Genomic DNA, 72,089 nt, shown 5'->3' with positions numbered 1-72,089 from the left:
GCGGACCATCCCGAGTTGCTCAGTGATCAAGAATCTGATGATGTCACCAGATGTTCCTGACGACACCAAACGCCAGGTTGGTGTGGTTCTTTACGTCGTAGAGTCACTTATTGATACATTGTGTAAGTGGGACGAGGACAACAATGGGACCACCAGTCCCAGGCAGGAACAACACCAAGACGATGGCTGCTGTTGACACAAGAAACATTAGGTTTCTCAGTTGGAACATTCGTAGCATCAACAAAAGACTGAATGACCTAATTGCATATGTTACCTGTAACAACATAGATATAATTGCTTTACAGGAGCCCTACACGTCCAATATGATAAACAAAACCCCACCAAAGATCAGAGGGTATGCATCCTATAATAACAGTAACGCCACAGGCCTATTAACGTACGTCAGAAGTGATTTACCGCACATTCTTGTGAGCACGTCACACAATGTGCACACACAAACCATCACTTTCATGTACAAACTACAGCAGGCCACTTTTCATTCCTCAACGTATATGCCAGAAGCCAGAAACTCAATGTAACATTGTTCCCAGATCTAGACAATCATGGGACAATATACATGGGAGATTTTAATGCTAGACATATTACGCTGGGAGACAGTACTAACAACGATAATGGATGCAAATTTATCAAATATGTTTATGACAACAGATTAACCGTGTATACTACGGATACCCAAACTCATTTATTGGGAGGCAGACTTGATTATGTAATGGGTAGAAACCTTGTGCAAGATAGGATGGAATGTTCGTTGGTAAATCACTTAGTTAGTGATCACTATGCAGTTTCTGCTTCCTATGAGGTACAGTGTGATGTACCTAATAGACATCAGAGACGGAAAATGAATATTCCATATGGCTTGCATGACCACTTTATTAATTGTATTTCAAAATGGTATCAAAATTACACAATAACGAATGTACAAGCCTTCTCCAGAGATCTCGTTGATACGATTACTACCTACTATGACACATGGGTGTGTTGGGGAACAGGTCGTAAGCCTAGCAGAAGTGGGCAACACCTACCACCACCCAAGTGGGTCCTTGACCCCGTATTTGTTAAAGAACATGAACGAGTAAAGCAACTTGGAGATACGTACAAACGAACCAAAGCACAAGGTGACTTGCATGCATTTCTAGTTGCAAATAGAGAGGTGAGAGACATGAGCAACGTTATACGTAATAAACATTGGGAAGAGTTCCTACAAAGTATAAATGAGCAAACAACACTTGTTGAAGTTTGGGAAAAGATACGAAAAATCTCTAGAAGCAACCCAACCAAACCGCTGCACCACAGTCCACTAGAACAAGCAAACATCCTCCTTGATCAATGGGCACTAACATCGAGCTACGACTCACTCCCAATTAACATACAGCACAAACTTGATGACACACGCCCCAACAGACAACGAACCATCAATCTTGCCTGTACAGCTATCGACGAGTCGGACCTTAATGATGTAACTGAATGGGAATTAAATCATGCACTAAAGATGGGAAAATCAACTGCTCCTGGAGAGGATGGTATTACTTACAGTCTACTGAGATTAGTCTCACACGTACCAGGTAATCCATTATTAGTGTTGTACAGAATGAGTTTAAGTGAGGGAGTATTACCTGATGCTTGGACAAAGAGTGTCATTGTTCCTATCCCCAAACCACACTCAGATAATTATAGACCCATATCTCTAACATCGTGTGTTTGTAAAGTGCTTGAACGTATTGTTCTAAACCGACTCATGTATCGTATACAGGGGCACCTGTCACCCCAACTGTTTGGATTTATGCCTGGGCTCAGTACACAACACTGTTTTTCTGAGTACTTCGCACATATTGAAGCTTCCCCTCAAACAGTCTTCATCGACCTAGCAGCAGCTTTTGATACAGCAAACAGAGAAATCATACTGGAACAGTTTGCCGAGCTGGGAATAGAAGGAAAATTACTGAAATTGATAAAGGGCTATTTGTCTAATCGAACAGCATATGTTTTGTTTAATGGTGTTAAAAGCACAGAGAGCAAACTCTTTGAACTGGGAACTCCACAAGGAAGGGTCCTCAACCCCTTGTTGTTCAACGTTCAGATGCATAAACTTATTAAAGATCTTCCAACTAATAATGAAGACACTGTCATTTGTTATGCTGATGATATATGTTTACAGGCTGCCACCGAGCCTAGAATGCAAGTTCTGCTCGACGCTTTTGCTACTAGAGCTGAGGAATGTGGCCTCCTTATCTCTGTACAGAAAACTCGTGCCCTCATTCCATGTGGTATTCCACCACCCAATTATCATATAGATGGGCGAGCACTTGAGAACTGCGAGTCTTACAGATACCTTGGTGTCCCCATTAACGACTCTGGGTACCTTTCTTCTCTCAAGAGGAGACTTTGGGAGAGATTAAAGCCCTTGCGGGTCCTTGTTGGTGTCAATCATGGGCTTAACGTGAGACTTGCTAGAATGTTTTATGTATCATTTATACGCTCTGTGATTGACTACAATGCTCTACATTTCACACTGTATACTGACAAAGAGCTGAAATCTCTTGAAACCTTGCAAAATGAAGCTATGCGTCTCATCCTTGGGGCTCCAAAGTCCACGAGAATAGTTAACATGAGAGCAGAGTTAAAATTACCTACCATAAGTGAGAGAATCTTGTCTATTAGCACAGTTTTCGGCGTGTAGGCATTGAGTAGATCTTGACAACACATGAAGTTTCAAGCTAAACTTTCTAATATGCTACACTCACCTGAGGTCTATAGAAGAAGAACGAAATCTGATTATGTATATTGGTTCTACAAGGTAGCCAACTCCATCAAAATATTAAATATGTACCCAACTCGACTAATGATTAATCAGCCAATTACTCCATGGGATAACTGGGATCTATCAGTTGATTTTGTAAATGCGCCCAAGAAAGATAGTGTGCACACTACATTGTTAAAACAGTTAACACTGAAAAGCATCACTGAAAGTACTCAGAGTATGGGTAACGATGTTTATCAGTGCTATACCGACGGCTCTGTAGAAGAAGGTGGACGATGTACCGGATGTGCATGTAACATATTTGAACAATCTTCTCTCGTACATACAGCAATGAAGCGCGTCAATTACAATTACAACCCGCGCGCAAGTTGTACTTGCGCGCGGCAAGTACAACTCAAACCGAACTTGCAGGCATATACCTTGCCACTGAATTTTTAAAAGACAAAGGCAGTGGACTTACATACTGTGACTCGCAGAGTGCACTCCTGGCATTGAACGCACATAGTAGTGACACCCAGAAAATAGTCAGTGATATTCGAATGAATGTTTTAGCTGCCAAAGAAAACAGATTTGAGATTAAATTCCTATGGATACCATCACATGTTGGCATCTCAAGGCATGACACTGTTGATATGCTTGCTAAGTCAGCCTGCAGAAAACCAGTGGTAGAAATTTATATGGGTGTTTCATTAGCAGTGACAAAGAGAATACTTAAACAAATATCTAATGAAAATCTCACCGACCTAACAAATTCTCAAAGACCTGAAAGTTGTAGCATTAAATATTATGATAGATATCGTGAGGAGACATTTACATATGGGACTAATAGAACAAGAACCCGGCAATGTGATGTTATAGTGGCCAGAATACGCCTGGGATATAGACGTATCTGGCAGCTTTCTCAAAACCCAAATGTCGAGTACACAATGTGTCAACTTTGTGAAAGAGAAAACATGCACTCTCTTGAACATTATATTGTAGAGTGTCCAATACTGACTGACTTTCGCCCTCCTGGGCTAAGGTATGCTGAACTCTGTAGTTACTATATGAGTACTGGAACACTTGATGATATATTGGACTTGTATCCAAAATTGACCATGTAATGTATCAATCATACAATGTATGTATGTGATGTAACTATATAACCTGAGCTTGTAAAAGCACCTTCATCACCTTCAGTGATTAAGTGCTTAATTGCACACTAGTTTCTTTATCAGCTACCTCACCCTGTCATGGTGAATGAGACAAATGTATGTGAATGCATGTGTGTGTGTATATATGTATGTGTATGTGTGTGTGTGTATGTATATGTATGGGTATAAAGCATATATGGAAGCTGATCAGAATTACATTTCACCTTTGTGAATGTACATTAATGACACTATGTAAAAGACACATCTAATACTTTATGTAGGGCATACGTAAATCTGTGTATCTATGTATTTACGTATGTAGGTTAGCTTAGCATTTTAAAAGCACCGAATCACCTTCTGTGGTTGAGTATTCAATAAACCCTTGAACTGTATGTTTAACACTTCTCTAACCCTGTCCATGGAGGACAGAAGAAAATGTATATATGTTGGTTAGCATTGTAAATGTGTGGCCACGTCTGTGGTATAAAAAAAAAAAAAAAAAAAAAAATGCTTCTTAACACCTAGTTGTACTTTAGGACGTTGACTTGGTGGTAAGAGCCACTAAATTAGTCAGTTAATCATACCGTGTACAGTGTTCTTGCAATATATTATTTATGGTGGATATAAGTGAAAATATGGAAACGAACCTCAGAAGACAATACGCTCATTTGGGACTAGTGTTTTGGTACCTTCATGTGACAACATTATGCCCTGCACTGGGTAACACCCCCCACCTTCTCTCACCCCCACCCCCTCTTACAATAACACCACCACCTTCTCTCACCCTCACCCCCTCTTACAATAACACCCCCCACCTTCTCTCACCCCCACCCCCTCTTACAATAACACCACCACCTTCTCTCACCCTCACCCCCTCTTACAATAACACCACCACCTTCTCTCACCCTCACCCCCTCTTACAATAACACCCACCACCTTCTCTCACCCTCACCCCCTCTTAAAATAACACCCGCCACCTTCTCTCACCCTCACCCCCTCTTACAATAACACCCACCACCTTCTCTCACCCTCACCCTCTCTTACAATAACACCCACCACCTTCTCTCACCCTCACCCCCTCTTACAATAACACCACCACCTTCTCTCACCCTCACCCCCTCTTACAATAACACCCACCACCTTCTCTCACCCTCACTCCCTCTTAAAATAACACCCGCCACCTTCTCACACCCTCACCCCCTCTTACAATAACACCCGCCACCTTCTCTCACCCTCACCCCCTCTTACAATAACACCCACCACCTTCTCTCACCCTCACCCCCTCTTACAATAACACCCACCACCTTCTCTCACCCTCACCCTCTCTTACAATAACACCCACCACCTTCTCTCACCCTCACCCCCTCTTAAAATAACACCCGCCACCTTCTCACACCCTCACCCCCTCTTACAATAACACCCGCCACCTTCTCTCACCCTCACCCCCTCTTACAATAACACCCGCCACCTTCTCTCACCCTCACCCCCCTCTTACAATAACACCCACCACCTTCTCTCACCCTCACCCTCTCTTACAATAACACCCACCACCTTCTCTCACCCTCACCCCCTCCTACAATAACACCCCCCACCATCTCTCACCCTCACCCCCTCTTACAATAACACCCACCACCTTCTCTCACCCTCACCCCCTCTTACAATAACACCCCCCACCTTCTCTCACCCTCACCCCCTCTTACAATAACACCCCCCACCTTCTCTCACCCTCACCCCCTCTTACAATAACACCCCCCACCATCTCTCACCCTCACCCCCTCTTACAATAACACCCCCCACCTTCTCTCACCCTCACCCCCTCTTACAATAACACCCCCCACCTTCTCTCACCCTCACCCCCTCTTACAATAACACCCACCACCTTCTCTCACCCTCACCCCCTCTTACAATAACACCCCCCACCTTCTCTCACCCTCACCCTCTCTTACAATAACACCTCCAACCCACAAAGCCTACCACCCATAGCTTGTATACCATGCAAGGTGATGGAGAAGATTATTATAAACAACCTAGTAACACATCTGGAGAGAAGGGATTCCGTGACAACCCATAAAAATGGGTTCAGGCAAGTTAAATATCGCCTTAAAGGGCTTAATAAAATTCTACAATCAGGTGCCAAAGATTAAACAAGAAAGAGATGGATGCGCAGACTGCATTTACTTGGACTGTCGGAAAGCCATTGACACAGTACCCCATAAGAGGTTGATGCATAATCTGGAGAAACAGGGTGGAGAAACTGGTACTGTACTCCAGTGGATAAGGGAGTACCTAAGCAATAGGAAGCAAAGAGTTACAGTGAGGGGCTAAACCTCAAATTGGCATGAAGTCCCAAGTGCAGTCCCACAGGGCTCTGTACTCAGACCTATCCTGTTTCTGATATACGTAAATGATCTACCAGGGGATATAGAATCATTCCTCTCAATGTTTGTTGACGATACCAAAATTATGAGGAGTATTTAAACAGGGAGCCGGTCGGCCGAGCGGACAGCACGCTGCACTTGTGATCCTGTGGTCCTGGGTTTGATCCCAGGCGCCGGCGAGAAACATTGGGCAGTGTTTCTTTAACCCTATGCCCCTGTTACCTAGCAGTAAAATAGGTACCTGGGTGTTAGTCAACTGTCACGGGCTGCTTCCTGGGGGTGGAGGCCTGGTCGAGGACCGGGCCGCGGGGACACTAAAACCCCCCAAAATCATCTCAAGATACCCTCAAGAGGAGGACAGCTTGAAGCTTCAAGATGACCTGGACAAGCTGAAGGAATTTTCGAACAAATGGTTGTTAGAATTAAACCCAAGCAAATGTAATGTAATGAAGATAGGTGTAAGGACCAGGACACCAGACACAAGGTATCATTTGGGAGATAAAATTCTTCAAGAGTCAGAGAGAAAGATTTGAGGATTGATATCATGCCAGACCTGTCTCCTGAAGCCCATATCAAGAGAATAACATCAGTGGCATATGCCAGGTTAGCCAATATAAGAACGCCCTTTAGAATCTTGTGTGAGGAACCATACAGAACTTTATATACCACATATGTCAGACCAATCCAGGAATTTGCGGCTCCAGTGTGGAGTTCATATCTACTCAAGCATAAGACTAAATTGGAAAAGTTTCAAAAGTATGTCACTAAACTAGTACCCGAACTGAGGGGTATGAGCTACGAGGAGAGACTATGGGAATTAAACCTCAAGTCACTGGGATGTAGAGGAGTTATGGGGGACATGATCTCTACATACAAGATTCTCAAATTAATTGATAGGGTAGATAAAGATAGACTATTTAATGCATGGAACACACACACACTATAAGACACAGGTGGAAATTGAGTGCCTAAATGAGCCATAGAATCATTAGAAAGATTTTTGTCTGAGTAGTTGACAAATGGAAGGCATTAAGAAGTGATGTTGTGGAGGCAGACTCCATACACAGTTTCAAGTGTAGATATGATTGAGCCCAATAGGCTCAGGAACCTGTATATCTGATGACTGACAGTTGAGAGACGGGACCAAAAAGCTAGAGATCAATCCCGCAGTCACAACTAGGTAAGTGCAACTAGGTAAGTACACACACACACACATATGAAGTACTTGTACTTAATTTTAATTAGAAAAGTTTTAAATCATCAGTTGTACTATTCCAACTGACTACGATTTGACATCAAATTTGACTAGGACAACAAATCATGCTGTCTACGATTTGAGTGACAGAAAGTAATGTATTTTATACGTTATTAAAACAACATTATATGAATAGTTTTAGTGTCACCTTTCTGCGACCAATTAAAAACGGTCAAAAATGTTTTTTGTTTGCTGAGTATATCCATTCATCTACTTATCTCTTTGTCATATATATATACCTATTCATCTATCTGTAAATATATTTATCATTGTATCTATCTATCCATCTCTTTATCCACCTATCCATCTATCTATCTATCTATCTATCTATCTATCTATCTATCTATCTATCTATCTATCTATCTATCTATCTATCTATCTATCTATCTATCTATCTATCCAGCTACCATCTCATCTTTCTATTCATTTATGTATTTATCAAGCCATTTATCTGCCCATCCATCTATCCATCATATTCAGCTGTTTATCCATACCCCTGTCTGTCTCTATCCATAAGTATATCCTTCACGCTATCAGTCCACATCTCAATGCATACATCTATATATATATATCTGCTCTCTGTCTATCTCTTTTATGTCTTTCTGTCTCTCTTTTCTAGCTCTCTCTTTCTCTGTTTATCAGCCTCTATTTCTTCCCTCTGCCTCTGTGTCTGCCGGTTTCTGACTATGTGTCTCTGTCTTTGTATTTCTCGGTCACTGTCTGTCTGTCTCTCTCTTCCTTATCAACAATATTTTTGTGTAATGTGTGGGTTATCGCCTGCGAGAAGAGCTTATATGACATACTAAAAATGTATAGTTCCCTTACTCTCATAAAGGGTTGTGTCTTGCAAAACTTTTAAAGTTGTGGAAGAATCGTCTGTTTTATGTGAGTACGAACAAATTATTGACAACAGGTAATTTGTTAATTTTACCAGAATCAGTGTAAAATGGTACATATTACTATACGAAAAAACGATTGTTCTGAAAGTTTGTTTTGATACTATCTAGCTGAACAGAGGGCGTGCATTGCCAAAAATGTGTGAGGGGGGTCTGAATGTGATCCTGACATGCTCTTACCTGATGAATTCTGACAACCCAAATCATCCATTTTTCATCCTGTACCCCAGACCATTTCTTCTGTCAATATGGATCTAGCTCCATCTGTGTGGCCTCCAACGACCAACAGACAAACAGCCAGACACACACACAGATATTCTCTCACACTTTGGAGTACGTAACATAATATATGTAATGTGTCTCGACACAATAAGATTCTTATTTTGAGTTTATATTTCAGGTGAAAATGTCTATAAATATTGAACATTTATTGGTTCTTAGTCTTGGAAATTTTGACCGAATTTGTGCTATATATTATACTGGATGGGTATCCAGCGATGCCTAGATCTGTCTGTTTGTCCAATTTGACGATATATCTATCCTTCCACCTATCTCTCTATTTATCTATCCGTCCATCCACCTATCTCTCTTATTATTTAGCCATTAATCTATATATATAATCAATGCATCCATCTATGTATCTCTCTATCTCGGTCTATCTATCCATCTATCTCGGTCTATCTATCCATCTATCTAACTATCTACTCATCATATATTTAAGAATCTATATATATTCATCTATCTTTCAATCTACCTATATAGCAATCCATATATTCATCTATCTATCTTTCTCTCTGTTCATCTGTACGTCTATCCATCTGTCCAAACGTCTACACCTCTGCCTATTTGTCTATACATCTGTCTATCCGTCTTTCCCTTTATACATCCATCTATCCATCTATCGACGTGTAGAAGAATGTAAGAACTCTTGTATATATATACATAAATAAATAAAATAATTAAATAAATAAAAATACGAAAATATCTATCCATCCATCTACTCATCCATCCATCTACTCATTCATCTATCTATTCATACATCTATCCATTCATCTGCCCTCTCTGTCCATTTATCTATATACATCTATCCATCTTTCCGTCCATCTTTCTCTCCACCTGTGCAGCCATTTATCCATCCATCAATGCAACCATCTGTCCATAAATCTTTTCATCTAGCTTTCTATCCATCTATCTCACTATATCTACATCTTGCTTTCTTTTCATCTATCTATCCATGCACTTAATCAACTTTATATTCATTAATTCAACCAAATATCTGTTCATTTGACTATCAATCTATATATTCGTCTATATATCATTGTACCTAAACATCCAGCAATCAATGCATCCATACATCTATCAATCCACTTATCTGTCTATTCATGTTTCCAGCCATCTATTCATCCATTAATCTGTTGTCAGTCTCTGTCTCTAGATATCTTTATCTCTGTTTCTCTATATCTGTCTGTCTATCTGTTCATCAGAGAGAGCTCTGATGAGAAATATAATTGTCTGTGTGTTGGGTGTCAACAGTGAGAGGATGTTACGATCCTGGGTCCAGATGGATCCTGGGTCCAGATAACTGTGGCAGATGGACCGGGATCGAGTGGCATTTGTTGACATACAGATGATGTAGGGACTCTTCACTTATGTGTGCATTTTAGGTGTGATAGGCCTTGAATGTGTTGGATTATACGTTGGATTAGTGATATTTAAATTATAGAGTTTTTAGATTAGTTTGGTTAAAGAATGAATGTTAATTGTGTGGTACGTTTATACACAGGATTGCTCCCAAATTTAAAATGGCGGCCGAATACGTCCTTGCCAGATGTAAGAGCATTTTGATGCTCCTACATCTATAGGTTTCCACTGAACCTGAACCAATGGCTTCACTCAATTTCCCCCTCCCCCATGCACTGTGGCTCAGTCTTCAGGGTACTCCTTTATCAATACACAGAGAGTGTGGGCCTGGGAACACCCAGCACATAGGTTCGAACCCTCGCCACGGCTCCTACAGATTTTCTCATTGATACATCACGAGAGTGTGATTACTCTCTGTGTATTAAAGGAAGAGCGTCAGAGGTAGAACATTCCAAGATGACTGAGCCAGAGTGCATGTGGTGGATTGTCTGACACCCTGGATCGGCGTCAATGGAAGGCTCAGGAGTCCTAGAGGGTGCAGTAGTACCCAAGGTTGCAACTGTTTTGACCATGTCGTGGCCTAGTCGTCTGGAACATGTGCCTGGTAACTCACAGCACATTGGTTAGAACCCTCATGGCGGCAACTACGGCTGATCTATTTATTAATCCGCATCTTCGTCTATCCATCCATCCCTTTATCTACTGATAATAATTCTCATTCGTTCTTCCTCTGGAATGAATGTCTCATTCTAGTCTCATTCTCTTCCTCTGGAATGAATGTCTCATTCTAGTCTCATTCTCTTCCTCTGGAATGAATGTCTCATTCTAGTCTCATTCTCTTCCTCTATCTTTATCTCTGCATCTCTCTGTCTATCTGTCTCTAGCTGTGTTTCTGTTTCTGAGTTTCTGTGTGTGTGTCTCTCTCTATGTTTTCTGTCCCTCTGTCTTGCAATAGTCTTATGTGTGGGTAGTCGGCAGTGGGAGCAGCTCAGTGGTGTGAAGAACTAAACAAACAATAGTTACACTTACTCTGGTATACAGCAGTTTGCTTGAGAAACGTTTGACGCTGTGGGAGAATTGTCTGTTTAATGTGAGTAAAGGCAAATTATTCACAGCTGGAATTTTATGTCAATTTTCACAAATTAATGAATAATGTGGCAGATTACTATGAAACTATTTTTTTATATGAAAAATTTGGCCCCCAACTTTGAACAGACAGACATTCTCTCATATGGTATAATTATAAATATAAATATTGCATTTTGACACATAAAAATTGTGGTGTGTTGTATGACATCAGTGTTATATAATGTTGGGATGCATAAATGTCATCCTTACCAAACTTATCTGTAGCGTTAATGTTTGCTCCAGCGTCGAGGAGGACCTTCACAGTGTTGTTGCGACCTAAATAGGCTGTTAAGTGAAGGGCTGTCCTGCCTGTCAACAGATACCACAATTGTTATTATGCATAAACCGTCACGATTCCTGTACTTTATGTAAATATTGAAATAATCTGTTCTAGATGAACATTTTTATATACTAGTAAAGTGTACAGACTAAATAGTATGCAAAATTATTTTCCACCCTAAATTTAAGAGAGAAAGATCATGTTAAAATTTTTAAGAATAGATCACCATTAAAATATCCGACATCTGAACAGTTCTTATTTGAACATGTATTACTTGTGACGAGAGCGACAGTGGTGCTATTGTCAGGCCCGAAACGCTGAGTGTATTAGTGGTTTGAACCATACTACTGTATATACTTGTCCTGTCTAGAGATCCAACATTCTTCTCGTATACCATTTTGTATGTATATGATTTTCCCCTAATAAATATTATTATTATTATTATGTATATAAGAAGAGCATTACTGGGACTTTAATTATTAAATAATAATAAATAATAATTATTTATTAATTTAATTATTATTATGTACATAAGAAGAAACTTTACTGAGGTGAACCAACAGCTCCAGTCTTGCCATCGTCAGTTAACCAATATAACCTTTATAAGCATCGTATGCTATACAAGTTTGTCAATAAAATGTTGGCAATACTTGCTCGAGGAAAGAGAAATATTGTTGCTATCACAATTCAACCAATATAACCATAACTGGTAACTGATGATATTTGAAAATGGCTGATGGAGGCATGAGGAACATCGTTGTCATCATCAGTTAACAATGACCTTCACAGATACTCTGAACACCACCATTCGCTATCTTATCATGCAAGCTTAAGGCATCAGCAACACCATGTTACGCCCGATAAATATTATTATAATTTATGATATCCTGCTTCACTAGTTGTTATCTAACCATACTGACTTGAGAAGAAAGTAACATTGTGGTATCATTGTCAGATAAACAAGATGATTATTGAGGATATCATTCATCTGGTGATGAGGACATCACCAGATGTCGTTCCATATCCAGGTAAACCTACAGGCTACAGGGTAACAGCATCAGGGCTTAGTTGTAATAGGAGTTCTCCAAAACTCATTTTCGTACTTTTAAGGTGAAGAAAAGAAGTGATTTATTATAGAATGTATTACACTTATTTATACAATTTGCACAACGTTTCGAACCTCCATGGTTCATTCTCAAGTGAAGAGATCTTACAATGCTGGTTGATTTTATACCCGCACTGGGTCAGGTGATAAAGACAATAAAGGTGAAAACATGGGGGATACATAAGGGATAAATGTGGGGTGAAACATAAGACCAGAGGCAACTGCAGAAGGCCCATTGGCCCATACGAAGCAGCTTCTATCTACATACAAAGATTAATCCAGTGTAATTGGCCTGTTATGTTGGACATTGTCTTCTGTGTTGGCATCGTTATGTTCTGGTCTTGTCCTTACTCTTATGGTGGGTAGAGTAAATAGTTCCGTGATTTGGGTGTTCATGGTAGGTTGTTCTATTCTTATGTGAATTGCTTCGAGAATTTGTAATCTTCTTGCATCTTGGGTTTTGCCTTTTATGCAGGTATTCTTGTTCAACATTTCTCTTGTTAGAGTGATGTCATGGGCTTGTCTCATGTGATTCCTAGGGGCACCGGATTGAAGATGGCATGTCAAATGCCTCGTCAGCTTGGTCGACGTCATACCTATGAACTTAGATTGAAGGTTACATCCTTCGTGGGGGCAAGTGTACATGTATACAACGCTTGACTGCTGTAGAGGGTTCTCCGTCGGCTTCGAGCTGTTTTTGATAAGGAGTTCGGAAGTCTTCTTGGTTTTGTAGAATATTATCAGGTTTATGTTTTGGTTAGGAGTAGTGCTTTTTACTCCTTTACGGATTATTTCTTTCATTATTCTTTCCTGTTTTATATGTTCACTGTGCATGGTTGATTTGTAATATAATTTTATTGGAGGTATTATGGTTTCTGTTCTAGGTTCTAGATTATACCAACGGTCCAAGTGTCTTCTTATAGCAGCGTTTATTTCCGCGTTGCTATATCCGTTGTTCACCAATACCTGAGTTACTCTTTCAAACTCTCTACTCACGTTGCTCCATTCAGAGCAGTGGGTAAGCGCTCGACGAATATAAGCATTGAGAACACTGGCTTTGTATCTTTGGGGGCACTCACTTCTACCATTCAGGCATAATCCTTTGTTGGTGGGCTTGGTATATACGTTGGTGCATAAAGAGGTTCCTGTTTTTGTTATTAGTACATCCAGGAATGGCAGACTTTTATTTTCAATATTTTCATGTATATATATATATATATATATATATATATATATATGTCGTACCTAGTAGCCAGAACGCACTTCTCGGCCTACTATTCATGGCCCGATTTGCCTAATAAGCCAAGTTTTCCTGAATTAATATATTTTCTCTAATTTTTTTCTTATGAAATGATAAAGCTACCCATTTCATTATGTATGAGGTCAATTTTTTTTAATTGGAGTTAAAATTAACGTAGATATATGACCGAACCTAACCAACCCTACCTAACCTAACCTAACCTATCTTTATAGGTTAGGTTAGGTAGCCGACAAAGTTAGGTTAGGTTAGGTTAGGTGGGTTAGGTAGTCGAAAAACAATTAATTCATGAAAACTTGGCTTATTAGGCAAATCGGGCCTTGCATAGTAAGCTGAGAAGTGCGTTCTGGCTACTAGGTACGACATATATATATATATATATATATATATATATATATATATATATATATATATATATATATATATATATATATATATATATATTATTAAATATGACCGAAAATGTAAGATCAATAATTCTAACACGAATTTTCTCAATCTTTCGTACATTTCTTTTCACTGTTGGAGGTAATTTAAAAATCAATTCTCCAAAATTCATTTTTATTTCTAGTCTGTCGCGACACTTGAGCGCGTTTCGTAAAACTTATTACATTTTCAAAGACTTTACACATACACAACTGAATAGAACTTACATATCTCCGATTTGTTTATATCTACATTTGAGTGAGGTGGATGGGGTGAGGTGGTATTTAATAGGGTATTAATTTCATCAACACAAGACAGAACACGAAACAATGGGTATTGAAATGGAAGTGATTGTAGAAAGCCTATTGGTCCATATTTCTTGATGCTTCTATATTGGAGCGGATTCTTGAGGTGGGTAGAGTATAGTTGTGCGTTAATTGGCTGTTGATTGCTTGTGTTGACTTCTTAATGTGCAGTGCCTCGCAAACGTCAAGCTGTCTGCTATCGCTGTATCTATCGATGATTTCTGTGTTGTTTACTAGGATTTCTCTGGCTATGGTTTGGTTGTGGGAAGAGATTATATGTTCCTTAATGGAGCCCTGTTGGGCTCCATTAAGCCCAGGGCTCCATTAAGGAACATATAATGATTGATTCTTGCTTGATTGATTCTTGATAAAGGCTTGATTCCTTGCTGCTGGGTCGTGCGCTTTAATATTAGTATATTTTGGTAGCAGTCTTTCCTGTAGACATATATTATTAAATATGACCGAAAAAGTAAAATTAATAATTCTAACACGAATTTTCTCAATCTTTCGTACATTTCTTTTCACTGTTGGAGGTAATTCAAAAATCAATTCTCCAAAATTCATTTTTATTTCTAGTCTGACGCGACACGAGCGCGTTTCGTAAAACTTATTACATTTTCAAAGACTTTAGCTTACAAATACACAACTGAATAGAACTTACATATCTCCGATTTTGTTTACATCGACATTTGAGTGAGGTGGATGGGGTGAGGTGGCATTAATAGGGTATTAATTTCATCAACACAAGACAGAACAAGAGGGGGCATTAATAGGGTATTAATTTCATCAACACAAGACAGAACACGAAACAATGGGTATTGAAACGGAAGCGATTGTAGAAAGCCTATTGGTCCATATTTCTTGATGCTTCTATAATGGAGCGGAGTCTTGAAGTGGGTAGATTATAGTTGTGCATTAATTGGCTATATATATATATATATATATAAATATATATATATATATATATATATATATATATATATATATATATATATATATATATATATATAAATATAAATATATATATATATATATATATATATATATATATATATATATATATATATATATATATATATATATATATATATATATATATCACTACCAAAGACACCTTACAAGCAGAACTTATTGCGGAAGGAGGAAAGAATCGAGGCAACTACAGAAGCACCATACTGTCCCCCGAGCTCAAAGCGGCAGCTAAGTGCCTTCGTGAGAACAAGGAAATAGTTGTCAGGAGAGGTGACCAGTCGCCAATATACGTCATTCTTAAAAAAGACGAATATCTGGCGAAAATGAACCTCATACCCTCTGACCAAACTAAATTCCAAAGGGTAAAGAAGGACACTACAGCCGAATTGAAAGCAAAGGTCAACAAATTGATCGAAACTGTGAACGCCAAGAAATCCGGACTCCGCCTGCCAAAGATTATTGGGGAATATAAACCTGGATACGCGTATGGAAATGTCAAGATACACAAGCCTGGAAACCCACTTCGGCCAATCATCAGCCAGATACCCACACCCACGTACAGACTGGCGAAGCGACTCAACGGCCTGCTGACTCCTTATGTTCCTTGCGCCTTCAGCCTGAAGTCTCCAAAGGAATTTGTTGACTTACTGCGGGGAACACGGGCCACAGGGATAAGAGCCTCGTTGGACGTAGAATCACTGTTTACCAACTTACCTGTGGATGATCGGGATGATAGCAGACAGAGTGTATCGTGATCCGGCCTGTACTCCTCTTGACATACCAGAAAACATTCTAACGAAACTACTCCAAGCTTGTACTAAAGAGGCACCCTTCTTGAGCCCGGATGGGCACATGTATAAGCAAGTAGATGGGGTCGCCATGGGTTCTCCACTAGGTGTTCTGTTTGCGAACTTCTACATGGGTACCATTGAGCAAAAAGTCATAGTCGACATGAACTTGAAACCGGCCATATACTGCAGGTATGTTGACGACATTTTTACACAGGTACCTGATGACAGACATCTGCAGCAGCTGAAGGAGGAATTTGAGCAGAATTCTGTGTTGCGTTTCACTTACGAGATGGAGAAGGATGGGAAACTGCCCTTTCTAGATGTAACAGTCATGGAAAGGAGCGGAGGTTTCCACACTGCAGTCTACACTAAGGAAACAAACATAGGAATGTGCCTAAATGCCAACAGTGACTGCCCTGAGGAGGAGGACGATTGGGCCAACGTCGAACAACTAGTGATTCCTGCCAGCCTGCGGCCCACTATTCTACACCTGGCCCACGGAGCACTCTCCCACTACGGATTTAACAAGACTTACCATGGAATCTGTCAAGACTACTACTGGCCAGGTATGGTAAATAGCGTCAAACAGTACGTCAAACAGTGTCATACATGTCAGATGGCAGGTAAACCGAACATCTGTATTCCCAGAGCACCATTGACTCCCATACAGGTGCCTGCGGAACCTTTCCACAGACTTATTATAGACTGTGTTGGTCCTTTACCTCGGACCAGTTCAGGTAACGCCTATATCTTAACCATCCTGTGTCCTACCACCAGATTCCCCATAGCAGTTCTAGTAAAGAACATTACGGCTGCTACGGCTGTGAAACATTTATTGAAGATCTTCACCCAGTATGGATTTCCAAGGGAGGTTCAGAGCGACTGTGGCACCAACTTCACCAGTGATCTCTTCAAAAGGACACTGGAAGAGTTCAACATCAAACAGGTATTGTCCAGCCCCTATCATCCTGCTTCACAGGGTTCTCTTGAGCGTAGTCATCAGACTATTAAAGGACACTTGAAGAAGTTTTGTAATGAAACCTCTAAGGATTGGGATAAGCAAATTGACCTAATAATGTGTATTTATAGAAGTCTTCCCAATGAGTCCCTAGGAGTATCTCCTTATGAGATGCTCTACGGACGTAAGTGCCGTACTCCTCTCAAGGCTTTCAAAGACTCTCTACGTGATGCCACCTTCAGTGAGCATCAGAATGTGCCCCAGTTTCTTCAAAACCTACAACACATTCTAGAGAGGGTCCGCAGTTTTGCCCAAGATAATCTATTGAAAGCACAGGAGAGGATGAAGACTCATTACGACCAGACCAGCAAAGTAAGGAAATTTAAGCCGGGAGACTTCGTACTTGCTTATTTCCCTATCCCAGGTTCTCCTTTTCAAAACAGGTTTTCAGGACCCTACCGCATCAAGGAGTGCAGAAACAACCATAACTACGTTCTAGAGACTCCAGATAGGCGGCGGAAGACCCAGTTGTGCCACGTCAACCTCCTGAAGCTATATAACGGTACTCCTCCCACTGTCATGATTAATTACTCTTCATTTAAAGAGCCATACATCCACAGTGAGACCTTCCCTGCTTCTCCTCCCGAAAGCACTGACAAGGAGTCAGCGCTTTCTAATTCGGAAATCCTAACTGATCTTCCCAACTATTTTCAGGACAATCATAGTGCACCTCTCATCAAGATCTTCAAAGAACATCAAGAGTTGTTCCGAGATGATCCCCAAGAGTGTAATGCTACCCAGCACGACATCCAACTGCTCCCTGACACCCGGCCGATTCGTCAACCCTTCTACCGAATCAGCCCTAGCAAGAAGGAAGTCATGCGTGCTGAGGTGCAGTACCTCTTGGATCATGGACTGGCTACACCTTGTGAGTCCCCCTGGGCCTCACCCTGTATCTTGGTGCCAAAACCCCAAGGTAAGGTGAGACTGTGCACGGATTTCCGTAAGTTAAATAATGTGACTGTCAAGGATGCATACCCCTTGCCAAGGATAGATGATATTCTTGACGCCATTGGTAATGCCCAGTACTTGTCTCAAGTGGAGTTGCTTAAGGGGTATTACCAAGTGTGTCTAACAGAGCGAGCCAAAGAAATATCTGCCTTTATCACTCCCTTTGGACTTTTCAGATATGAACGCCTTCCTTTCGGACTATGTAATGCCCCGGCCACCTTTCAGAGAGCTGTCAACCGCGTCATCCAGGGCTTGGATAACACCTACAACTATTTGGATGATATCATCGTAGCATCCAACACCTGGAGCGAACATCTGCTCCAGCTGCAACGACTGTTCGCCAAGCTCCTGACAGCCGGCCTCACCATCAACCTGGGCAAGTCCACCTTCGCCAAAGGTAAAGTGCGTTATCTGGGTCATGTAATTGGGAGTGGCAGCCTAGCTCCGTTAGACACACACACTCAAGCCATCCAGCATTATCCACAGCCTACCACCAGGAAGCAGCTCCTGCGCTTCCTTGGTCTTGCCTCCTACTACCGTAGGTTTGTGAGAAATTTTAGTACAGTCGCCACACCAATAATCATTTTAACCATCCCAAGCAACGGTATAATTGGACCATGCAGCAAACCGTTGCTTTCGAACAACTCAAATTCCTCCTCTGTTCTAATCCCATTCTCGCCTCGCCAGATATCACCAAGCCTTTCGTCCTTCATGTCGACGCCAGTGGTACCGGCATCGGTGGTGTCCTGATGCAGCAACGAGGCGAGGAGGTTCTACCTGTCAGCTACTACAGCGACAAGTTGAAACCCCACCAGAGGAACTACAGCACTATTGAAAAGGAGCTACTCTCCATCGTCCTGAATCTCCAGCACTTTGCTCCATACCTACAAGGTGCCAGGTCTACCACCATCTTCTCAGACCACAATCCTCTCCGCTTCATACATCAAGCCCAATTCACTAACCAGCGTCTTCTACGATGGGCTTTATATCTGCAAGATTTCAACCTGGAGATCCGCTATATCAAGGGTTCTGACAACATCATAGCAGACGCTCTCTCCGGGGTCTATGAAGTAGAAGCAACTCCAACTATTACTCCACCACATGAAGACGTAACTTCTTCCAGAACCGCAGGCTTCGGGGGAGAGTTGTGATGATAATCTCTTTCAAGAGAGATTGAGCCTGCTCTTCCCTACATAATTACGTCAAAATACAAGATACTATATACAAGATACGTTCACCAAGTATCGCCAAACGTTTTGCCCAGGGAGCAAATCGTACCCAGCACACCTGGCCACCGCCGTAACCAGCTAACTGCTCATCCTCTACCTGCCTGTTGCTGATTGGCTGGTATCTCGTTGCACCTGCCCTCCGCCACCACCACAAGTCGACGTCTGGGCTGCAGTGCGCCAGTCTCGTCAGAATATCTCAGTGCTCCATGCAGTTGACATCTCTCGCTGGTAGACTAAGCCTTGGCTTTCGTGTACTAAGGGAGGAGGCAGCTCGAAGCCAGTATTCCAGCACTTATATTTTATTTTGCTATCACTGTAACTTACTTGTCTTTGTGTAACTTTTCATTTGCCAGTGATTATTCATGTTATTTTGTTTGTTGACTTATCCTGCATATTTTTATGAGATTACCTTTATTCATGTCTTCTTTTTCTAGAGTAATTAAAATTTCATTGTTTATATACTTGTGTTTTGTGTGTCTTCCCATTACTTTACCACAGACGAAAGGACCAACTTTTCTCTTTTGTTTTGTTTATGTGACGAGGCCCTGCCCCTAGCTTTTGAAACAGCCGAACACCAACGCTTTACCGTCACAATATATATATATATATATATATATATATATATATATATATATATATATATATATATATATATATATATATATGTATATATATATATATATATATGTATATATATGTATATATATGTATATATATATATATATATATATATATATATATATATATATATGTCGTACCTAGTAGCCAGAACGCACTTCTCAGCTTACTATGCAAGGCCTTTTTTGCCTAATAAGCCAAGTTTTCATGAATTAATATATTTTCTCAAATTTTTTTCTTATGAAATGATAAAGCTACCCATTTCATTATGTATGAGGTCAATTTTTTTTTATTGGAGTTAAAATTAACGTAGATATATGACCAAACCTAACCAACCCTACCTAACCTAACCTAACCTATCTTTATAGGTTAGGTTAGGTTAGGTAGCCGAAAAAGGTAGGTTAGGTTAGGTTAGGTAGTCGAAAAAACATTGATTCATGAAAACTTGGCTTATTAAGCAAATCGGGCCTTGCATAGTAGGCTGAGAAGTGCGTTCTGGCTACTAGGTACGACATATATATATATATATATATATATATATATATATATATATATATATATATATATATATATATATGTCGTACCTAGTAGCCAGAACGCACTTCTCAGCCTACTATGCAAGGCCGGATTTGCCTAATAAGCCAAGTTTTCCTGAATTAATATATTTTCTCTAATTTTTTTCTTATGAAATGATAAAGCTACCCATTTCATTATCTATGAAGTCAATTTTTTTTATTGGAGTTAAAATTAACGTAGATATATGACCGAACCTAACCAACCCTACCTAACCTAACCTAACCTATCTTTATAGGTTAGGTTAGGTTAGGTATCAGAAAAAGTTAGGTTAGGTTAGGTTAGGTAGGTTAGGTCGTCGAAAAAACATTAATTCATGAAAACTTGGCTTATTAGGCAAATCGGGCCTTGCATAGTAGGCTGTGAAGTGCGTTCTGGCTACTAGGTACGACATATATATATATATATATATATATATATATATATATATATATATATATATATATATATATATGTCGTACCTAGTAGCCAGAACTCACTTCTCAGCCTACTATTCAAGGCCCGATTTGCCTAATAAGCCAAGTTTTCTTGAATTAATATATTTACTATAATTTTTTTCTTATGAAATGATAAAGCAACCCTTTTCTCTATGTATGAGGTTAATTTTTTTTTATTGGAGTTAAAATTAACGTAGATATATGACCGAACCTAACCAACCCTACCTAACCTAACCTAACCTATATTTATAGGTAAGGTTAGGTTAGGTAGCCAAAAAAAGCTAGGTTAGGTTAGGTTAGGTAGGTTAGGTAGACGAAAAAACATTAATTCATGAAAACTTGGCTTATTAGGCAAATCGGGCCTTGAATAGTAGGCTGAGAAGTGCGTTCTGGCTATTAGGTACGACATATATATATATATATATATATATGTCGTACCTAGTAGCCAGAACTCACTTTTTGGCCTACTATGCAAAGCCCAATTTGCCTAATAAGCCAAGTTTTCATGAATTAATTGTTTTTCGACTACCTAACGTACCTTACCTAACCTAACCTAACTTTTTCGGCTACCTAACCAAACCTAACCTATAAAGATAGGTTAGGTTAGGTTAGGTAGGGTTGGTTAGGTTCGGTCATATATCTACGTTAATTTTAACACCAATAAAAAAAAATTGACCTCATACATAATGAAATGGGTAGCTTTATCATTTCATAAGAAAAAAATTAGAGAAAATATATTAATTCAGGAAAACTTGGCTTATTAGGCAAATCGGGCCTTGCATAGTAGGCCGAGAAGTGCGTTCTGGCTACTAGGTACGACATATATATATATATATATATATATATATATATATATATATATATATATATATATATATATATATATGTCGTACCTAGTAGCCAGAACGCACTTCTCAGCCTAATATGCAAGGCCCATTTGCCTAATAAGCCAAGTTTTCATGAATTAATTGTTTTTCGACAACCTAACCTAACCTAATCTAACTTTTTCGGCTACCTAACCTAACCTATAAAGATATGTTAGGTTAGGTTAGGTAGGGTTGGTTAGGTTCGGTCCTATATCTACGTTAATTTTAACTCCAATAAAAAAAAATTGATCTCATACATAATGGAATGGGTAGCTTTATCATTTCATAAGAAAAAAATTAGAGAAAATATATTAATTCAGGAAAACTTGGCTTATTAGGCAAATCGGGCCTTGCATATGTTACGGTGCCCTCTCCTATTTCTTTCGTTTGCCGGCTTAAAGAGTCATATCAGCTCTCCCTACTGATTCTCTGAGGTTCAGGGAGTCTATTGACATATGTGGCGACCAGACCGGCTGCCAGTAAAAGGAAGGAAGTTACATTATAAGTTGTAAATAATGAGAAATTGGCGCCCTGATATAAAATGAAACAGTATCCCCTACGGCAGATATGACCTTTTGGAAGGGACATTAGCCGATCGCGGATTGGCCGACGTAGGTCGCGGCCGACAAATTAGGGCCCGCCATGACGTCACCGAGTGCCCCGGGCGGCGCCAACGTCAGAGTGGTTCTGACCTTGGAAGCGACAGGACGCGCCTCGGTCTGCTCTCAAGGATTGGAGGCTCTGCAAGCCTTGTTCAGTGGATTGAGCTGGCCATCGCAGCCCATCATAGTTATTGGAGACCCTGCGCTTCTGGGAAGCAAAAGAGGAACCAAGTTCAGTGAGCAGAGAAGTGCCAAACTTGGAAAATAGTCGGCGACGACGCTGGGCGGCGCCGCTGGCTGGACGTTGAGGTCTGGAAGGTGGGCGGGCAGGCCTAGCTGTGACTGGGGTCACATCCACTGAGAATCTTGGAAGGACGACACCGTGCCTAGGACAAGGAGCAACGCCTTGTGGGAGAGGCGAGTGTGGGGAAAAATAGTGATTAGCTCAGCGCCCATCGATGAACCAGGATTGGGGCAGCTGAATCTCAGGGATTGGAACGGCGACGACGCGAAGGCTTCACGACACCTGAGGACCTGTGGAACGTCCTGGATCGTCAAGGATCGACCCAAGGAAGCGTGGGAACCTCACACCATCGGGGGACAGGCGTCGTGAGCCAGGAATGTAAGGTAGATCATTTTCCCTCCCATTACCCCTTGTATGAGTAGGCTAGTTAGGCCACAATATTTACTTGTGTATGTGGCAGCAAGACTTGATTACTTTAATAGTAGAATAGGCTGCAAGGCAGCTTGAGTCCAGGACTGTCAGAGAGGACAGTGTATATGGATGGCAGGACAGTGAAGAAGAGGCGCCGACGTGGTGAAGAGGCCCTCCTGTGAGAGTGTGAGACTCCAGTCTTTCTGCCCAGTTGAAGGTGGGTTGGAGGTCGTGGAAGAAGAGGCTGACGATCTCCAGACTCATTATCCATATTTCCATATTCATGTATTACTTGTGATTGTGTGTGTGTGTTCATGTAATTTGCATCAGTAAATCCACACATTTTATCACTGTGTTTGAGTGTGCCTCCATTTATGATATTTCTCTATGAGCATACATTTCTGGCTACAAACTATATATAATACACCCACTGAACTGCATTGCTGGGGTGCAGATATACCCAGCTGGCGACCTTGCTAAGAAGAAGATAGAGAAGACAGGCGGGAAAGGAGTTCCTGCAACCTTTTTTTGTCTGGCAGGCAAGGCTCAGGGAGGTTATGGTTATAAGGTAAGCCTGAGTCTTCCTTCACTCCCCCACGGGTCTAGGCCGGAACTGTTAACAGCAGTTTCCCCGTGTTTGACTGAAGGGCTTCCAGGGTGAATCAGTGGCACCCCTTTTGGTGGAAGCAAAGACCTGCGGAGGTGGGCATTGTTGGTCCTCTCTTGTGTGACCAAGGAGACTCCGGTCAATCCAGGGAGTCGGAGGGGCTGAGTATTTGGGCCTTTTGAGCCCCTAGCAGTTAAGTGTTAGCAGAGCCCCGGACCACCCACCCCCACGTGACAGGGAACTGGCGACCTTGCCAGGATTCGAACCCCAGTAGCCAAGAACTGGGAACTTCGCCAGGAAGCGTGGATCAAGCTACAGTGTGGACCAAATTTCAAGACAAGTGTTGCCAGGGTACTAATACAGTGTGGCCAGTGAATTCAGTAGTACTGTTACTCAACCGGCTAAGGGACTGAAACGGTGAAATTAGTGCCTACTAACTTGTCTGTGCTGTCGTGTATGCTCAATGATATAGAGATGGAGGAGGACAAAGTAAAGAAATTTATTGACACAAGGGACAAGAGAATTTTGGAGGAGTGTACCAAGGCCCAGCTCCAACAAGTGGCAAACCACTTTGGGATCAGGTTGAGGACGACTAAGGTAGCGGAGCGAAGGATAGAGATCATGGCACAGCTCACAGCTCGAGAGGAAGCGACGGGAGAGGAGCCATCTCAAGAGGAGCCGTCCCGAGGAGAGCCGTCGCAAGGTGAACCGTCCCGACTAGGGCCTCCCCAAGCGCCTACCAGTGTGGAGAGAATTCACAGTGAACATGGGAGCAGTGGAAGGTCCAGCTGTAGTAAGAGGAGCCTGCAACTGGAAATAATGAAGATGCAACTGGAAGCCCAGCTGCGACGAGAGGAGAGAGAAGCGCAAATGCAGCGAGAGGAGCGAGAAGCTCGGCTGCAGCGAGAAGAAGGAGAGAGACAACTGCGACTGGAGGAGATAAAGGCAAAGAAAGAAGTCGAATTGCGTCGCGTTGAACGTGGTCTGCCCTCACTACCTGCACGGCGAGATGACCTCAAGGTAAGGGAACGTGACTTACCTACGTTCGAACCACAGGAAGCTGAGGCGTTCTTCGAACACTTTGAACGGATAGCAACTCTGAAGGAGTGGCCAGAAGATGATTGGGCTGCTCTGGTCCAGGGCAGGTTGACTGGTGAGGCCCGGGAAGCCTATAACATGCTGGACCTAGAGGAGTGTACTAGTTATGACGCGATTAAGAATGCGGTTCTCCACTCATTCCGGCTGACTCCGGAGATGTACCGGAAGCGGTTCAGAGAGTGTACAAGAGCGTCGGGAAAGACTTACGCCGAGACCGCCAGGGATATGGAACGGAAATTCCTACGATGGTTGAAGGCGGAGGAAGCGGAGTCGGTGGATGATATCAAACGACTGATAGTGATGGAGAAGTTTATGTCAGTGCTCCATCCTGAGTTGCGAGTAAGGTTGAGAGAAGCAGGTATTAAGGACCTGAAGGCTGCAGCGGATCGAGCCGACATGCTGGAGGAGGCACTACATATCAGGAGGGAGGGGCCGCCCAGACACTCGCCTTACCCCAGGTCGGGAGGGAACCTTAGGAGTTCAGGAGGAGCGAGGATGGATGGGAACTCTCCCAAAAGTAGTGTACCCAATAAGGTAACCCAGTTCAAGAGCTCAAGGGACGCGGGGAGGAACCCCCAACCTGTGAGCAGCGGACCTAACTCGGGAGCAAGTGCTGCAGTCCCGGACACGACGGCAGGGAGTCCAAGGAGGACCCAGGGAACGTCTGCAAGTGGTACCGCCCGAGGGACTGGCGAGTGGCCGCCCAGGGGAGGCAGCCGATGCTACAACTGTGGCGTGAGAGGACATTATGCCCGCGAGTGTGAGGAGCACCAAAGGAATGTAGGATTAATGTTGGAAGAGGAGAGAGTGTTTGTTCACACCCCATATTATAGTGGACCCAACGTGAATGGTTGGGAAATGAAGTTGGGTGAACATCCCTTCGTTTTCGGGGCCAACGTGAAGTTTGGAAAGTCAGACCCAGTGGAGGTTGCCGTGCTTCGAGATACGGGTGCTGACATAAGTATGGTGACCAGGAGTATTCTCCCCAAGGAATTTAATGATTCACCTGTGGGAGTGGTGAGGATACGCAGTGTGGGGGAGGAATACAGGTTGCCACTTCACGAAGTACAGCTGATTGCCGACTGCGGAGTCGAGAAAGCTATAGTAGCTGTAGCCCCTAAGTTACCCCTAGAGCATGTACAGATGGTGCTGGGTAATGACCTCGGAGGAGGCAGGATACAACCCGATTGGGCCAGGAGTGCCTATGTTGCAAGCAGCGGTACAACCCTGCCGGGTGAGGTATCGGTCGTTCCAGATGGTAGTGAGGAAACCGACTTCGACAGGGAAAACGTCACCAGAGACGACGACAACGAGGGCGAGAGTGCAGAGAGGTCATCGGAGGTTGTGGAAAACCCCGACGGGGACCTCCGACTAAGCCTGATGATGCGTGTGGAGGAGTGGCGAGGAGCAGCTGTACAAACGCCTGGGGCGGTGAAGAGGCTGCAGACCGCACTCCCTCCATACAGAAACGTGAATAAAGTAAGCTCAGTAGATGAGCGAACGGCAGTGAGGGGCAGAGTGGAGGAGCCACGACGCAGTGCACCCTATGCCGGCTAGATGAATAGTGGTAGGTGCCAGATGAACCACCGTGGTGAGGTGAGCCACAGGGAGGTGGATGAGCCCAACCACGAACCGAAGAAGACGTCTGCAGGGAAGAGAATCTCATGGAGGAGTGAAGATGTTTGTCGGGAACGAAGGAGCGAATGGTATAGGAAAGGCAATACGAAGAAAGCAGGGAATAAGTACACCCAGGGTAGGCGCCAGCCTAACCAGAGGGGCATTGGGCCATCGCAAAAGCCTAGTGTGGAAGAGAGGAAGCTGCTGGATGGAGTACAGGTTACAAGTGCCACTGTGAGGAGACAACGCACCTACGGGAGAAGAGGAACCGAGAAGAGAGAAGATTGGCGAAGAGGAGATCATGAGAGGAAACATGGAGTACCTGTAGGACGCAGTGGAAATGCAAGACTATCTCGGAGTGCGCGACGCGGTGGAGGCGCTGCATGCACTGAATCTTACAGTGGTAACGAGCCGTGGGAGTACACTCGTAGCCACGGAGAGGGGATTTCTTGTAGGTGTTCAGAGAACACCCATCACACCTGGTACTATGCGAGGTGGAGATACAATGAGGCAAGTGACTGGCAAGGTGGTACGAGCCACGTCACCAACTGGAGGAGTGACACTTCAGGAACGGAGGGAGCAAGAGTATAGATTGCCCTCTTGAGTGCTGCTCTTCCGATATGACTCTTATTTTAAGGGGAGTGGTATGTTACGGTGCCCTCTCCTATTTCTTTCGTTTGCCGGCTTAAAGAGTCATATCAGCTCTCCCTACTGATTCTCTGAGGTTCAGGGAGTCTATTGACATATGTGGCGACCAGACCGGCTGCCAGTAAAAGGAAGGAAGTTACATTATAAGTTGTAAATAATGAGAAATTGGCGCCCTGATATAAAATGAAACAGTATCCCCTACGGCAGATATGACCTTTTGGAAGGGACATTAGCCGATCGCGGATTGGCCGACGTAGGTCGCGGGCGACAAATCAGGGCCCGCCATGACGTCACCGAGTGCCCCGGGCGGCGCCAACGTCAGAGTGGTTCTGACCTTGGAAGCGACAGGACGCGCCTCGGTCTGCTCTCAAGGATTGGAGGCTCTGCAAGCCTTGTTCAGTGGATTGAGCTGGCCATCGCAGCCCATCATAGTTATTGGAGACCCTGCGCTTCTGGGAAGCAAAAGAGGAACCAAGTTCAGTGAGCAGAGAAGTGCCAAACTTGGAAAATAGTCGGCGACGACGCTGGGCGGCGCCGCTGGCTGGACGTTGAGGTCTGGAAGGTGGGCGGGCAGGCCTAGCTGTGACTGGGGTCACATCCACTGAGAATCTTGGAAGGACGACACCGTGCCTAGGACAAGGAGCAACGCCTTGTGGGAGAGGCGAGTGTGGGGAAAAATAGTGATTAGCTCAGCGCCCATCGATGAACCAGGATTGGGGCAGCTGAATCTCAGGGATTGGAACGGCGACGACGCGAAGGCTTCACGACACCTGAGGACCTGTGGAACGTCCTGGATCGTCAAGGATCGACCCAAGGAAGCGTGGGAACCTCACACCATCGGGGGACAGGCGTCGTGAGCCAGGAATGTAAGGTAGATCATTTTCCCTCCCATTACCCCTTGTATGAGTAGGCTAGTTAGGCCACAATATTTACTTGTGTATGTGGCAGCAAGACTTGATTACTTTAATAGTAGAATAGGCTGCAAGGCAGCTTGAGTCCAGGACTGTCAGAGAGGACAGTGTATATGGATGGCAGGACAGTGAAGAAGAGGCGCCGACGTGGTGAAGAGGCCCTCCTGTGAGAGTGTGAGACTCCTGTCTTTCTGACCAGTATATATATATATATATATATACTGGTCAGAAAATCCACGGAAATACGGAAAATCCACAGAGAAATATGAAAGGAGGTGAACGTTTCGGCTTTGTTAAAGCCTTTGTCAACACCAGACTGATATATATATATATATATATATATATATATATATCTGGCACACACTTCTGGCACGCTGGTAATGCGTGCCAGAAGTGCGTTCTGGCACGCATTACTAGGTACGACATATATATATATATATATATATATATATATATATATGTGGCATTCTTCCAAGAAAGGGAGTGGGAAATGAATGGATATCGAGGGCACTTGGTGTCAATTGCCGGCTGGAAAGATATTGCAAATCAAATGCAATATCTTTCATAGACAACTGGGAACACTTCTATGGAAGAAATGAAATGTATGCTCGTGATGGGGTGCATCTATCGAGAGCTGGGGTTGTTGCTGTTGCGAACTCGCTAGAAGAAGTGGTTAGAGGTGTTTGTTTGGGTTTAAACTGTTAGTAGATAGAGGTATGGGAATTGATTTGGAGGAAGGAGGTAATAAAAGTATGTGTTTGTGGGAGAAAGGAATTGGCAAAACGATCAGGGAAAGAGAAGGTCCGCAAAATAACAATTCACTTAGGGTATATTACACTAACAGTAGAAGTCTAAGAAATAAAATTAACGAATTAAATGCTCTTGTCTGCACAGAAAAAATAGATATTATTGCACTTACCGAAACGTGGATGAATGTAGAAAATAGAGAACTATTAGCTGAATATCAAATATATGGATTTAAACTATTTCACACAGATAGATATATTAGACGAGGAGGTGGAGTAGCCATATATGTTAGGGACAATTTGAAATGTAGTCTCAAAGAGGGAATCAAAACAGAGCCACACACAGAAACTATTTGGATTGAATTAAACGAAAAAGCTAATAATATTATAATAGGAGTAATATATAGGCCACCAAATTTAGACAGAATGGAAGCAAAGCATCTATGGGATGAAATATCTAGAGCATCTAGATCTAACAGTATTTATGTCATGGGTGACTTTAATTTTAGCGGAATAAACTGGTTGAACAAAACAGGGAATAGTGAAGCAGAAGATTTTCTAGAATTAATTGACGATTGCTTTCTTACGCAACACATTAAGGAACCAACACGGGAAAATAATATTTTAGATTTAGTGTTAACTAACAGGGAAACGCAAATTAATGACATCGAAATAGGGAGTGAGCTAGGGAGCAGTGATCACAAAGAAATCAGATTTAGCATAGAATGGAATAGACCAGTAGGAGAAAATTCTGTTAAAGTGCCAGATTTTCGAAAAGCTGATTTTAATAGCCTAAGAAATTTTTTGGGTCAAATTGATTGGAAAAGCTTGGGTATGGGGTGTGGGCCGGTCTTGGAGCGAGACATGAACCCAGCGATAGGTGACTTAAATGGGGATTTCGATGTGGATTCAATATATAACTTATTTAAGAATATTCTAAACAAAGCACAGGAACGTAGTATACCATACAAATTGAATAGATCGTATACTAATGACCCAAAGTGGATAACAAAGAATTTGAAGAACCTTATAGGTAAAAAGAGAGCTTGGTACAAAAGGATTAAAAATGGGGAGGTCACTTTAGAACAGGAATTCGTACAACTGGTTAGAAATGTTAAAAAAGAGATAAGGAAAGCAAAAAGAAACTATGAAGTTCGCATAGCAGGGCAAGCAAAGACAAATCCTAAAGGGTTTTTTCAGTTATATCGTACTAAGACTAGGGAAAGGATAGGTCCATTAAAAACTGAGACAGGTCAAATAACAGATAGTGATGAAGAGATGAGTAGTATTTTTAATAAATATTTTGTATCTGTATTTACTAAAGAGGAACTTAACAATATGCCTTCAGCCGAACAAGTCTATGTGGGTGGGGACGAGGACAGGTTGACGAGTTTAGCAGTTACCAGGGAGGATGTTCTTAAACAAATAGTAAAACTCAAACCAAACAAATCCCCAGGGCCGGATGAAGTGTTTGCTAGGGTGCTTAAAGAATGCAAAGAGGAGCTTTGTGACCCACTGTCAACCATATTTAATAAATCAATAGAGTCAGGCAGAGTGCCAGAGTTTTGGAAAGTTGCTAATGTGATACCAGTTTTTAAGAAAGGAGATAGATCACTTGCGTCTAACTATCGACCAATTAGCCTAACGTCTATTGTGGGAAAGTTACTCGAATCTATAATAGCAAATAAAATTCGTCTTCATCTTGAAAAACATAAATTAATAATTGAGTCGCAACATGGTTTTATAAATGGCCGTTCATGTTTAACAAATTTGTTATCTTTTTATTCTAGCATTGTTGAGGCAGTTGATAGTGGTAAGGATTGCGATGTTGTATACCTTGACTTTAGCAAAGCTTTTGATACAGTGCCACATGAAAGACTGATTAAAAAAATAGAGTCTCATGGTATTGGGGGTGCTATATTAAGCTGGATTAGGGCATGGCTATACCAAAGGAAACAGAGAGTTAGTATAAATGGAATCAAGTCAGAGTGGGAAAATGTTGTAAGTGGAGTGCCTCAAGGCTCTGTCCTGGGACCTCTGTTGTTTATAATATATATAAATGATTTAGATTCAGGTTTGAGTAGCAACATTTGCAAATTTGCCGATGATACGAAAATCGGTAGGGAAATTAATTCGGAGGAGGACTCACTATCACTTCAAGTTGATCTAGATAGGGTTTTGAAATGGTCAAAGGATTGGCAGATGCAGTTTAATGCTGATAAATGTAAAGTTCTGAGGTTAGGTAATGATGATAGAGTTACAAGATACGAGCTAGATGGTGTTGTGATTGCGAAGTCGGATTGCGAAAGGGATCTGGGAGTTATGATTAGTAAGAATTTAAAACAAAAGGATCAATGCATAAATGTTCGTAATAAGGCAAATCGGACACTTGGATTTATTAATCGCAGCATTAGTAACAAGACACCTGGTGTGGTTCTCAAGCTATATCTTGCTCTAGTTAGACCCCATTTAGATTATGCAGTTCAGTTTTGGTCGCCATATTATAGAATGGATATAAATTCACTTGAACGTGTCCAGCGTAGGATGACTAAGTTAATTCCCCAAATTAGAAATCTTTCATATGAAGAAAGATTAACAAAGCTTAAGTTGCATTCACTGGAAAGGCGAAGAGTTAGGGGTGACATGATAGAGGTTTACAAGTGGATGAATGGACATAACCGGGGGGATATTAATAGGGTATTAAAAGTATCAACACAGGACAGAACACGAAACAATGGATATAAATTGGATAAGTTTAGATTTAGGAAAGACTTGGGTAAATACTGGTTCAGTAACAGGGTTGTTGATTTGTGGAACCAATTGCCGCGTAACATTGTGGAGGTGGGGTCCCTCGATTGTTTCAAGCACGGGTTGGACAAGTATATGAGTGGGATTGGGTGGGTTTAGAATAGGAGCTGCCTCGTATGGGCCAATAGGCCTTCTGCAGTTACCTTTGTTCTTATGTTCTTATGTTCTTATATATATATATATATATATATATATATATATATATATATATATATATATATATATATATATATATATATATATATATATATATATCAAACTGAAAACTCACACCCCAGAAGTGACTCGAACCCATACTCCCAGAAGCAACGCATCTGGTATGTACAAGACGCCTTAATCCACTTGACCATCACGACCGGACATAATGAGGTGATAGCCGAGGCTATTTGAACCACCCCACCGCCGGCACTCGGATAGTTATCTTGGGCATAGCATTTTACCAAATCACCTCATTCTTTGGGGCAACACGTGAGGAACACAAATGCGAACAAGCCTGAATGGTCCCCAGGACATATGCAACTGAAAACTCACACCCCAGAAGTGACTCGAACCCATACTCCCAGAAGCAACGCATCTGGTATGTACAAGACGCCTTAATCCACTTGACCATCACGACCGGACATAATGAGGTGATAGCCGAGGCTATTTGAACCACCCCACCGCCGGCACTCGGATAGTTATCTTGGGCATAGCATTTTACCAAATCACCTCATTCTTTGGGGCAACACGTGAGGAACACAAATGCGAACAAGCCTGAATGGTCCCCAGGACATATGCAACTGAAAACTCACACCCCAGAAGTGACTCGAACCCATACTCCCAGAAGCAACGCATCTGGTATGTACAAGACGCCTTAATCCACTTGACCATCACGACCGGACATAATGAGGTGATAGCCGAGGCTATTTGAACCACCCCACCGCCGGCACTCGGATAGTTATCTTGGGCATAGCATTTTACCAAATCACCTCATTCTTTGGGGCAACACGTGAGGAACACAAATGCGAACAAGCCTGAATGGTCCCCAGGACATATGCAACTGAAAACTCACACCCCAGAAGTGACTCGAACCCATACTCCCAGAAGCAACGCATCTGGTATGTACAAGACGCCTTAATCCACTTGACCATCACGACCGGACATAATGAGGTGATAGCCGAGGCTATTTGAACCACCCCACCGCCGGCACTCGGATAGTTATCTTGGGCATAGCATTTTACCAAATCACCTCATTCTTTGGGGCAACACGTGAGGAACACAAATGCGAACAAGCCTGAATGGTCCCCAGGACATATGCAACTGAAAACTCACACCCCAGAAGTGACTCGAACCCATACTCCCAGAAGCAACGCATCTGGTATGTACAAGACGCCTTAATCCACTTGACCATCACGACCGGACATAATGAGGTGATAGCCGAGGCTATTTGAACCACCCCACCGCCGGCACTCGGATAGTTATCTTGGGCATAGCATTTTACCAAATCACCTCATTCTTTGGGGCAACACGTGAGGAACACAAATGCGAACAAGCCTGAATGGTCCCCAGGACATATGCAACTGAAAACTCACACCCCAGAAGTGACTCGAACCCATACTCCCAGAAGCAACGCATCTGGTATGTACAAGACGCCTTAATCCACTTGACCATCACGACCGGACATAATGAGGTGATAGCCGAGGCTATTTGAACCACCCCACCGCCGGCACTCGGATAGTTATCTTGGGCATAGCATTTTACCAAATCACCTCATTCTTTGGGGCAACACGTGAGGAACACAAATGCGAACAAGCCTGAATGGTCCCCAGGACATATGCAACTGAAAACTCACACCCCAGAAGTGACTCGAACCCATACTCCCAGAAGCAACGCATCTGGTATGTACAAGACGCCTTAATCCACTTGACCATCACGACCGGACATAATGAGGTGATAGCCGAGGCTATTTGAACCACCCCACCGCCGGCACTCGGATAGTTATCTTGGGCATAGCATTTTACCAAATCACCTCATTCTTTGGGGCAACACGTGAGGAACACAAATGCGAACAAGCCTGAATGGTCCCCAGGACATATGCAACTGAAAACTCACACCCCAGAAGTGACTCGAACCCATACTCCCAGAAGCAACGCATCTGGTATGTACAAGACGCCTTAATCCACTTGACCATCACGACCGGACATAATGAGGTGATAGCCGAGGCTATTTGAACCACCCCACCGCCGGCACTCGGATAGTTATCTTGGGCATAGCATTTTACCAAATCACCTCATTCTTTGGGGCAACACGTGAGGAACACAAATGCGAACAAGCCTGAATGGTCCCCAGGACATATGCAACTGAAAACTCACACCCCAGAAGTGACTCGAACCCATACTCCCAGAAGCAACGCATCTGGTATGTACAAGACGCCTTAATCCACTTGACCATCACGACCGGACATAATGAGGTGATAGCCGAGGCTATTTGAACCACCCCACCGCCGGCACTCGGATAGTTATCTTGGGCATAGCATTTTACCAAATCACCTCATTCTTTGGGGCAACACGTGAGGAACACAAATGCGAACAAGCCTGAATGGTCCCCAGGACATATGCAACTGAAAACTCACACCCCAGAAGTGACTCGAACCCATACTCCCAGAAGCAACGCATCTGGTATGTACAAGACGCCTTAATCCACTTGACCATCACGACCGGACATAATGAGGTGATAGCCAAGGCTATTTGAACCACCCCACCGCCGGCACTCGGATAGTTATCTTGGGCATAGCATTTTACCAAATCACCTCATTCTTTGGGGCAACACGTGAGGAACACAAATGCGAACAAGCCTGAATGGTCCCCAGGACATATGCAACTGAAAACTCACACCCCAGAAGTGACTCGAACCCATACTCCCAGAAGCAACGCATCTGGTATGTACAAGACGCCTTAATCCACTTGACCATCACGACCGGACATAATGAGGTGATAGCCGAGGCTATTTGAACCACCCCACCGCCGGCACTCGGATAGTTATCTTGGGCATAGCATTTTACCAAATCACCTCATTCTTTGGGGCAACACGTGAGGAACACAAATGCGAACAAGCCTGAATGGTCCCCAGGACATATGCAACTGAAAACTCACACCCCAGAAGTGACTCGAACCCATACTCCCAGAAGCAACGCATCTGGTATGTACAAGACGCCTTAATCCACTTGACCATCACGACCGGACATAATGAGGTGATAGCCGAGGCTATTTGAACCACCCCACCGCCGGCACTCGGATAGTTATCTTGGGCATAGCATTTTACCAAATCACCTCATTCTTTGGGGCAACACGTGAGGAACACAAATGCGAACAAGCCTGAATGGTCCCCAGGACATATGCAACTGAAAACTCACACCCCAGAAGTGACTCGAACCCATACTCCCAGAAGCAACGCATCTGGTATGTACAAGACGCCTTAATCCACTTGACCATCACGACCGGACATAATGAGGTGATAGCCGAGGCTATTTGAACCACCCCACCGCCGGCACTCGGATAGTTATCTTGGGCATAGCATTTTACCAAATCACCTCATACTTTGGGGCAACACGTGAGGAACACAAATGCGAACAAGCCTGAATGGTCCCCAGGACATATGCAACTGAAAACTCACACCCCAGAAGTGACTCGAACCCATACTCCCAGAAGCAACGCATCTGGTATGTACAAGACGCCTTAATCCACTTGACCATCACGACCGGACATAATGAGGTGATAGCCGAGGCTATTTGAACCACCCCACCGCCGGCACTCGGATAGTTATCTTGGGCATAGCATTTTACCAAATCACCTCATTCTTTGGGGCAACACGTGAGGAACACAAATGCGAACAAGCCTGAATGGTCCCCAGGACATATGCAACTGAAAACTCACACCCCAGAAGTGACTCGAACCCATACTCCCAGAAGCAAAGCATCTGGTATGTACAAGACGCCTTAATCCACTTGACCATCACGACCGGACATAATGAGGTGATAGCCGAGGCTATTTGAACCACCCCACCGCCGGCACTCGGATAGTTATCTTGGGCATAGCATTTTACCAAATCACCTCATTCTTTGGGGCAACACGTGAGGAACACAAATGCGAACAAGCCTGAATGGTCCCCAGGACATATGCAACTGAAAACTCACACCCCAGAAGTGACTCGAACCCATACTCCCAGAAGCAACGCATCTGGTATGTACAAGACGCCTTAATCCACTTGACCATCACGACCGGACATAATGAGGTGATAGCCGAGGCTATTTGAACCACCCCACCGCCGGCACTCGGATAGTTATCTTGGGCATAGCATTATACCAAATCACCTCATTCTTTGGGGCAACACGTGAGGAACACAAATGCGAACAAGCCTGAATGGTCCCCAGGACATATGCAACTGAAAACTCACACCCCAGAAGTGACTCGAACCCATACTCCCAGAAGCAACGCATCTGGTATGTACAAGACGCCTTAATCCACTTGACCATCACGACCGGACATAATGAGGTGATAGCCGAGGCTATTTGAACCACCCCACCGCCGGCACTCGGATAGTTATCTTGGGCATAGCATTTAACATGGCTTGTTCTTGGGCATAGCATTTAACATGACATTTAACATTTTAACATTCAGGCTTGTTCGCATTTGTGTTCCTCACGTGTTGCCCCAAAGAATGAGGTGATTTGGTAAAATGCTATGCCCAAGATAACTATCCGAGTGCCGGCGGTGGGGTGGTTCAAATAGCCTCGGCTATCACCTCATTATGTCCGGTCGTGATGGTCAAGTGGATTAAGGCGTCTTGTACATACCAGATGCGTTGCTTCTGGGAGTATGGGTTCGAGTCACTTCTGGGGTGTGAGTTTTCAGTTGCATATGTCCTGGGGACCATTCAGGCTTGTTCGCATTTGTGTTCCTCACGTGTTGCCCCAAAGAATGAGGTGATTTGGTAAAATGCTATGCCCAAGATAACTATCCGAGTGCCGGCGGTGGGGTGGTTCAAATAGCCTCGGCTATCACCTCATTATGTCCGGTCGTGATGGTCAAGTGGATTAAGGCGTCTTGTACATACCAGATGCGTTGCTTCTGGGAGTATGGGTTCGAGTCACTTCTGTGGGTGTGAGTTTTCAGTTGCATATGTCCTGGGGACCATTCAGGCTTGTTCGCATTTGTGTTCCTCACGTGTTGCCCCAAAGAATGAGGTGATTTGGTAAAATGCTATGCCCAAGATAACTATCCGAGTGCCGGCGGTGGGGTGGTTCAAATAGCCTCGGCTATCACCTCATTATGTCCGGTCGTGATGGTCAAGTGGATTAAGGCGTCTTGTACATACCAGATGCGTTGCTTCTGGGAGTATGGGTTCGAGTCACTTCTGGGGTGTGAGTTTTCAGTTGCATATGTCCTGGGGACCATTCAGGCTTGTTCGCATTTGTGTTCCTCACGTGTTGCCCCAAAGAATGAGGTGATTTGGTAAAATGCTATGCCCAAGATAACTATCCGAGTGCCGGCGGTGGGGTGGTTCAAATAGCCTCGGCTATCACCTCATTATGTCCGGTCGTGATGGTCAAGTGGATTAAGGCGTCTTGTACATACCAGATGCGTTGCTTCTGGGAGTATGGGTTCGAGTCACTTCTGGGGTGTGAGTTTTCAGTTGCATATGTCCTGGGGACCATTCAGGCTTGTTCGCATTTGTGTTCCTCACGTGTTGCCCCAAAGAATGAGGTGATTTGGTAAAATGCTATGCCCAAGATAACTATCCGAGTGCCGGCGGTGGGGTGGTTCAAATAGCCTCGGCTATCACCTCATTATGTCCGGTCGTGATGGTCAAGTGGATTAAGGCGTCTTGTACATACCAGATGCGTTGCTTCTGGGAGTATGGGTTCGAGTCACTTCTGGGGTGTGAGTTTTCAGTTGCATATGTCCTGGGGACCATTCAGGCTTGTTCGCATTTGTGTTCCTCACGTGTTGCCCCAAAGAATGAGGTGATTTGGTAAAATGCTATGCCCAAGATAACTATCCGAGTGCCGGCGGTGGGGTGGTTCAAATAGCCTCGGCTATCACCTCATTATGTCCGGTCGTGATGGTCAAGTGGATTAAGGCGTCTTGTACATACCAGATGCGTTGCTTCTGGGAGTATGGGTTCGAGTCACTTCTGGGGTGTGAGTTTTCAGTTGCATATGTCCTGGGGACCATTCAGGCTTGTTCGCATTTGTGTTCCTCACGTGTTGCCCCAAAGAATGAGGTGATTTGGTAAAATGCTATGCCCAAGATAACTATCCGAGTGCCGGCGGTGGGGTGGTTCAAATAGCCTCGGCTATCACCTCATTATGTCCGGTCGTGATGGTCAAGTGGATTAAGGCGTCTTGTACATACCAGATGCGTTGCTTCTGGGAGTATGGGTTCGAGTCACTTCTGGGGTGTGAGTTTTCAGTTGCATATGTCCTGGGGACCATTCAGGCTTGTTCGCATTTGTGTTCCTCACGTGTTGCCCCAAAGAATGAGGTGATTTGGTAAAATGCTATGCCCAAGATAACTATCCGAGTGCCGGCGGTGGGGTGGTTCAAATAGCTTCGGCTATCACCTCATTATGTCCGGTCGTGATGGTCAAGTGGATTAAGGCGTCTTGTACATACCAGATGCGTTGCTTCTGGGAGTATGGGTTCGAGTCACTTCTGGGGTGTGAGTTTTCAGTTGCATATGTCCTGGGGACCATTCAGGCTTGTTCGCATTTGTGTTCCTCACGTGTTGCCCCAAAGAATGAGGTGATTTGGTAAAATGCTATGCCCAAGATAACTATCCGAGTGCCGGCGGTGGGGTGGTTCAAATAGCCTCGGCTATCACCTCATTATGTCCGGTCGTGATGGTCAAGTGGATTAAGGCGTCTTGTACATACCAGATGCGTTGCTTCTGGGAGTATGGGTTCGAGTCACTTCTGGGGTGTGAGTTTTCAGTTGCATATGTCCTGGGGACCATTCAGGCTTGTTCGCATTTGTGTTCCTCACGTGTTGCCCCAAAGAATGAGGTGATTTGGTAAAATGCTATGCCCAAGATAACTATCCGAGTGCCGGCGGTGGGGTGGTTCAAATAGCCTCGGCTATCACCTCATTATGTCCGGTCGTGATGGTCAAGTGGATTAAGGCGTCTTGTACATACCAGATGCGTTGCTTCTGGGAGTATGGGTTCGAGTCACTTCTGGGGTGTGAGTTTTCAGTTGCATATGTCCTGGGGACCATTCAGGCTTGTTCGCATTTGTGTTCCTCACGTGTTGCCCCAAAGAATGAGGTTATTTGGTAAAATGCTATGCCCAAGATAACTATCCGAGTGCCGGCGGTGGGGTGGTTCAAATAGCCTCGGCTATCACCTCATTATGTCCGGTCGTGATGGTCAAGTGGATTAAGGCGTCTTGTACATACCAGATGCGTTGCTTCTGGGAGTATGGGTTCGAGTCACTTCTGGGGTGTGAGTTTTCAGTTGCATATGTCCTGGGGACCATTCAGGCTTGTTCGCATTTGTGTTCCTCACGTGTTGCCCCAAAGAATGAGGTGATTTGGTAAAATGCTATGCCCAAGATAACTATCCGAGTGCCGGCGGTGGGGTGGTTCAAATAGCCTCGGCTATCACCTCATTATGTCCGGTCGTGATGGTCAAGTGGATTAAGGCGTCTTGTACATACCAGATGCGTTGCTTCTGGGAGTATGGGTTCGAGTCACTTCTGGGGTGTGAGTTTTCAGTTGCATATGTCCTGGGGACCATTCAGGCTTGTTCGCATATATATATATATATATATATATATATATATATATATATATATATATATATATATATATATATATATATATATGTCGTACCTAGTAATGCGTGCCAGAACGCACTTCTCAGCATACTATGCAAGGCTCGATTTGCCTAATAAGCCAAGTTCTCATGAATTAATGTTTTTTCGACTACCTAACCTACCTAACCTAGCCTAACTTAAGTAAGATTAATAATTCTAACACGAATTTTCTCAATCTTTCGTACATTTCTTTTCACTGTTGGAGGTAAATAAAAAATCAATTCTCCAAAATTCATTTTTATTTCTAGTCTGACGCGACACGAGCGCGTTTCGTAAAACTTATTACATTTTCAAAGACTTTAGTTTACAAATACACAACTGAATAGAACTTACGCATCTCCGATTTTGTTTATATCTACATTTGAGTGAGGTGGATGGGGTGAGGTGGCATTAATAGGGTATATAAGAACATAAGAACAAAGGCAACTGCAGAAGGCCTATTGGCCCATACGAGGCAGCTCCTATTTATAACCACCCAATCCCACTCATATACTTGTCCAACCCGCGCTTGAAACAATCGAGGGACCCCACCTCCAGCACGTTACGCGGTAATTGGTTCCACAAATCAACAACCCTGTTACGGAACCAGTATTTACCCAAGTCTTTCCTAAATCTAAACTTATCCAATTTATACCCATTGTTTCGTGTTCTGTCTTGTGTTGATACTTTTAATACCCTATTAATATCCCCTTTGTTATGTCCATTCACGCACTTGTAAACCTCTATCATGTCAACCCTAACTCTTCGCCTTTCCAGTGAATGCAACTTAAGCTTTGTTAATCTTTCTTCATATGTAAGATTTCTAATTTGGGGAATTAACTTAGTCATCCTACGCTGGACACGTTCAAGTGAATTTATATCCATTCTATAATATGGCGACCAAAACTGAACTGCATAATCTAAATGGGGCCTAACTAGAGCAAGATATAGCTTGAGAACCACACCAGGTGTCTTGTTACTAACGCTGCGATTAATAAATCCAAGTGTCCGATTTGCCTTATTACGAACATTTATGCATTGATCCATTTGTTTTAAATTCTTACTAATCATAACTCCCAGATCCCTTTCGCGATCTCAACACCATCTAGCTCGTATCTTGTAACTCTATCATCATTACCTAACCTCAGAACTTTACATTTATCAGCATTAAACTGCATCTGCCAATCCTTTGACCATTTCAAATTTAATTTCATCAACACAAGACAGAACAAGAGGTGGCATTAATAAGGTATTAATTTCATCAACACAAGACAGAACACGAAACAATGGGTATTGAAATGGAAGTGATTGTAGAAAGCCTATTGGTCCATATTTCTTGATGCTCCTATATTGGAGCGGAGTCTTGAGGTGTGTAGAATATAGTTGTGCATTAATTGGCTGTTGATTGCTGGTGTTGACTTCTTAATGTGTAGTGCCTCGCAAACGTCAAGCCGCCTGCTATCGCTGTGTCTATCGATAATTTCTGTGTTGTTTACAAGGATTTCTCTGGCGATGGTTTGGTTGTGGAAAGAGATTATATGTTCCTTAATGGAGCCCTGTTGTTTATGCATCGTTATACGCCTAAAAAGAGATGTTGTTGTCTTGCCTATATACTGGGTTTTTTGGAGCTTACAGTCCCCAAGTGGGCATTTGAAGGCATAGACGACGTTGGTCTCTTTTAAAGCGTTCTGCTTTGTGTCTGGAGAGTTTCTCATGAGTAGGCTGGCCGTTTTTCTGGTTTTATAGTAAATCGTCAGTTGTATCCTCTGATTTTTGTCTGTAGGGATAACGTTTCTATTAACAATATCTTTCAGGACCCTTTCCTCTGTTTTATGAGCTGTGGAAAAGAAGTTCCTGTAAAATAGTCTAATAGGGGGTATAGGTGTTGTGTTAGTTGTCTCTTCAGAGGTTGCATGGCGTTTCACTTTCCTTCTTATGATGTCTTCGACGAAACCATTGGAGAAGCCGTTGTTGACTAGGACCTGCCTTACCCTACAGAGTTGTTCGTCGACTTGCTTCCATTCTGAGCGGTGGCTTAGAGCACGGTCGACATATGCGTTAACAACACTCTTCTTGTACCTGTCTGGGCAGTCGCTGTTGGCATTTAGGCACATTCCTATGCTCGTTTCCTTAGTGTAGACTGCAGTGTGTAAACCTCCGCTCTTTTCCATGACTGTTACATCTAGAAAGGGCAGCTTTCCATCCTTTTCCATCTCGTAAGTGAAACGCAGCACGGAACTCTGCTCAAATGCCTCCTTCAGCTCCTGCAGATGTCTGACATCAGGTACCTGTGTAAAAATGTCGTCAACATACCTGCAGTATATGGCCGGCTTCAAGTTCATATCGACTAAGACTTTTTGCTCGATGGTACCCATGTAGAAGTTTGCAAACAGGACACCTAGGGGAGAACCCATGGCGACCCCATCTACTTGTTTATACATGTGCCCATCCGGGCTCAAGAAGGGTGCCTCTTTAGTACAAGCTTGGAGTAGTTTCCTTAGAATATTCTCGGGCATGTCAAGTGGAGTACAGGCTGAATCACGATACACTCTGTCGGCTATCATCCTGATTGTCTCGTCCACAGGTACGTTGGTAAACAGCGATTCTACGTCCAACGAGGCTCTTATCCCTGTGGCCCGTGTGCCCCGCAGTAAGTCAACAAATTCCTTTGGAGACTTCAGGCTGAAGGCGCAGGGAACATAAGGAGTCAGCAGGCCGTTGAGTCGCTTCGCCAGTCTGTACGTGGGTGTGGGTATCTGGCTAATGATTGGACGAAGTGGGTTTCCAGGCTTGTGTGTCTTGACATTTCCATACGCATATCCAGGTTTATATTCCCCATTCGGTCATTTTTTCGGTCATATTATATAATATAATATGACTTTTTCGGTCAAATTTAATAATATATATATATATATATATATACATATATATATATATATATATATATATATATATATATATATATATATACATATATATATATATATATATATATATATATATATATATATATATATATATATATATATATATATATATATATATACTAGTTGATTTTATACCCGCATTAGGTCAGGTGATAATACAATGAAGGTGAAAACATGGGGGGATACATAAGGGATAAACATAGGGGCTGCAGAAGGCTTATTGGCCCATACGAGGCATCTCCTATCTAAACACAAAGATTAATCCAGTGTAATTGGCCTGTTATGTTGGACATTGTCTTCTGTGTTGGCATCGATATGTTCTTGTCTTGTCCTTACTTAGTAAGGACAAGACAAGAACATATATATATATATATATATATATATATATATATATATATATATATATATATATATATATATATATATATATATATATATATATATATATATATATATATATATATATATATATAGTGAAAATATATAAGTGTATATATTTTGAGTGAAACCATTTATGTTACCTATGTAACATAAATGTATATATATGCAATCTCATATACATGAGATTGCATCCTTGATTTAAGATCACTAAAGAGACGATTGACGTGTTGCTGGGACACGAGTACAAACACCCAGCTGGTGATCTCGGAAAAACTAGATAAAAAGAGAGTCTCCCAGTGTCAAGACGGGCAGGTTCAGTCGCAGAACAGGTGGACTTGACACTCTCCACTTACTACGGGCTTATATAAGTCTAGCCCTTGGTGACTTGGGGAGCCCTGGGGCGAATAGTGGTGCCAGGTACAGAGAGGCGAAGATACGTGGGAGTGGCCCTAATTATATAAGGTAGGAAAGAGTGGAAACCTTGTCAATTTATATATATATATATATATATATATATATATATATATATATATATATATATATATATATATATATATATATATATATATATATATATGTTCTTGTCTTGTCCTTACTAAGTAAGGACAAGACAAGAACATATCGATGCCAACACAGAAGACAATGTCCAACATAACAGGCCAATTACACTGGATTAATCTTTGTGTTTAGATAGGAGATGCCTCGTATGGGCCAATAAGCCTTCTGCAGCCCCTATGTTTATCCCTTATGTATCCCCCCATGTTTTCACCTTCATTGTATTATCACCTGACCTAATGCGGGTATAAAATCAACTAGTATATATATATATATATATATATATATATATATATATATATATATATATATATATATATATATATATATATATATATATATATACTAGTTGATTTTATACCCGCATTAGGTCAGGTGATAATACAATGAAGGTGAAAACATGGGGGGATACATAAGGGATAAACATAGGGGCTGCAGAAGGCTTATTGGCCCATACGAGGCATCTCCTATCTAAACACAAAGATTAATCCAGTGTAATTGGCCTGTTATGTTGGACATTGTCTTCTGTGTTGGCATCGATATGTTCTTGTCTTGTCCTTACTTAGTAAGGACAAGACAAGAACATATATATATATATATATATTTATATATATATATATATATATATATATATATATATATATATATATATATATATATATATATATATATATATATATATATATATATATATATATATATATATATATATATATATATATATATATATATATATATAAATTGACAAGGTTTCCACTCTTTCCTACCTTATATAATTAGGGCCACTCCCACGTATCTTCGCCTCTCTGTACCTGGCACCACTATTCGCCCCAGGGCTCCCCAAGTCACCAAGGGCTAGACTTATATAAGCCCGTAGTAAGTGGAGAGTGTCAAGTCCACCTGTTCTGCGACTGAACCTGCCCGTCTTGACACTGGGAGACTCTCTTTTTATCTAGTTTTTCCGAGATCACCAGCTGGGTGTTTGTACTCGTGTCCCAGCAACACGTCAATCGTCTCTTTAGTGATCTTAAATCAAGGATGCAATCTCATGTATATGAGATTGCATATATATACATTTATGTTACATAGGTAACATAAATGGTTTCACTCAAAATAGCCCTAGAAAATGGAAGCTCACTCAAACACATTGGTAATATTAAAAATTTACTGAAGAAAATACACTTGCATTAAGAAATAATACAGGTGAAAATATCCGATGGCAGCAACACTCCTCTCGTCGCGTCTCTGGCAACACGATCAGCTGACTGGGTCCCACTGTCAGGCGGCGGGACACACCTCGTGCCTCTGGCAACACGATTAGCTTATTGGGGTCCAACTGTCAAACAGCTGGGGCTCCTCATGCGCCTCTGGCAACACGATCAGCTGGATGATTCGAAGTTCGTTTCTGGCTCCTTGCAAACCAGCTACTACTTCTAGATACACTAACGCCACCGCATCTACATATTTATGTTCCACCACCTACTCATGCCTACGTAAGCTTCTTGGCTCTGTTACGGACCCGGATCCAGCGTCCGAGCCTGGAGCAGTGACGACCGCGCCATCTGTGGGTCAGCTCCCGAAACCCCCTCCAAATGGACGACGACACCTGGTGAGGACGAGGTTTACTGGCCACGAGGGCCAGTTTCCAGTCCTGTTCAGCTCACAACACAGCCACTGCTGACCTCTGGTGAGGTGGTGCTCAGACAACAACACCATCTATGGAGTGGATACGTTGGGCGTTTGTGTCTGAGCCTGTAAGTGAGGTGCTTTTGTGTGTCCCTGTTATTGATGACGTGTCTGATTACAGAGTCGACCTGGGACTGCTGTAATGGAAGTTGGATCAGTCTACCCAAGGCAGCCGTCTCGTCACCAAGTGTTTTGCTGCAGCAGCTGTGAGTCGCCCCCTGGATGAACACTGTGGTGTTACCCTGCCTGTGAAGCGGCAGTTGAAGGATTGTCATACCCGGGACTGACTGGTGGAGACGCTTAACCACTGGGGTGTTGTGGAAAGGAGAGTGATCTGTGGTATTACACGAGGCTTCTGACTAGGGCGCGACCCTAGTATCGTTCGTGGAGTGGCCTAACCAGCGTCGCTGATTTGGAACCTGCCAGCTATCTGCTGGGCTTGTGGTTGACGGCCTCCACGACGGTGCCCCCAGTGGAACTGTGTTTTGGCTGGCCTGTGGCCGGGGTAGACTCAAGATTCTCGAAGAATTCGTCGTGAGGCCACGAGAGCACCAAGAGCTTGGCACCGTGAAGATCCAGAGTCTTCAGAAGAAGACAACCGTGTAGATAATAGTGTTTATACCCCCCCCCCCGTGTAATCTTCTTATATATATTTATTGGTGAAGGTGTTAATTATAATATTAAGTTTTTGCCTTTCTTTCCCTTCCCCTTTTATTTTACTTGCGTTACGGATCACATCCCTTGAAAGCCACTACTGGCTTGGGGCCGGATACCCTTCCTCTAACAACATCAGAGTAAGAACCCAGTTGCGACCCGAGAGGGCCGTAACAGGCTCCTAGCCTAACACTCTGTCACATAGACAATAAATGATAACAAGAAATGCTCACGATATACAAAATATCCTAGCTCGTCTAGTTCAAAGGGGTAAAGGGAGGGATAATTATCTACCTTACTTTATTCCATTACGAAGCCGACTCGTCCTCTGGCGAGGGATGTTGAGGGTTCCTGGTCCTGGCTTATGGTCTTCCGTTGATCAGTTCCCACACACACAAGATCCTCAGTCGTCCTTGTAGTAGCGCGTCTTCGCCGTCCTCACACCCGGCAGGTACGGTCCTCCTCCTCTTCCTCGGGGTACAGGAGCCAGGTACCTGCGCTGTCGTCCCCATCCTCCTCTCACTGGCACTGTAGATACAACTTGCTGTCCAGTACCTTCCCCTTGCCTCTCTTCCAGTAGATTTGGCCCAGCCATCACTGTTCGCCTGATATGTAGAACGCGGTCCATTGGGCGTCCCAGACGTCACCAGCCCAACATTCGTCCCTGCTACAGACTTTAGGTAATAGAGCTCTTGACTCTCTAGCCCGGCCAATCCTTGTTTCTTGGAACTTCACGGGATGTCTGCAGTTTCAAAGCGATGCTTAAATCCACTGGTAGGGGCTTTCTAGCCTCTAAATCTGGAGCTCACTGGAGAGCGTCCACACTGATTGATTGATTGATAAAGATTAAGCCACCCAAGAGGTGGCACGGGCATGAATAGCCCGTAAGTGGTACAATTTTTTTTTTCTCAGTATTCTGAGGTTGCTTTTAACCATCAAGCTGTTATCGCGGGGGAGGATACTGCTTCACAGTCTTTATGAGGGTGTCCAGCTGCTGGACACCTTTGTTGACCAGGAGAGTGGCTGTGTTGATGGCTTCAGGGTGGCCACTGCATGATTCAGGAACTCTTAAAGCTCTTCTAAGGTCATTGGTTGCTTCACATTCCAGTAGATAGTGAAGTAATGGCTTTTCTGTGACAGTTTGGCAGAAGATGCACTCTCTCTGTCGGGGTTCACCAATCTCCCAGTTGCATCTGTAACCTAGACGTAGTCTATATAACCTAACTGCTATTTCCCTGTGGCGTCCACTCTCTGTGACGGTCCGTGACATACTCTGCTCGCCCAGGTGCCAGCCAGCCTGGGAGCCCTCCACCTCGTGACGTCACACCGCCATAGGGCTCTCGTCATTGGTCATTTCCGACACGTGACCCTACCTGGCCAATCGGGTACTGGCAGGTGCCGCAACGCTTTGGCAGGAAACAGACTGGCTCAGCGCCATTTTGTGACTCAAAAGGGCACAAGCCCCTTGCATACTCAAACTTAAACGGCAATTTTACAGCCAACCTTATAACACTCCACGCTCTCACACATATGAAAATGTTTCCCAGATATCAGAGAACGCTCAGGTTATGGAGATATGACTCTTAAAGCTAGGTTCGGAGATATATAGGGAGATATATATAGGCAATGTATATATACGTATATACGAAGCCCACCAACATAGGATTATGCCTGAATGGTAGAAGTGAGTGCCCCCAAATATACAAAGCCAGTATTCTCAATGCTTATATTCGCCGAGCGCTAACCCACTGCTCTGAATGGAGCAACGTGAGTAGAGAGTTTGAAAGAGTAACTCAGGTATTGGTGAACAACGGATATAGCAACGCGGAAATAAACGCTGCTATAAGAAGACACTTGGACCGTTGGTATAATCCAGAACCTAGAACAAAAACCATAATACCTCCAATAAAATTATATTACAAATCAACCATGCACAGTGAACATATAAAAGAGGAAAGAATAATGAAAGAAATAATCCGTAAAGAAGTAAAAAGCACTACTCCTAACCAAAACATAAACCTGATAATATTCTACAAAACCAAGAAGACTTCCGAACTCCTTATCAAAAACAGCCCGAAGCCGACGGAGAACCCTCTACAGCAGTCAAGCGTTGTATACATGTACACTTGCCCCCACGAAGGATGTAACCTTCAATCTAAGTACATATGTATGACGTCGACCAAGCTGACGAGGCGTTTGACATGCCATCTTCAATCCGGTGCCCCTAGGAATCACATGAGACAAGCCCATGACATCACTCTAACAAGAGAAATGTTGAACAGGAATACCTGCATAATAGACAAAACCCAAGATGCAAGAAGATTCCAAATTCTTGAAGCAATTCACATAAGAATAGAACAACCTACCATGAACACCCAAATCACGGAACTATTTACTCTACCCACCATATGAGTAAGGACAAGACCAGAACATAACGATGCCAACACAGAAGACAATGTCCAACATAACAGGCCAATTACACTGGATTAATCTTTGTATGTAGATAGAAGCTGCCTCGTATGGGCCAATAAGCCTTCTGCAGTTACCTCTATTCTTATGTTCTTATGTTTCACCCCACATTCATCCCTAATGTATCCCCCCATGTTTTTCACCTTTATTGTCTTTATCACCTGACCCAGTGCGGGTATAAAATCAACCAGCATTGTAAGATCTCTTAACTTGAGAATGAACCATGGAGGTTCGAAACGTTGTGCAAATTGTATAAATAAGTGTAATACATTCTATAGTAAATCACTTCTTTTCTTCACCTTAAAAGTACGAAAATGAGTTTTGGAGAACTCCTATTTCAGCTAAGCCCTGATGCTAAGAAAATAGTTAGAGGGATAGAAGCCCTAAACCAGAAAATAATAAATACAGAATATATATATATATATATATATATATATATATATATATATATATATATATATATATATATATATATATATTAGTATATTTTGGTAGTAGTCTTTCTTGTAAATATATGACCGAAAAAGTAAGATTAATAATTCTAACACAAATTTTCTCAATATTTCTTATGTTTCTTTTTACTGTCGATGATAATTGAAAAATCAATTCTCCAAAATTCATTTTTTATTTCTAGTCTGACGCGACCCTTGAACGCGTTTTGTAATAACGTATTACATTTTCAAAGACTTTAGTTTTCACACACACACACACAAAACTGTAACCTGAAAACACTTAACAGTGTTTTACTAATTCTAACGCTATACAGCTTGTCTTATATACTCGAAATTTGGGTGAGGTGATATGTTGGAACAGTTTTGGATGAAGTGAACAAACTTTTGACCTACACAAGACAGAACATGGAACAATGGGTATAAATGGGATAAGTGAAAGGGAAGAATGGAAGAAACTGCAAAGGGCCTATTGGCCTATACGTCCTCTTGATTCTTCTATACTGGTACAGAGTCTTGAAGTGGGTAGAATATAGTTGTGCATTAATTGGCTGTTGATTGCTGGTGTTGACTTTTTTATATATAGTGCTTCGCAGATGTCAAGCCGCCTGCTATCGCCGTATCTATCGATGATTTCTGTGTTGTTTGTTATGACTTCTCTGGTGATGGTCTGGTTGTGGAAAGAGGTTATATGTTCCTTAATGGAGCCCTGTTGCTTATGCATTGTTAATCGCCTGGAAAGAAATGTTGTTGTCTTGCCTATATACTGAGTTCTTTTGGGGCTTACAGTCCACAAGTGGGCATTCGATGGCATAGTCGACGTTAGTCTCCTTTAAGGCATTCGGCTTTGTGTCTGGAGAGTTATTCATGAGTAGGTTGGCCGTTTTTTGGGGGTTTTTTTAATATATATATATATATAATATATAATATAAATATATAATATATATTTATAATATATATATATATTTATATATATATATTTATAAATATATATATAAATATATATATAAATATATATGTATATATATATGAATATATATATAAATATATATATACATATCTTGCCCGAAACGCATTGCGTAATAGTGGCTTTAGGCATTGTATGTACTAGATCTATCTATATATCAATCCATTAATGTAACATCACTTGTATGTATATACCTTACCTGAATAAACATCTGAATCTGAATCTGATATATATATATATATATATATATATATATATATATATATATATATATATATATATATATATATATACATATATATATATACATGCAAACAAGCCTGAATGGTCCCCAGGACTATATACAACTGAAAACTCACACCCCAGATTTGATAAAATGCTATGCCCAAGATTACCATCCGAGTGCCGGCGGGGAAGTGGTTCAAATAGCCTCGGCTATCACTTCCTTATGTCCGGTCGTGATGGTCAAGCGGATTAAGGCGTCCCTGTACATACCAGTTGCGTTGCTCCTGGGAGTATGGGTTCGAGTCACTTCTGGGGTGTGAGTTTTCAGTTGTATATAGTCCTGGGGACCATTCAGGCTTGTTTGCATTTGTGTTCCTCACGTGTGCCCCAAAGAATGAGGTGATTTGATAAAATGCTATGCCCAAGATTACCATCCGAGTGCCGGCGGGGAAGTGGTTCAAATAGCCTCGGCTATCACTTCCTTATGTCCGGTCGTGATGGTCAAGCGGATTAAGGCATCCCTGTACATACCAGTTGCGTTGCTCCTGGGAGTATGGGTTCGAGTCACTTCTGGGGTGTGAGTTTTCAGTTGTATATAGTCCTGGGGACCATTCAGGCTTGTTTGCATTTGTGTTCCTCACGTGTGCCCCAAAGAATGAGGTGATTTGATAAAATGCTATGCCCAAGATTACCATCCGAGTGCCGGCGGGGAAGTGGTTCAAATAGCCTCGGCTATCACTTCCTTATGTCCGGTCGTGATGGTCAAGCGGATTAAGGCGTCCCTGTACATACCAGTTGCGTTGCTCCTGGGAGTATATATTTATATATATTTATATATAAATATATATATATATATATATATATATATATATATATATATATATAATATATATATATATATATATATATATATATATATATATATAATATATAATATATATATATATATATATATATATATATATATATATATATATATATATATATATATATATATATATATATATATATATATATATATATATATGTCGTACCTAGTAGCCAGAACTCACTTCTCAGCCTACTATGCAAGGCCCGATTTGCCTAATAAGCCAAGTTTTCATGAATTAATGTTTTTTCGTCTACCTAACCTACCTAACCTAACCTAACCTAGCTTTTTTTGGCTACCTAACCTAACCTTACCTATATATATAGGTTAGGTTAGGTTAGGTAGGGTTGGTTAGGTTCGGTCATATATCTACGTTAATTTTAACTCCAATAAAAAAAAATTGACCTCATACATAGTGAAAAGGGTAGCTTTATCATTTCAAAAGAAAAAAATTATAGTAAATATATTAATTCAGGAAAACTTGGCTTATTAGGCAAATTGGGCCTTGAATAGTAGGCTGAGAAGTGAGTTCTGGCTACTAGGTACGACATATATATATATATATATATATATATATATATATATATATATATATATATATATATATATATATATATATATATAATATATAATATATATATATATATATATATATATATATATGTCGTACCTAGTAGCCAGAACGCACTTCTCAGCCTACTATGCAAGGCCCAATTTGCCTAACAAGCCAAGTTTTAGTGAATTAATGTATTTTCTCTAATTTTTTTCTTATGAAATGATAAAGCTACCCATTTCATTATGTATGAGGTCAATTTTTTTTATTGGAGCTAAAATTAACGTAGATATATGACCGAACCTAACCAACCCTACCTAACCTAACCTAACCTATATTTATAGGTAAGGTTAGGTTAGGTAGCCAAAAAAAGCTAGGTTAGGTTAGGTTAGGTAGGTTAGGTAGACGAAAAAACATTAATTCATGAAAACTTGGCTTATTAGGCAAATCGGGCCTTGAATAGTAGGCTGAGAAGTGCGTTCTGGCTATTAGGTACGACATATATATATATATATATATATGTCGTACCTAGTAGCCAGAACTCACTTCTCAGCCTACTATTCAAGGCCCGATTTGCCTAATAAGCCAAGTTTTCCTGAATTAATGTATTTACTATAATTTTTTTCTTATGAAATGATAAAGCTACCCTTTTCACTATGTATGAGGTCAATTTTTTTTTATTGGAGTTAAAATTAACGTAGATATATGACGGAACCTAACCAACCCTACCTAACCTAACCTAACGTATATATATAGGTAAGGTTAGGTTAGGTAGCCAAAAAAATCTAGGTTAGGTTAGGTTAGGTAGGTTAGGTAGACGAAAAAACATTAATTCATGAAAACTTGGCTTATTAGGCTAATCGGGCCTTGCATAGTAGGCTGAGAAGTGAGTTCTGGCTACTAGGTACGACATATATATATATATATATATATATATATATATATATATATATATGTCGTACCTAGTAGCCAGAACGCACTTTTTGGCCTACTTTGCAAGGCCCGATTTGCCTAATAAGCCAAGTTTTCCTGAATTAATAAATTTTCTCTAATTTTTTTCTTATGAAATGATAAACCTACCCATTTCATTATGTATGAGGTCAATTTTGTTTAATTAGATTTAAAATTAACGTAGATATATGACAGAAACTAACCAACCCTACCTAACCTAACCTAACCTATCTTTATAGGTTAGGTTAGGTTAGGTAGCCGAAAAAGTTAGGTTAGGTTAGGTTAGGTAGTCGAAAAACAATTAATTCATGAAAACTTGGCTTATTAGGCAAATCGGGGCTTGCATAGTAGGCTGAGAAGTGCGTTCTGGCTACTAGGTACGACATATATATATATATATATATATATATATATATATATATATATATATATATATATATATATATATATTTATATTTATATATATATATACATATATATTTATATATGTCGTACCTAATAGCCAGAACGCACTTCTATGCCTACTATTCAAGGCCCGATTTGCCTAATAAGCCAAGTTTTCATGAATTAATTGTTTTTCGACTACCTAACCTACTTAACCTAACCTAACCTAACTTTTTCGGCTACCTAACCTAACCTATAATGATAGGTTAGGTTAGGTTAGGTAGGGTTGGTTAGGTTCGGTCATACATCTACGTTATTTTTAACTCCAATAAAAACAAATTGACCTCATACATAATGAAATGGGTAGCTTTATCATTTCATAAGAAAAAAATTAGAGAAAATATATTAATTCATGAAAACTTGGCTTATTATGCAAATCGGGCCTTGCATAGTAGGCTGAGAAGTGCGTTCTGGCTACTAGGTACGACATATATATATATATATATATATATATATATATATATATATATATATATATATATATATATATATATATATATATATATATATATATAATTACTGCTCTATGCAGTAAGTCAGCAAATTCCTTTGGAGACATCAGTCTGAAAGCACAAGGTACATAAGGAGTCAGCAAGCAGTTGAATCACCTAGCCCGTCTGTATGTGGGTGTGGGTATCTGGCTGATGATTGACCGAAGTGGGTTTCCAGGCTTGTGGGTCATGACATTCCCATATGCGTAAACCTGGTTTATATTATCTGACAACCTTTGGCAGGTGGAATCCGGATTTCTGGGCATTCACGGTTTCAATCCCTGTGTTTACCTTCGTTTTTTTTTTTTTTTTTTTTTTTTTTTTTTTTGAGATATATACAAGAGTTATTACATTCTTGTACAGCCACTAGTACGCGTAGCGTTTCGGGCAGGTCCCTGGAATACGATCCCTGCCGCGAAGAATCGTTTTTTCATCCAAGTACACATTTTACTGTTGCGTTAAACAGAGGCTACAGTTAAGGAATTGCGCCCAGTAAATCCTCCCCGGCCAGGATACGAACCCATGACATAGCGCTCGCGGAATGCCAGGCGAGTGTCTTACCACTACACCACGGAGACTGTTTTCACGGACATTGACTACACCACTACACCACCGGAGACTACACCACGGACATTGGTTTTCAATTCAGCTGTAGTGTCCTTCGTTTCCCTTTGGAATTTAGTTTGGTCGGAGAGTATGAGGTTCATTTTGCCCCATATTCGTCTTTTTTAAGAATAACGTATATTGGCGACTTGTCACTTCTCTTGACGACAATCTCTTTATTCTCATGAAGGCTCTTAACTGCTGATTTGAGCTCGGGGGACAGTACGGTGGTTCTGTAGTTACCTCAAATCTTTCCTCCTTCTGAAATAAGTTCTGCTTGCAAGGTGTCTTTAACGGTAACCTTCATTTGCGTCTCGAGCTCGAATATGTCGTGCAATATGGTCTCCAACTACACAATCGGGGCCATCTCACTTGGTCTGGAAATAACGTCACAGTTTATTCCCAGATTTAAGAGAGTGATTTGATCCTCAGTGAGGTTGATTCCCGCAAGGTTTAAGAAGCCATCCCTGGGTCGAGGAATCGCAATAGGTCCTCCAAATAATGTAGTCAGTTTCTTGATGATCTTGATTTCGGTGCTGTGGCGATGTCGATCTCCAAGAATGTCAAAGTGTTGGTCGATTTGAGTATGGAGGTCTTCGTCGATGTTGGTGTGTCTCCATTGGTCTGTAGCATGAAGAAGTTGCACTTTGCTATCGTTGATCTCATTTTCTGCCTTGTGTAGCTGATTTTGAATCAGATCTTTGCGATGTTTTATCATGCAAGCTTGGTTTCCTGCTGCTGGGTCGTGCATTCTAATATTAGTGTATTTTAGTAGCAGTGTTTCTTCTAAACATATTTTATTGAGTATGACCGAAAGAGTAAGATTAATGATTCTAACATGAATCTTCTCAATATTCTTATGTTTTTCTTCACTGTCGGGGGTAGTTGAAAAATTAACACTCCAAAGTTCATTTTCAAACTTCATTTATGGTCTGATTCCTAGAAGCGTTTCGCAAGAACATTTATTAAATTTTCAAAGACAATTTAACATACTCAGATCGTGCTTATATACGTATTTAGGTGAGGTAATAGGATTCAAATGGTTTAGAGTTAGGTGACCGAATACAAATCAATGGGAAAGACAGAACACAAAACAATGGGAATATTGGGTGTTTTATCTTCTTGCTTTTGTGCTGGTTCGGGGTCTTGATGTGGGTAGAATGTAATTATGTGTTAATTAGCTGTTGATTGCTGGTTTTGACTTCTTGATGTGTAGGGCCTCAATGATGTCGAGTTTCCTGTTATTGTTGTATCTGTCGATAATTTCTTTGTTGCTTGTTAAGATTTCTGTGGTGATTGTCTTATTGTGAGAGGAGATTATATGCTCCTTGATTGAGCCCTGTTCTTTGTGCACTGTTAATCACCTAGAAAGAGACGTTGTTGTCTTGCCTATATACTGATATCTTTGGGGGCTGACAGTCCTCAAGTGGGCATGTGAAGGCATCGACGAAGTTGGTTTCTTTCAAGGCATTCTGTTTGGTGTCTGGAGAGTTCTTCATGAGTACGTTGGCCGTTTTCTTGTTTTTGTAGTAAATTGTTAATTGTATCTTCTGATTTGTGTCTGTGGGAATAACGTTCCTATTAATAATATCTTTCAGCACACTTTTCTCCATTTTTTGAGCCGTCGAAATGAAGTTAATGTAAAATAGTTTAATAGCAGGTACAGGTGTTATGTTTGATTCTTCAGAGGTTGTATGGCATTTCACCTTTCTTTTGATGACATTTTCAACATAATCGTTGGAGAAGCCATTGTTGACCAGGACCTGCCTTACTCTACAGAGTTCTTCATCGACCTGCTTCCAACCAGAGCTGTGAGTGAGAGCTCGGTCGATGTATGCATTGATAACAATCCACTTGTACCTGTCTGGGCAATTACTGTTGGCATTAAGGCATATTCTTATGTTCGTTTCCTTACTGTACATTGCAGTGTGGAAGCCACCATTTCTTTCTGTGACTGTTACATCTTGAACGAGCAGCCTCCCATCACTCTCCATCTCGTAAGTGAAACTTAACCACGAATTTTGCTCGAATGCCTCCTTTTAGGTGCTGCAAACGTCTGACATCAGGTACCTGCATAAAAATATCATCAACGTACCTGCAGTATATGGCGGGTTTCAAGTCCATGTCAACTAAGACCCTTTGCTTTAAGGTATTAATGTAGAAGTTTGCAAACTGGACACCTAGGGGAGAACCGTTGGCAACCCCATCTACTTCCTTACACATATGCCCATCAGGCCAAGATGGTTGCCTCTTTAGTGCAGGCTTCGAGTAACTTTCTCAGTATGCTCGCTGGTATGTCAAGAGGAGTACAAGCTGGATCACGATACACTCTGTCCATCTTAATCCTAATTGTTTCGTCCACAGGCACATTGGTAAACAGCGACTCCACATCCAAAGAGGCTGTTATCCCTGTGGCCCGTGCTCCATGCAGTAAGTCAACTAATTCCTTTGGAGACTTCAGGCTAAAAACACAAGGCACATAAGGAGTCAGCAGGCATTAGAGTCGCTTAGCCAGTCTGCATGTGGGTGTTGGTATCTCACTGAGGATTGGCCGAACTGGGTTTCCAGGTTTGTGGGTCTTGACATTTCCATATGCGTAAACAGGTTTGTATTCTCTGACAACCTTTGGCCGGTGGAGTCCGGATTTCTTAGCGTTCACAGTTTCAATCAATCTGTTTACCTTCGTTTTCAATTCGCTCGTAGTGTCCTTCGTTACCCTTTGGAATTTCGTTTGGTCTCAGAGTATGAGGTTCATTGTTGCCAGATATACCTTTTTTTTAAGAATAACGTATATTGTCGACTTGTCACCGCTCCTGACGACTATCTCCTTATTCTCACGAAGGTTCTTAACTGCCGATTTGAGCTCGGGGGACAGTATGGGGCTTCGGTAGATTCCACGAGTCTTTCCTCCTTCTCTAATAAGTTCTGCTTGTAAGGTGTCTTTAGTGGTAACCTTCATTTGCGTCTCGAGGTCGAGTATGTCGTCCAATATGGTCTCCAACTACACATTCGGGGCCATCTCAATTGGTCTGGACATAATGTGACAGTTTATTCCCTGATTAAAGAGAGTGATTTGATCCTCTGAGAGGTTAAACCCAGCAAGGTTTAAGTAGCCATCCTTTGTCGAGGAATTGTCATAGGTCCTGCGAACAATGTTGTCAGTTTCTTGATGATCCTGGTATCGGTGCTGTGGCGATGTGGATCTGTAAGGATGTCGAGGTATTCGTCGATGTTGGTGTGTCTCCATTGGTCTGTAGCATGTAGTAGTTGTGATTTGCTATTGTTGATCTCATCTTCTATTTTGTGTATCTGATTTTGAATCAGATCTTGGCGACATTTTATCATGAAAGTTTGGTTTCATGCAGCTGGGTGGTGCATCCCAGTATTAGTATATATTGGTAGCAGTCTTGTAAACATATTTTGTTTACAAGAAAGTTTACTATCTATCTATATATATATATATATATATATATATATATATATATATATATATATATATATATATATATATATATAGATATATATAGCGATGGCAGATGGCAGAACTGCGATGGCAGACCAATATGGTCGTCATGGTCTGGTATGTCGTAAATCACAGGGTAAAATTGCAAGACATGAAGAAGTCAACGACATCATCAAGAGGAGCCTCGCCACAGCCCGCTGCCCGGCACAAAGAGAACCACACTTATCCAGACCTAACGACCCTCAGAAGCGCCCTGATGGGGGTCACCTTGCTACCTTGGAAGGATGGTAAGCAAGTGGTATGGGACTACACGTGCGCTGCCACACTGGCCAGTACCTACCTCCACTACAGCACACGTGAAAGCGGTGGTGCTGCTTCTTTCAGGGAATCGCAGAAAATTATTAAATATAGAGGTCTAGCACACTGCTACAGCTTTGTTCCGATCGGCTCGGAGACCCTCGGTTCGTGGGGAAAATGTGCATTGAAGTTCCTGAAGGAATTGGGGGACAAATTGATCAGCGCTACAAAAGACCAGAGAGCAAAAAGTTTCTTGTTCCAGCGCCTCAGTGTTGCGATTCAGAGGGGAAATGCCTGTTGCGCCTTGGGCACTAGTCCAACTTCAGAGGAATTCGAAGAAGTGTTTGACTTGCAACAATGATCGAACCCGTCTGTGACATTCATCAATGTTTCCCATTGTTGTGTTTTTCAAGAGATCCATAACCTTTAAGCACCTTTTTGCACTATTATTTTTGTATCAACCCATGTATATCTTGTAACCATCAAATGCATAATAAAGCACAAAAAAATAAAAAAGGAAGGGGGTGGTAGGAGAAAAGCACACAGAAACTGTATTGGAGGGGATCTAAACATTCCCTCTAATGCGTTATGCGTGGTTTCCTCCGAGGCTATGGGTCCCCCTTCTTCCAGCTAGAGGTGGTACTCTTAAAAAAAAAAAAAAAAATATATATATATATATATATATATATATATATATATATATATATATATAAGCCTATACTTGCATAAACCACAAGTGAAGATAAACAATCTTTGGACAACACCCACCAGTGGGACTCGAACCCAGAAAGCACAACTACCTTCCAGTAGCTGGCATAACTAGTATGCTTTAACCCACTACGCCATCAGACCTTACAAAAGAAGTAGATAGTTCGAGATATATATATCTCAAACATCTCTACCTCCCGAAGGCACCAGATGAGTGAGGGGTCAGTCTGCAATTTTCGTCAAGCCACTGTCAATGTGAGAGAACTCGTGTCCAGCTTATAAGCCTATACTTGCATAAACCACAAGTGAAGATAAACAATCTTTGGACAACACCCACCAGTGGGACTCGAACCCAGAAAGCACAACTACCTTCCAGTAGCTGGCATAACTAGTATGCTTTAACCCACTACGCCATCAGACCTTACAAAAGAAGTAGATAGTTCGAGATATATATATCTCAAACATCTCTACCTCCCGAAGGCACCAGATGAGTGAGGGGTCAGTCTGCAATTTTCGTCAAGCCACTGTCAATGTGAGAGAACTCGTGTCCAGCTTATAAGCCTATACTTGCATAAACCACAAGTGAAGATAAACAATCTTTGGACAACACCCACCAGTGGGACTCGAACCCAGAAAGCACAACTACCTTCCAGTAGCTGGCATAACTAGTATGCTTTAACCCACTACGCCATCAGACCTTACAAAAGAAGTAGATAGTTCGAGATATATATATCTCAAACATCTCTACCTCCCGAAGGCACCAGATGAGTGAGGGGTCAGTCTGCAATTTTCGTCAAGCCACTGTCAATGTGAGAGAACTCGTGTCCAGCTTATAAGCCTATACTTGCATAAACCACAAGTGAAGATAAACAATCTTTGGACAACACCCACCAGTGGGACTCGAACCCAGAAAGCACAACTACCTTCCAGTAGCTGGCATAACTAGTATGCTTTAACCCACTACGCCATCAGACCTTACAAAAGAAGTAGATAGTTCGAGATATATATATCTCAAACATCTCTACCTCCCGAAGGCACCAGATGAGTGAGGGGTCAGTCTGCAATTTTCGTCAAGCCACTGTCAATGTGAGAGAACTCGTGTCCAGCTTATAAGCCTATACTTGCATAAACCACAAGTGAAGATAAACAATCTTTGGACAACACCCACCAGTGGGACTCGAACCCAGAAAGCACAACTACCTTCCAGTAGCTGGCATAACTAGTATGCTTTAACCCACTACGCCATCAGACCTTACAAAAGAAGTAGATAGTTCGAGATATATATATCTCAAACATCTCTACCTCCCGAAGGCACCAGATGAGTGAGGGGTCAGTCTGCAATTTTCGTCAAGCCACTGTCAATGTGAGAGAACTCGTGTCCAGCTTATAAGCCTATACTTGCATAAACCACAAGTGAAGATAAACAATCTTTGGACAACACCCACCAGTGGGACTCGAACCCAGAAAGCACAACTACCTTCCAGTAGCTGGCATAACTAGTATGCTTTAACCCACTACGCCATCAGACCTTACAAAAGAAGTAGATAGTTCGAGATATATATATCTCAAACATCTCTACCTCCCGAAGGCACCAGATGAGTGAGGGGTCAGTCTGCAATTTTCGTCAAGCCACTGTCAATGTGAGAGAACTCGTGTCCAGCTTATAAGCCTATACTTGCATAAACCACAAGTGAAGATAAACAATCTTTGGACAACACCCACCAGTGGGACTCGAACCCAGAAAGCACAACTACCTTCCAGTAGCTGGCATAACTAGTATGCTTTAACCCACTACGCCATCAGACCTTACAAAAGAAGTAGATAGTTCGAGATATATATATCTCAAACATCTCTACCTCCCGAAGGCACCAGATGAGTGAGGGGTCAGTCTGCAATTTTCGTCAAGCCACTGTCAATGTGAGAGAACTCGTGTCCAGCTTATAAGCCTATACTTGCATAAACCACAAGTGAAGATAAACAATCTTTGGACAACACCCACCAGTGGGACTCGAACCCAGAAAGCACAACTACCTTCCAGTAGCTGGCATAACTAGTATGCTTTAACCCACTACGCCATCAGACCTTACAAAAGAAGTAGATAGTTCGAGATATATATATCTCAAACATCTCTACCTCCCGAAGGCACCAGATGAGTGAGGGGTCAGTCTGCAATTTTCGTCAAGCCACTGTCAATGTGAGAGAACTCGTGTCCAGCTTATAAGCCTATACTTGCATAAACCACAAGTGAAGATAAACAATCTTTGGACAACACCCACCAGTGGGACTCGAACCCAGAAAGCACAACTACCTTCCAGTAGCTGGCATAACTAGTATGCTTTAACCCACTACGCCATCAGACCTTACAAAAGAAGTAGATAGTTCGAGATATATATATCTCAAACATCTCTACCTCCCGAAGGCACCAGATGAGTGAGGGGTCAGTCTGCAATTTTCGTCAAGCCACTGTCAATGTGAGAGAACTCGTGTCCAGCTTATAAGCCTATACTTGCATAAACCACAAGTGAAGATAAACAATCTTTGGACAACACCCACCAGTGGGACTCGAACCCAGAAAGCACAACTACCTTCCAGTAGCTGGCATAACTAGTATGCTTTAACCCACTACGCCATCAGACCTTACAAAAGAAGTAGATAGTTCGAGATATATATATCTCAAACATCTCTACCTCCCGAAGGCACCAGATGAGTGAGGGGTCAGTCTGCAATTTTCGTCAAGCCACTGTCAATGTGAGAGAACTCGTGTCCAGCTTATAAGCCTATACTTGCATAAACCACAAGTGAAGATAAACAATCTTTGGACAACACCCACCAGTGGGACTCGAACCCAGAAAGCACAACTACCTTCCAGTAGCTGGCATAACTAGTATGCTTTAACCCACTACGCCATCAGACCTTACAAAAGAAGTAGATAGTTCGAGATATATATATCTCAAACATCTCTACCTCCCGAAGGCACCAGATGAGTGAGGGGTCAGTCTGCAATTTTCGTCAAGCCACTGTCAATGTGAGAGAACTCGTGTCCAGCTTATAAGCCTATACTTGCATAAACCACAAGTGAAGATAAACAATCTTTGGACAACACCCACCAGTGGGACTCGAACCCAGAAAGCACAACTACCTTCCAGTAGCTGGCATAACTAGTATGCTTTAACCCACTACGCCATCAGACCTTACAAAAGAAGTAGATAGTTCGAGATATATATATCTCAAACATCTCTACCTCCCGAAGGCACCAGATGAGTGAGGGGTCAGTCTGCAATTTTCGTCAAGCCACTGTCAATGTGAGAGAACTCGTGTCCAGCTTATAAGCCTATACTTGCATAAACCACAAGTGAAGATAAACAATCTTTGGACAACACCCACCAGTGGGACTCGAACCCAGAAAGCACAACTACCTTCCAGTAGCTGGCATAACTAGTATGCTTTAACCCACTACGCCATCAGACCTTACAAAAGAAGTAGATAGTTCGAGATATATATATCTCAAACATCTCTACCTCCCGAAGGCACCAGATGAGTGAGGGGTCAGTCTGCAATTTTCGTCAAGCCACTGTCAATGTGAGAGAACTCGTGTCCAGCTTATAAGCCTATACTTGCATAAACCACAAGTGAAGATAAACAATCTTTGGACAACACCCACCAGTGGGACTCGAACCCAGAAAGCACAACTACCTTCCAGTAGCTGGCATAACTAGTATGCTTTAACCCACTACGCCATCAGACCTTACAAAAGAAGTAGATAGTTCGAGATATATATATCTCAAACATCTCTACCTCCCGAAGGCACCAGATGAGTGAGGGGTCAGTCTGCAATTTTCGTCAAGCCACTGTCAATGTGAGAGAACTCGTGTCCAGCTTATAAGCCTATACTTGCATAAACCACAAGTGAAGATAAACAATCTTTGGACAACACCCACCAGTGGGACTCGAACCCAGAAAGCACAACTACCTTCCAGTAGCTGGCATAACTAGTATGCTTTAACCCACTACGCCATCAGACCTTACAAAAGAAGTAGATAGTTCGAGATATATATATCTCAAACATCTCTACCTCCCGAAGGCACCAGATGAGTGAGGGGTCAGTCTGCAATTTTCGTCAAGCCACTGTCAATGTGAGAGAACTCGTGTCCAGCTTATAAGCCTATACTTGCATAAACCACAAGTGAAGATAAAGAATCTTTGGACAACACCCACCAGTGGGACTCGAACCCAGAAAGCACAACTACCTTCCAGTAGCTGGCATAACTAGTATGCTTTAACCCACTACGCCATCAGACCTTACAAAAGAAGTAGATAGTTCGAGATATATATATCTCAAACATCTCTACCTCCCGAAGGCACCAGATGAGTGAGGGGTCAGTCTGCAATTTTCGTCAAGCCACTGTCAATGTGAGAGAACTCGTGTCCAGCTTATAAGCCTATACTTGCATAAACCACAAGTGAAGATAAACAATCTTTGGACAACACCCACCAGTGGGACTCGAACCCAGAAAGCACAACTACCTTCCAGTAGCTGGCATAACTAGTATGCTTTAACCCACTACGCCATCAGACCTTACAAAAGAAGTAGATAGTTCGAGATATATATATCTCAAACATCTCTACCTCCCGAAGGCACCAGATGAGTGAGGGGTCAGTCTGCAATTTTCGTCAAGCCACTGTCAATGTGAGAGAACTCGTGTCCAGCTTATAAGCCTATACTTGCATAAACCACAAGTGAAGATAAACAATCTTTGGACAACACCCACCAGTGGGACTCGAACCCAGAAAGCACAACTACCTTCCAGTAGCTGGCATAACTAGTATGCTTTAACCCACTACGCCATCAGACCTTACAAAAGAAGTAGATAGTTCGAGATATATATATCTCAAACATCTCTACCTCCCGAAGGCACCAGATGAGTGAGGGGGTCAGTCTGCAATTTTCGTCAAGCCACTGTCAATGTGAGAGAACTCGTGTCCAGCTTATAAGCCTATACTTGCATAAACCACAAGTGAAGATAAACAATCTTTGGACAACCACCCACCAGTGGGACTCGAACCCAGAAAGCACAACTACCTTCCAGTAGCTGGCAATAACTAGTATGCTTTAACCCACTACGCCATCAGACCTTACAAAAGAAGTAGATAGTTCGAGATATATATATCTCAAACATCTCTACCTCCCGAAGGCACCAGATGAGTGAGGGGTCAGTCTGCAATTTTCGTCAAGCCACTGTCAATGTGAGAGAACTCGTGTCCAGCTTATAAGCCTATACTTGCATAAACCACAAGTGAAGATAAACAATCTTTGGACAACACCCACCAGTGGGACTCGAACCCAGAAAGCACAACTACCTTCCAGTAGCTGCATAACTAGTATGCTTTAACCCACTACGCCATCAGACCTTACAAAAGAAGTAGATAGTTCGAGATATATATATCTCAAACATCTCTACCTCCCGAAGGCACCAGATGAGTGAGGGGTCAGTCTGCAATTTTCGTCAAGCCACTGTCAATGTGAGAGAACTCGTGTCCAGCTTATAAGCCTATACTTGCATAAACCACAAGTGAAGATAAACAATCTTTGGACAACACCCACCAGTGGGACTCGAACCCAGAAAGCACAACTACCTTCCAGTAGCTGGCATAACTAGTATGCTTTAACCCACTACGCATCAGACCTTACAAAAGAAGTAGATAGTTCGAGATATATATCTCAAACATCTCTACCTCCCGAAGGCACCAGATGAGTGAGGGGTCAGTCTGCATTTTCGTCAAGCCACTGTCAATGTGAGAGAACTCGGTCCAGCTTATAAGCCTATACTTGCATAAACCACAAGTGAAGATAAACAATCTTTGGACAACACCCACCAGTGGGACTCGAACCCAGAAAGCACAACTACCTTCCAGTAGCTGGCATAACTAGTATGCTTTAACCCACTACGCCATCAGACCTTACAAAAGAAGTAGATAGTTCGAGATATTATATCTCAAACATCTCTACCTCCCGAAGGCACCAGATGAGTGAGGGTCAGTCTGCAATTTTCGTCAAGCCACTGTCAATGTGAGAGAACTCGTGTCCAGCTTATAAGCCTATACTTGCATAAACCACAAGTGAAGATAAACAATCTTTGGACAACACCCACCAGTGGGACTCGAACCCAGAAAGCACAACTACCTTCCAGTAGCTGGCATAACTAGTATGCTTTAAACCCACTACGCCATCAGACCTTACAAAGAAGTAGATAGTTCGAGATATATATATCTCAAACATCTCTACCTCCCGAAGGCACCAGATGAGTGAGGGGTCAGTCTGCAATTTTCGTCAAGCCACTGTCAATGTGAGAGAACTCGTGTCCAGCTTATAAGCCTATACTTGCATAAACCACAAGTGAAGATAAACAATCTTTGGACAACACCCACCAGTGGGACTCGAACCCAGAAAGCACAACTACCTTCCAGTAGCTGGCATAACTAGTATGCTTTAACCCACTACGCCATCAGACCTTACAAAAGAAGTAGATAGTTCGAGATATATATATCTCAAACATCTCTACCTCCCGAAGGCACCAGATGAGTGAGGGGTCAGTCTGCAATTTTCGTCAAGCCACTGTCAATGTGAGAGAACTCGTGTCCAGCTTATAAGCCTATACTTGCATAAACCACAAGTGAAGATAAACAATCTTTGGACAACACCCACCAGTGGGACTCGAACCCAGAAAGCACAACTACCTTCCAGTAGCTGGCATAACTAGTATGCTTTAACCCACTACGCCATCAGACCTTACAAAAGAAGTAGATAGTTCGAGATATATATATCTCAAACATCTCTACCTCCCGAAGGCACCAGATGAGTGAGGGGTCAGTCTGCAATTTTCGTCAAGCCACTGTCAATGTGAGAGAACTCGTGTCCAGCTTATAAGCCTATACTTGCATAAACCACAAGTGAAGATAAACAATCTTTGGACAACACCCACCAGTGGGACTCGAACCCAGAAAGCACAACTACCTTCCAGTAGCTGGCATAACTAGTATGCTTTAACCCACTACGCCATCAGACCTTACAAAAGAAGTAGATAGTTCGAGATATATATATCTCAAACATCTCTACCTCCGAAGGCACCAGATGAGTGAGGGGTCAGTCCTGCAATTTTCGTCAAGCCACTGTCAATGTGAGAGAACTCGTGTCAGCTTATAAGCCTATACTTGCATAAACCACAAGTGAAGATAAACAATCTTTGGACAACACCCACCAGTGGGGACTCGAACCCAGAAAGCACAAACTACCTTCCAGTAGCTGGCATAACTAGTATGCTTTAACCCACTACGCCATCAGACCTTACAAAAGAAGTAGATAGTTCGAGATATATATATCTCAAACATCTCTACCTCCCGAAGGCACCAGATGAGTGAGGGTCAGTCTGCAATTTTCGTCAAGCCACTGTCAATGTGAGAGAACTCGTGTCCAGCTTATAAGCCTATACTTGCATAAACCACAAGTGAAGATAAACAATCTTTGGACAACACCCACCAGTGGGACTCGAACCCAGAAAGCACAACTACCTTCCAGTAGCTGGCATAACTAGTATGCTTTAACCCACTACGCCATCAGACCTTACAAAAGAAGTAGATAGTTCGAGATATATATATCTCAAACATCTCTACCTCCCGAAGGCACCAGATGAGTGAGGGGTCAGTCTGCAATTTTCGTCAAGCCACTGTCAATGTGAGAGAACTCGTGTCAGCTTATAAGCCTATACTTGCATAAACCACAAGTGAAGATAAACAATCTTTGGACAACACCCACCAGTGGGACTCGAACCCAGAAAGCACAACTACCTTCCAGTAGCTGGCATAACTAGTATGCTTTAAACCCACTACGCCATCAGACCTTACAAAAGAAGTAGATAGTTCGAGATATATATATCTCAAAACATCTCTACCTCCCGAAGGCACCAGATGAGTGAGGGGTCAGTCTGCAATTTTTCGTCAAGCCACTGTCAATGTGAGAGAACTCGTGTCCAGCTTATAAGCCTATACTTGCATAAACCACAAGTGAAGATAAACAATCTTTGGACAACACCCACCAGTGGGACTCGAACCCAGAAAGCACAACTACCTTCCAGTAGCTGGCATAACTAGTATGCTTTAACCCACTACGCCATCAGACCTTACAAAGAAGTAGATAGTTCGAGATATATATATCTCAAACATCTCTACCTCCCGAAGGCACCAGATGAGTGAGGGGTCAGTCTGCAATTTTCGTCAAGCCACTGTCAATGTGAGAGAACTCGTGTCCAGCTTATAAGCCTATACTTGCATAAACCACAAGTGAAGATAAACAATCTTTGGACAACACCCACCAGTGGGACTCGAACCAGAAAGCACAACTACCTTCCAGTAGCTGGCATAACTAGTATGCTTTAACCCCACTACGCCATCAGACCTTACAAAAGAAGTAGATAGTTCGAGATATATATATCTCAAACATCTCTACCTCCCGAAGGCACCAGATGAGTGAGGGGTCAGTCTGCAATTTCGTCAAGCCACTGTCAATGTGAGAGAACTCGTGTCCAGCTTATAAGCCTATACTTGCATAAACCACAAGTGAAGATAAACAATCTTTGGACAACACCCACCAGTGGGACTCGAACCCAGAAAGCACAACTACCTTCCAGTAGCTGGCATAACTAGTATGCTTTAACCCACTACGCCATCAGACCTTACAAAAGAAGTAGATAGTTCGAGATATTATATCTCAAACATCTCTACCTCCCGAAGGCACCAGAGTGAGGGGTCAGTCTGCAATTTTCGTCAAGCCACTGTCAATGTGAGAGAACTCGTGTCCAGCTTATAAGCCTATACTTGCATAAACCACAAGTGAAGATAAACAATCTTTGGACAACACCCACCAGTGGACTCGAACCCAGAAAGCACAACTACCTTCCAGTAGCTGGCATAACTAGTATGCTTTAACCCACTACGCCATCAGACCTTACAAAAGAAGTAGATAGTTCGAGATATATATATCTCAAACATCTCTACCTCCCGAAGGCACCAGATGAAGTGAGGGGGTCAGTCTGCAATTTTCGTCAAGCCACTGTCAATGTGAGAGAACTCGTGTCCAGCTTATAAGCCTATACTTGCATAAACCACAAGTGAAGATAAACAATCTTTGGACAACACCCACCAGTGGGACTCGAACCCAGAAAGCACAACTACCTTCCAGTAGCTGGCATAACTAGTATGCTTTAACCCACTACGCCATCAGACCTTACAAAGAAGTAGATAGTTCGAGATATATATATCTCAAACATCTCTACCTCCCGAAGGCACCAGATGAGTGAGGGGTCAGTCTGCAATTTTCGTCAAGCCACTGTCAATGTGAGAGAACTCGTGTCCAGCTTATAAGCCTATACTTGCATAAACCACAAGTGAAGATAAACAATCTTTGGACAAACACCCCAGTGGGACTCGAACCCAGAAAGCACAACTACCTTCCAGTAGCTGGCATAACTAGTATGCTTTAACCCACTACGCCATCAGACCTTACAAAAGAAGTAGATAGTTCGAGATATATATATCTCAAACATCTCTACCTCCCGAAGGCACCAGATGAGTGGGGGTCAGTCTGCAATTTTCGTCAAGCCACTGTCAATGTGAGAGAACTCGTGTCCAGCTTATAAGCCTATACTTGCATAAACCACAAGTGAAGATAAACAATCTTTGGACAACACCCACCAGTGGGACTCGAACCCAGAAAGCACAACTACCTTCCAGTAGCTGGCATAACTAGTATGCTTTAACCCACTACGCCATCAGACCTTACAAAAAAGTAGATAGTTCGAGATATATATATCTCAAACATCTCTACCTCCCGAAGGCACCAGATGAGTGAGGGGTCAGTCTGCAATTTTCGTCAAGCCACTGTCAATGTGAGAGAACTCGTGTCCAGCTTATAAGCCTATACTTGCATAAACCACAAGTGAAGATAAACAATCTTTGGACAACACCCCCAGTGGGACTCGAACCCAGAAAGCACAACTACCTTCCAGTAGCTGGCATAACTAGTATGCTTTAACCACTACGCATCAGACCTTACAAAAGAAGTAGATAGTTCGAGATATATATATCTCAAACATCTCTACCTCCGAAGGCACCAGATGAGTGAGGGGTCAGTCTGCAATTTTCGTCAAGCCACTGTCAATGTGAGAGAACTCGTGTCCAGCTTATAAGCCTATACTTGCATAAACCACAAGTGAAGATAAACAATCTTTGGACAACACCCACCAGTGGGACTCGAACCCAGAAAGCACACCCTTCCAGTAGCTGGCATAACTAGTATGCTTTAACCCACTACGCCATCATTACGCTTGTGGTTTATGCAAGTATAGGCTTATAAGCTGGACACGAGTCTCTCACATTGACAGTGGCTTGACGAAAATTGCAGACTGACCCCTCACTCATCTGGTGCCTTCGGGAGGTAGAGATGTTTGAGATATATATATCTCGAACTATCTACTTCTTTTGTAAGGTCTGATGGCGTAGTGGGTTAAAGCATACTAGTTATGCCAGCTACTGGAAGTAGTTTGCTTCTGGGTTCGAGTCCCCTGGTGGGTGTTGTCCAAAGATTGTTTATCTTCACTTGTGGTTTATGCAAGTATAGCTTATAAGCTGGACACGAGTTCTCTCACATTGACAGTGGCTTGACGAAAATTGCAGACTGACCCCTCACTCATCTGGTGCCTTCGGGAGGTAGAGATGTTTGAGATATATATATCTCGAACTATCTACTTCTTTTGTAAGGTCTGATGGCGTAGTGGGTTAAAGCATACTAGTTATGCCAGCTACTGGAAGGTAGTTGTGCTTTCTGGGTTCGAGTCCCACTGGTGGGTGTTGTCCAAAGATTGTTTATCTTCACTTGTGGTTTATGCAAGTATAGGCTTATAAGCTGGACACGAGTTCTCTCACATTGACAGTGGCTTGACGAAAATTGCAGACTGACCCCTCACTCATCTGGTGCCTTCGGGAGGTAGAGATGTTTGAGATATATATCTCTCGAACTATCTACTTCTTTTGTAAGGTCTGATGGCGTAGTGGGTTAAAGCATACTAGTTATGCCAGCTACTGGAAGGTAGTTGTGCTTTCTGGGTTCGAGTCCCACTGGTGGGTGTTGTCCAAAGATTGTTTATCTTCACTTGTGGTTTATGCAAGTATAGGCTTATAAGCTGGACACGAGTTCTCTCACATTGACAGTGGCTTGACGAAAATTGCAGACTGACCCCTCACTCATCTGGTGCCTTCGGGAGGTAGAGATGTTTGAGATATATATATCTCGAACTATCTACTTCTTTTGTAAGGTCTGATGGCGTAGTGGGTTAAAGCATACTAGTTATGCCAGCTACTGGAAGGTAGTTGTGCTTTCTGGGTTCGAGTCCCACTGGTGGGTGTTGTCCAAAGATTGTTTATCTTCACTTGTGGTTTATGCAAGTATAGGCTTATAAGCTGGACACGAGTTCTCTCACATTGACAGTGGCTTGACGAAAATTGCAGACTGACCCCTCACTCATCTGGTGCCTTCGGGAGGTAGAGATGTTTGAGATATATATATCTCGAACTATCTACTTCTTTTGTAAGGTCTGATGGCGTAGTGGGTTAAAGCATACTAGTTATGCCAGCTACTGGAAGGTAGTTGTGCTTTCTGGGTTCGAGTCCCACTGGTGGGTGTTGTCCAAAGATTGTTTATCTTCACTTGTGGTTTATGCAAGTATAGGCTTATAAGCTGGACACGAGTTCTCTCACATTGACAGTGGCTTGACGAAAATTGCAGACTGACCCTCACTCATCTGGTGCCTTCGGGAGGTAGAGATGTTTGAGATATATATCTCGAACTATCTACTTCTTTTGTAAGGTCTGATGGCGTAGTGGGTTAAAGCATACTAGTTATGCCAGCTACTGGAAGGTAGTTGTGCTTTCTGGGTTCGAGTCCCACTGGTGGGTGTTGTCCAAAGATTGTTTATCTTCACTTGTGGTTTATGCAAGTATAGGCTTATAAGCTGGACACGAGTTCTCTCACATTGACAGTGGCTTGACGAAAATTGCAGACTGACCCCTCACTCATCTGGTGCCTTCGGGAGGTAGAGATGTTTGAGATATATATATCTCGAACTATCTACTTCTTTTGTAAGGTCTGATGGCGTAGTGGGTTAAAGCATACTAGTTATGCCAGCTACTGGAAGGTAGTTGTGCTTTCTGGGTTCGAGTCCCACTGGTGGGTGTTGTCCAAAGATTGTTTATCTTCACTTGTGGTTTATGCAAGTATAGGCTTATAAGCTGGACACGAGTTCTCTCACATTGACAGTGGCTTGACGAAAATTGCAGACTGACCCCTCACTCATCTGGTGCCTTCGGGAGGTAGAGATGTTTGAGATATATATATCTCGAACTATCTACTTCTTTTGTAAGGTCTGATGGCGTAGTGGGTTAAAGCATACTAGTTATGCCAGCTACTGGAAGGTAGTTGTGCTTTCTGGGTTCGAGTCCCACTGGTGGGTGTTGTCCAAAGATTGTTTATCTTCACTTGTGGTTTATGCAAGTATAGGCTTATAAGCTGGACACGAGTTCTCTCACATTGACAGTGGCTTGACGAAAATTGCAGACTGACCCCTCACTCATCTGGTGCCTTCGGGAGGTAGAGATGTTTGAGATATATATATCTCGAACTATCTACTTCTTTTGTAAGGTCTGATGGCGTAGTGGGTTAAAGCATACTAGTTATGCCAGCTACTGGAAGGTAGTTGTGCTTTCTGGGTTCGAGTCCCACTGGTGGGTGTTGTCCAAAGATTGTTTATCTTCACTTGTGGTTTATGCAAGTATAGGCTTATAAGCTGGACACGAGTTCTCTCACATTGACAGTGGCTTGACGAAAATTGCAGACTGACCCCTCACTCATCTGGTGCCTTCGGGAGGTAGAGATGTTTGAGATATATATATCTCGAACTATCTACTTCTTTTGTAAGGTCTGATGGCGTAGTGGGTTAAAGCATACTAGTTATGCCAGCTACTGGAAGGTAGTTGTGCTTTCTGGGTTCGAGTCCCACTGGTGGGTGTTGTCCAAAGATTGTTTATCTTCACTTGTGGTTTATGCAAGTATAGGCTTATAAGCTGGACACGAGTTCTCTCACATTGACAGTGGCTTGACGAAAATTGCAGACTGACCCCTCACTCATCTGGTGCCTTCGGGAGGTAGAGATGTTTGAGATATATATATCTCGAACTATCTACTTCTTTTGTAAGGTCTGATGGCGTAGTGGGTTAAAGCATACTAGTTATGCCAGCTACTGGAAGGTAGTTGTTGCTTCTGGTTCGAGTCCCACTGGTGGGTGTTGTCCAAAGATTGTTTATCTTCACTTGTGGTTTATGCAAGTATAGGCTTATAAGCTGGACACGAGTTCTCTCACATTGACAGTGGCTTGACGAAAATTGCAGACTGACCCCTCACTCATCTGGTGCCTTCGGGAGGTAGAGATGTTTGAGATATATATATCTCGAACTATCTACTTCTTTTGTAAGGTCTGATGGCGTAGTGGGTTAAAGCATACTAGTTATGCCAGCTACTGGAAGGTAGTTGTGCTTTCTGGGTTCGAGTCCCACTGGTGGGTGTTGTCCAAAGATTGTTTATCTTCACTTGTGGTTTATGCAAGTATAGGCTTATAAGCTGGACACGAGTTCTCTCACATTGACAGTGGCTTGACGAAAATTGCAGACTGACCCCTCACTCATCTGGTGCCTTCGGGAGGTAGAGATGTTTGAGATATATATATCTCGAACTATC

This window comes from Procambarus clarkii, chromosome 9 (genome assembly GCF_040958095.1).
Source record: "Procambarus clarkii isolate CNS0578487 chromosome 9, FALCON_Pclarkii_2.0, whole genome shotgun sequence".
In the NCBI taxonomy this organism is placed as follows: Eukaryota; Metazoa; Arthropoda; class Malacostraca; order Decapoda; family Cambaridae; genus Procambarus; species Procambarus clarkii.
The sequence above is the reverse complement of the archived record's forward strand: the minus strand, read 5'-3'. Positions refer to the sequence as shown.